General features: G+C 39.1%; 8 protein-coding genes across 16 annotated transcripts in view; 4 read left to right on the top strand and 4 right to left on the bottom strand.

The window, feature by feature from the left end:
• LOC103134151 (glycine N-acyltransferase-like protein 3) overlaps positions 1-60 on the top strand; it is a 3,454-nt gene extending 3,394 nt beyond the window's left edge. The window contains exon 5 of the mRNA XM_007546290.2: positions 1-60. This exon is cut by the window's left edge and continues 1,063 nt beyond it. The gene's annotated coding sequence lies outside the window, so the exon portion shown is untranslated.
• The window catches only part of mgme1 (mitochondrial genome maintenance exonuclease 1), a 2,273-nt gene extending 526 nt beyond the window's left edge, over positions 1-1,747 (bottom strand). The window contains exons 1-4 of the mRNA XM_007546291.2: positions 1,068-1,747; positions 563-800; positions 361-493; positions 101-231 (exon numbers count right to left, since the gene is read on the bottom strand). Of these exons, the coding sequence (XP_007546353.1) occupies positions 101-231; positions 361-493; positions 563-800; positions 1,068-1,581 (1,016 nt within the window). The 5' untranslated portion in view covers positions 1,582-1,747. The remainder of the gene's footprint in view (positions 1-100; positions 232-360; positions 494-562; positions 801-1,067) is intronic.
• Positions 1,748-2,911: 1,164 nt separating this feature from the next.
• On the top strand, positions 2,912-9,877 carry snx5 (sorting nexin 5). Its single transcript, XM_007546289.2, has 13 exons — positions 2,912-3,072; positions 5,191-5,295; positions 5,407-5,517; positions 5,695-5,816; positions 5,904-6,027; positions 6,364-6,459; positions 6,560-6,665; positions 6,760-6,835; positions 6,939-6,978; positions 7,072-7,158; positions 7,614-7,773; positions 8,320-8,405; positions 8,649-9,877. Exons 1-13 carry the CDS (start codon positions 3,040-3,042, stop codon positions 8,697-8,699), a joined length of 1,197 nt encoding a protein of 398 aa, XP_007546351.1. The 5' UTR covers positions 2,912-3,039; the 3' UTR covers positions 8,700-9,877.
• Positions 9,878-14,141: 4,264 nt separating this feature from the next.
• On the top strand, positions 14,142-29,743 carry rrbp1a (ribosome binding protein 1a). 6 transcript variants are annotated; one of them, XM_007546285.2, is made up of 27 exons: positions 14,142-14,393; positions 16,403-17,426; positions 18,648-18,814; positions 18,922-19,044; positions 20,236-20,388; positions 20,521-20,639; positions 20,789-20,942; positions 22,848-22,986; positions 23,068-23,249; positions 23,332-23,366; positions 23,471-23,546; positions 23,636-23,673; positions 23,748-23,829; positions 23,917-23,954; positions 24,651-24,723; positions 24,810-24,899; positions 24,988-25,074; positions 25,179-25,268; positions 25,352-25,444; positions 25,524-25,574; positions 25,658-25,738; positions 26,383-26,466; positions 26,693-26,770; positions 27,294-27,377; positions 27,458-27,556; positions 29,002-29,145; positions 29,237-29,743. In XM_007546285.2, the coding sequence occupies exons 2-27, from the start codon at positions 16,421-16,423 to the stop codon at positions 29,273-29,275; spliced, it is 3,405 nt and encodes a 1,134-aa protein (XP_007546347.1). In that variant the 5' UTR covers positions 14,142-14,393; positions 16,403-16,420; the 3' UTR covers positions 29,276-29,743. The 6 variants fall into 6 exon arrangements, with proteins under 6 accessions (XP_007546347.1, XP_016524028.1, XP_016524029.1 ...); XM_016668542.1 differs by having other exon boundaries at positions 16,383-17,426; positions 23,329-23,366; XM_016668543.1 differs by having other exon boundaries at positions 14,143-14,393; positions 18,651-18,814; positions 23,329-23,366.
• A 1,372-nt stretch (positions 29,744-31,115) lies between these two features.
• Positions 31,116-33,144, bottom strand: cfl1l (cofilin 1 (non-muscle), like). Its single transcript, XM_007546284.1, has 4 exons — positions 33,036-33,144; positions 31,942-32,231; positions 31,743-31,819; positions 31,116-31,611 (listed from the first exon to the last, which is right to left on the bottom strand). Exons 1-4 carry the CDS (start codon positions 33,036-33,038, stop codon positions 31,502-31,504), a joined length of 480 nt encoding a protein of 159 aa, XP_007546346.1. The 5' UTR covers positions 33,039-33,144; the 3' UTR covers positions 31,116-31,501.
• A 3,501-nt stretch (positions 33,145-36,645) lies between these two features.
• On the bottom strand, positions 36,646-47,448 carry LOC103134146 (calpain-2 catalytic subunit-like). Of its 2 annotated transcripts, none has more exons than XM_007546282.2 (21): positions 47,138-47,448; positions 45,821-45,890; positions 44,855-44,973; positions 44,631-44,764; positions 44,386-44,554; positions 44,221-44,304; positions 44,056-44,141; positions 43,008-43,082; positions 42,749-42,909; positions 41,996-42,168; positions 41,892-41,903; positions 41,178-41,389; positions 41,054-41,090; positions 40,907-40,972; positions 40,756-40,813; positions 40,598-40,662; positions 40,273-40,341; positions 40,106-40,184; positions 39,902-40,018; positions 39,750-39,808; positions 36,646-37,866 (listed from the first exon to the last, which is right to left on the bottom strand). In XM_007546282.2, exons 1-21 carry the CDS (start codon positions 47,372-47,374, stop codon positions 37,792-37,794), a joined length of 2,157 nt encoding a protein of 718 aa, XP_007546344.1. In that variant the 5' UTR covers positions 47,375-47,448; the 3' UTR covers positions 36,646-37,791. The 2 variants fall into 2 exon arrangements, with proteins under 2 accessions (XP_007546344.1, XP_007546345.1); XM_007546283.2 differs by lacking the exon at positions 36,646-37,866 and adding an exon at positions 39,559-39,659.
• Positions 47,449-47,618: 170 nt separating this feature from the next.
• LOC103134145 (calpain-2 catalytic subunit-like) lies at positions 47,619-56,188 on the bottom strand. Its single transcript, XM_007546280.2, has 21 exons — positions 55,804-56,188; positions 55,656-55,725; positions 53,760-53,878; positions 53,356-53,489; positions 53,098-53,266; positions 52,903-52,986; positions 52,749-52,834; positions 52,121-52,195; positions 51,461-51,621; positions 51,195-51,364; positions 51,095-51,106; positions 50,782-50,993; positions 50,667-50,703; positions 50,510-50,575; positions 50,370-50,427; positions 49,724-49,788; positions 49,551-49,619; positions 48,725-48,803; positions 48,057-48,173; positions 47,881-47,939; positions 47,619-47,785 (listed from the first exon to the last, which is right to left on the bottom strand). The coding sequence occupies exons 1-21, from the start codon at positions 56,038-56,040 to the stop codon at positions 47,762-47,764; spliced, it is 2,103 nt and encodes a 700-aa protein (XP_007546342.1). The 5' UTR covers positions 56,041-56,188; the 3' UTR covers positions 47,619-47,761.
• Positions 56,189-59,826: 3,638 nt separating this feature from the next.
• LOC103134144 (calpain-1 catalytic subunit-like) overlaps positions 59,827-67,454 on the top strand; it is an 11,916-nt gene continuing 4,288 nt past the window's right edge. Inside the window, exons 1-11 of one of the 3 annotated variants that reach the window (XM_007546279.2) lie at positions 59,827-59,965; positions 61,451-61,478; positions 62,933-63,179; positions 64,567-64,636; positions 64,718-64,836; positions 64,948-65,081; positions 65,183-65,351; positions 65,431-65,514; positions 65,595-65,680; positions 66,251-66,325; positions 67,120-67,280. In XM_007546279.2, coding sequence (XP_007546341.1) covers positions 62,934-63,179; positions 64,567-64,636; positions 64,718-64,836; positions 64,948-65,081; positions 65,183-65,351; positions 65,431-65,514; positions 65,595-65,680; positions 66,251-66,325; positions 67,120-67,280 — 1,144 coding nt within the window. In that variant the 5' untranslated portion in view covers positions 59,827-59,965; positions 61,451-61,478; position 62,933. The other 2 variants (XM_016668538.1, XM_016668537.1) reach the window with 2 other exon arrangements.

Genomic DNA, 67,454 nt, shown 5'->3' with positions numbered 1-67,454 from the left:
AGTAAAGTGCTACACTTATTGCCACCCTGTGTGTGTAAAGAAAGCATTAAGAGGCTTAAACACAAAATAAATAAATAAACTCATTATGTTTTTTCTTTACTTCTGCTCTCTGTAGTCCTCTAGGCGTATCAACCAAGTTTTCCAGTACTCTGACATCAGCTCTGAGTTTATCTGGTGAGCGTGAGCAGGGGAGCCATCTTTGTAGGCAACGACTATGAGGCCATTTTCAACCTGCAGTGAGAAGTCATGAGACAAGTGTTGTAAGCACAATAAATTCAGAGAAGATAAAAGGAATTTAACTACACCCTGTTACTACAACACGAGTAAATATAAGATGTGTCATTTATCAAGGTAGATCACCTGGTATTTGTAGTTGCCATCACTGTTCAGAGCCCCGGCATATGCTGCAACTTGAACAGGGTTATCATATGTGTTGCTCAAGAATGGTTTGGGTTTTTCTGAGGTTTTCCAGTCTATGATACACAGCACACCCCTGTGGAGAGAAGTGGACTGTGAGAGACATGAAGGCGGTAAGAAAAACTGAAGTCCAGAGGAGTTTTACCTGTAGCGTGCGACGCAGTCCACAATTCCCAGGTAATTCAGGGAACCGTGCTGCACAGAGCTTTCAATGGCCCTCACTGCACTGACGTCCTCCAGTACGTGAGAGATGCTCTGGATGTATCCTTGCGCTTCAGGAGGACACTGTGGTGTCTCTGAGAGATTCTTGTTCCTCCATGTGTCAGCAGAGGTCAGAATGTCCTCCAGAGCAGAATGGAAAAGCTTCCCTTGTTTAAATATATCTGGGCAAAAAAAAACATATCAGCTTTGATTGCAAGGTATAATGTATAACGATTTCACAGTATTTATCTGCTTGAGTAGCCAGGGTGCATTCGACTGCTTTGCATTTATACTCTTTGTCAATGATTTTACATCATCCTGAACACATCTCCTGACTGAGACAGGTGAGACATGGTAGTGGCTGCATCATGCTGTGGAGATGTTTTTAAGAGTATATTTGTATATTTGGGTATGGGAAAAACGCTTTATAGTATCTTTAAAAATCTTACTTTGACTGTATTCCTTGAAGCCCTCCTCTCCCAGCTCAGCGATCATCCTCCTCTTCCATCTCTCCAGGTAGAAGATCTGCTCTGGAGAAAGTGTCTGCTGAAGAATGCGAGTCACACTCGGGATAAACGGCCTACTCTTACCCCGATTTAACAAAATCCGGGCTGGGGGTCCCGCCTCTGGCTCCTCCGTTTCTACAGTCCTTTCAGAATTTATGAAAGGATGAAGAGTTTTGGGGAGCCTTTGCTCGGTCCGTGAAGGCATCTGAGCTTTGACAACTGGTCCATAAACGTGGTCATCTTCCGCTTGGAGGGTCTCTGGGGTCTGAGAGCTGACCCTGGAGGACATGACGGATTTCACCAGAGAAGAATAGCGCTCACTGTCCACAGAACTGTAGGGACTGTTCCTCCTGGGGCATGTCCGGCGGTGGACAGCGGAGAAGTGGCACGCTGTGAGGGAGGTGCTTTCAGGGACGATGATGCTCCCAGCAAACAAAACACGGTTCAAAACGAACATTCTTGCGACTTCAACACAAAACACTCAGACAACGGTGCTATTCGCAGCAAAACAGTATGAGTCTCGGGTAGTTTCGCGTTTTAAATCAAAATTTAGCACTTATACAACTTGGGTTCTTGCCCCAACATGTTCCAGCTAAAACTCGGCTAAGTAAATAATTGTGTTTCTAGCCGGCGCGCCTTTATGGTGGCACAACAACTTGTAGATGGGAAGTGAAGTTCATAATGCTGTTCTCTGGTTGTAGTTTTATACAGTAAAAACTACATTAGCTATGTGGGTGGGTGTAACATTGAAATGCATCCCTAAAGACGATTAAAAGAGTGGGCGCCAATCGCCTCATCGAAACAATACGTAAAGCGCTATTTTGTGAGTGTCAATTTATTTTGAAAACAAATGCTCGGAAACTATGTTTCCCGAAAGAATAAACACTGACGTTTATGGTTAATTAATTTTGGTTATAAATTAATAATTTTGGTCACTGGAAAATAAAAAATTGCAAATATAAGCCTGACAGAACGATTACGTTAAAATGAGCATTTTGTCTAACTTCTGAAAATCCACCAAACCACTCATTTGAGCAGAAATTAAATTACATTAAAAATACTTCACTGGTCCCAAAGAGAAATTATATGTTGTTGCAACTCATTTTCTTCAAAGAGTTGTTGTTGACTTAACGAAATTAAAATTCTGTGTAGTAGCTTCCTACAATTAAGGACTAACATAATTAATAACTTTTCAGTGTTTTATTTATGATTTCAGAAATTAAATATATAACACGATTGAAGTGGGCTGTACAGTGTAACTTTAGACATGTTTGGGCCTTTTTTTTGCCTTGTACATGATTTAAAAATTTATTATTTTTTTTATTATTATTATTATTAAAGGAACAGATTATTTATAATATTTATAAGTAAATATTATAAATATTTATTTATTTATAATTTCATGTGGAATAGAAGTATGCTACTAATGCCTTACATTAGTGAGTTACAAAGCTTAAACTTCAACCCCCGCCTCTGAACTGTTGCAAGTGTAAAAAGGCCACTCACACTATGGTGGCAACGTTCACGTACCTCTGTATTTATGTAGCACTATTACATTATCTCCTTGAGTTTTCGTTACTTATATTTTTCAAATATCACTGCTTTTCATTTTTATTATTTTCAAATGTTGAAACATTATCTAGAATTAAAAAAAAAAAGTTTTCGTGAAGGGAGCATGTGACGTGATTGATTAAGTATTCATCCAATAGCAGCGTTAGCGTTTCAGATTTCTAACCAATCAGGTTGAACCAAGGCGGGATTTTTGAGCTTTCATCACCAGGAAGGGGGCGGAAAAATTGTTTGACAGTTTGTTAGGAAGCTAACGCAGCCACCTAGAAAACGGCTTCCTGCATCGAGTTTGATTTAGTTTGACCTTCTTTTTCTCTCTCTCTTTTTCATCAATTTGAGCACTATCATGACATCCATAGATGAAAGTGACAAAGAAAAGGTACGGCAACTGCTTAGTGATTTGTAATTTGAGACGGTTAGCTGATAACAGTTGCTTCTTTTTGTAGCAAAGTTATTGACTGGTGGTGTTAGCCTCTGGCTAAAAGTCGCCAACGGTATATTGATAGCCTAATCAATGAGTGAAATGTCATTAGGATGTCTGTAAGTTACAATAGTTGATTGCTTTTGATTCCCCACTGAATGAAAATGTCAGTGCTGAAAACTTTATCCCCTGTTTTCATTGTTTTTTTCCTGCTGTGAACACCGATTAGCGGTTAAGTAGCAAAAATACCAGGCTACCTTTTAAACGCCCAACTCAAAGAATTTATTCTTTTTATGATTAAATATTTAATACTGAGTATAATTCTTAAATTGTCGCCTATTTAACTTGTGTTACCAGTGAAGTCTAAGATTGTTTGAGGGTTTTACACTTTCCTCTTCAAGAATCAAAGAATGATGGCGAGCTGCAGCAGAAGTTATACTTTGTATCCAACTGTAACATTTTTGTCAAATAATGAAAGTTGATGATAAGTAGCATGTTTTCCCACTTATAAAAGTACTCGCTTAATTCAGCTGGATTTGCACAAAAAGGGTGTGGGCCTTGCTTCTAAGCTCAAGCAAGTTACTCCATGCTTGCTGCTTACTTTAGGGATGAAGTACTTGCAAGTGTTAGAGTTTTATGCACCTCCTGTGGTGGTGGTTGGCTAACCAGTGGTTTCTCAGAGTTGAGGTAGTGAATCAACAAGTGTGGGGTCTAGATATCAACTTCAGAAAATAAACTAGATAACAGTGATGCAGCATACCTATGTATAAATTATAGCAGCACTCTGAAATACATGTAGATATTTGCTATAGTATATTTGCTAATCATGTTGGGGTTTTTTCGCCCATTTGCAACCATGTTTATTTTTCTTAGCACATTCTGATATATGCCGTGGATAGGGGTCACAAGTCTCTTGCACTGTTTTTCATTTTTGGAGCCAGTAGGTTAGTTTGTATTTCACTTTGCAGTGTGTTTTTGTATTTGTTTTGGTGATGGTGGGAAATAGCTTTTGGCGTGTGAAACTAGTGTCTGCAAACAGAGCATTTCTGTGAACAGCTTGTGCATTGTTGGGCTACCAAACTCAGCAGGCAGAGGCAATTCGAAGAGATGCTTTACAAAGATTTTGCTGACACATTTACAGATGCATCTTAATAAATTAGAATTACAATTGGTTACTGAAAGTGAAAGTCCATGATATGGAATGAAATGTAGGTGAAGTTTGTATTACTCCTAATTTTACTAATTATTGCTCACAACTAACAAAAACTCTTGGAAATGTTCACTTAGAAAAGTAGAACATGGCCAATAAAAAAAAAAACAAAGATGATGACTTTGAAGTGTTTTGTTGTGATCTCCATAACCATTTGGAAAACTTGACACTTATACAGCTGTCAGTCATCGACATTTTCCACAACGATGGTAAGCCACAAAAGATGATTGCTGAAGTAGCTGGCTTTATAGAAAGTTGGATGGGAGGAAAAAGTGAGGTAGAACACAATGGAGATAACCTAGACCAGTGGTCCCCAAAGTCGGTCCTTGAGGGCCGGCATCCTGCATGTTTTAGTTCTCTCCCTGGTTTAGTGCACCTGCATCAAATGATGACTCGTTTGATGGCCTAAAGAGAACATTGACTTGCTCAGGAGGTTGTTGCTACCACTAGGGACAGAACTAAAACATGCAGGATGTCGGCCCTCGAGGACCGACTTTGGACATCCCTGACCTAGACCAGTGGTCCCCTAAGTCGGTCCTTGAGGGCCGGCATCCTGCATGGTTTAGATCTCTCCCTGGTGTTAGTAACAACCTTTTCAGCATGTCAATGTTCTTCTTAGGCCTTCTAATGAGCCATCATTTGATCCAGGTGCGCTAAACCAGGGAGAGAACTAAAATGCTAATTTGATTTTTAGGCCAGATTTGCAAAAAGGAGTCCCAACTAAATCTTAAGTTCATGTTATTTTGCCTTTAATTGTAATCCATGATCATCAAGATTAACAGAAATAGACACATGGAAAATATCACTGTGTGTAGCAAACATGAATGATATCTCTATTAAAAGATTACTTAATTTTTTTTCCTTAGCTGCGCTCTGTGTCAGTAGACTTGAACAATGACACAGCACTTCTCATTGACATTCCTGATGCTCTGTGTGAAAGGGATAAAGTCAAGTTCACAGTCCATACAAAGGTAAAAAAAAATCCCCACATGAAAATGCTGCACTTTTTTTTTCCTAATCTGATTCTATTAAATGAATTTATCAAGAATATTTTTAACAAAGAACATTATCCCTTTTGTCAGACTACACTGACCTCCTTCCAGAAGCCAGACTTCTCTGTTCCTAGGCAGCATGAAGATTTCATCTGGTTGCATGATGCTCTGGTTGAAACCGAGGACTATGCCGGTCTGATCGTAAGTTGGACCTTTAGGGACTGAAGTTCCTGCATAATAGTTTGTCTTTGGTGGCTGCATGTACCACAAAAGAAGCACATATTTTGCATGTAAATTATAAAGCATTGATGTTATTACTGTGCTTTTGATTTGGTGAGAATCCTTGAGCGATCTTATGCCTTACTCAAACATTTCTAGATCCCTCCAGCTCCCCCCAAGCCGGATTTTGAGAGTCCAAGAGATAAGATGCACAAACTGGGGGAAGGTGAATCGACTATGACTAAAGAGGAATATACCAAAATGAAGCAGGAGTTGGAGGCGTGAGTTTAACATTATTATTTTACAAAATATTGTTAAAACACACAAATATATATATTTAAATGCTATCATTTCTTGTCGCTTTCCAGTGAATACCTGGCTGTCTTCAAGAAAACAGTTCAAGTTCACGAAGTCTTTCTGCAGAGATTGTCTTCTCACCCTGTTTTAAGCAAGGACAGAAACTTCCAGATTTTCTTAGAGTATGACCAGGATGTGAGTTTCTCATACTGCTGACTTCCTTTTCCGAGCCGTCGGTTGGAAAGAAAGGAAGAGTTTACCAGAAACATGTGACACATGCCGTGCATCCTGCTGCGATCAGCAGTTAGACTTATCTGTGTTTGCTGGCCAAACTCGGACACTTTATGCGGTGTAATGAAGAGTGCAGCGAGATAATAAAATATTGGCTACTGTTAAATATAACTATGCCAAGATAACTCTGTTCTGGATACCAAAACCTTATCTAATTTAATTTTCTGAAGACTTTATCATACACATAAGTTTGTCAAATACGCACTCGTTTCTAACGCTTTCTGAATTTCCTTATTTTAGCTCAGTGTGAGGAGAAAGAATGCCAAGGAGATGTTTGGAGGGTTCTTCAAAAACATGGTGAAGTCTGCAGATGAGGTCCTCATCTCAGGAATAAAGGTGGAGTTCATGGATGATTGACTGCCTAGTTTTTATATGGCAGTTGCTGTTTTATAGTGACTTCCTCATATAACATTTTATGTTTCTGTTTCCTGAACAGGAAGTAGATGACTTTTTTGAGCAGGAGAAAACATTTTTGCTTGACTACTACAGCAAAATAAAGGATTCCACTGCCAAAGCGGAGAAAATGACACGTTCACACAAAAGTATTTGATCATTTTAACATCTGCAAAGAAAAAAAAAAATCTGCTTTGAGATGTTACGTTTGCATGATTCTAATCTTGATTTCGTCTTTTGTAGATATTGCAGATGATTACATTCACATTTCTGCCACTTTGAACAGCCTCTGTGCTGAAGACAGTACACCAAATAAGAAGTGAGGTTAATACATATGTGACTGCTGTGCATAGGCTTATTTTGCACATAATAAAATAAGTTTTTAGTGCTACTGCTCAGACTTTTTTCTATGTTCGCTTCAGAAACCTGGAGAAGCTGTCAGACCTGTTTGAGAGACTCAGAGTAAGTATAACTGTGTCACACAACAATCTGAATGCCTATAATTTGCCTACAAATTTATGGAAGCTGAACTTTGCCTTTTTTATGCGTCTGCAGAAAGTGGAGGGAAGAGTAGCATCAGACCAAGAGCTGAAACTCACAGAGCTGCTGAGATACTACATGAGGGACATCCAGGCGGCCAAGGTAAGTTGTTCCATCCTCAATGAAAATCCTTCATTTCATTTTACTCCATTACACATTTACTTAGCTTTTATCCATATAGTTCAATGCATTGTATGTGGCAGACTAGTAGTTTATAGAAGCAGACAAAAGTAGTTTATAATTGTTTAGAAGGAAAAAGGTGCAGGTATTCATTTATCTTCTCAAATAAAAATCTGAACAATATGGTATATATTCAGCCTGCCTTCATTCTGATTCCCCTAAATTGAATTAAGTGCAACTACATGAGTCGGGAATTAAGATGTGTAGAAGTTTAAAATAGGGTTAGGTCATAAGAAAATAATTCAAGCTGAAAACACTGGACACAGTGCTGTTTTACACTGAAACGCTAAAATTAGATTAATTGGAATTGTTTTATTAAATGCTCTTTGTATTTCGTTTTTCATTTTCATCCTGTGAAATTGTTTAAAATTTCTAAGGACCTTCTGTACCGGCGAGCTCGAGCGTTGGTTGACTACGAGAACTCGAACAAGGCCCTGGATAAAGCCAGACTGAAGAGCAAGGACATTCCCCAGGCAGAGGAACACCAGCGACAGTGCCTGCAGAAATTTGACAAGCTGTCAGAATCTGCCAAGAAAGGTTTGTGTATTAATGTGTTTCAGAGGCAATTCAGTTCATTTTATTTATATAGTCCCAGTTTTAAAGGCAATAGGATGAAAGAGAGTACACACAGTTGGTCAGAGTTAAGAAAGTTAGTTAGAAAGATAAAGCCAATCGCATCATTTAGAGGAAAACATTAAGCAGGTGTCGCAGCTTAACAGAACAAAAGTCTGTCTGAAGAGTAAGAAGTCATTAGCATAGCAGCGGAAATGTTAAAGCAATTGGTGGCCCAAGCACTGTACCCTGTGGTACTCCACAAGTAACTGAAGAAGATTTATCATGTACATAAGCAAACTGGAATCAGTTGGACAAATAAGATTTAACCAGCCTGTTCCCTTTGTCCCTGCAACATTTTCAAGTCTGCATCCTTGATTAGATGCAACTCTAATCAAGTACACACACTTGTTCTGTGGACTTGATTAGATGCAACTCTAATCAAGTACACAGACTTGTTCTGTGGTTGTTTCTTTAACTGTAAAATATTTAACACTGAGCAAACGTTTTTTCTACAACAATCTTTTTCAGAACTCACGAGCTTCAAGGGCAGACGAGTTGTGGCCTTCAGGAAAAACCTCATAGAAATGGCTGAGCTTGAGATAAAACACGCCAAGGTAAGCAGTGTCCTTTTTTTTTCCCCTCTGCGTTTCTCTAGTTGTCTGTAGTTAAACCTCTTGCTTGGACCATGAATAGTCATTGAATAGTCACTGTTCTCATATAATTATTTGTGTCCTATTTATAAACACCATATAGAGATTGAACATTAAAAATATTCATGATTGGAAAGTTAAAAAAAACAAACATTTATTTCAGATCAACAATATCACTTATGTATGCAATTTCTTCTATTTCCACAGAACAATGTGGCTCTTTTGCAAGGATGCGTTGATCTCCTCAAGAACAACTGACATGTCTTCAAGCATTAATGTTTCAGCATCACTAAGTGACCAATCTTTACAAATGGAACCCCCGGCATCCCAGGGATGTTGCATCGACATGCCTCCATGTCTGCTCCAACCTGGATCTGATGCGACTTTAAAGCCCCGCAAGATACGCCTGTATCCTCTAAGCACAATGTCCTCATGTTTACAGAGTCCCTGTCTTCTGCCCTTTGGTCCATCTGTCTTATTTAATGTGGAGCTGTAACTCAATGTGAATGTCTCCTGAGAATTAGATTGCCATCACGAAGGCCTTCCATAAATATGCACACTTAATGGATGTGAAATCTTTCTTTTTCTTGAGTTTTATCCACATACTGTTTTTGGGATTTTTTTGCCCTTTTTTTTCTCTCCTTGAACTCTGTTTACCATCTAACTTTCTCCTTCATTTTTGCTTCTAGATTACTTTAAAAACAAACTTACACAAGTCTTGTTTTTCATTGTGTGCTTTATAAGGATTTTTTTGTTTTCCAATGGAACTCTTACATAAGTGAAAAGAGTGCCTAGAAAATGGTTGTATTCAAAATCATACACTAATTTACAGCCAAGAAAATCATGACTGAATTTGGAAAAAAGTGAATAAAAATGTTAATCTTTCAATGCTCAAAACTAGATTCACAGTGGTCCTTGTTTCTCACGGAAGTCGCCTCATGTTCTACATTTATAAAGGATGTTTACGCAAAATTTTGAAAAGCAGCATAAAACAAACCGGAAGAAAAATCAACAATAACCAGTTTGTAATATGTCTGAGGACATTCATTTCACACTCACTGCCAAATATTATTCACCCAACCATTTTTTTGCAAGTTACTTCTTTAGTTTTGACAATGTAACTTGTCTGTCTTTACTTTCCCCTCTTTCATTTGATTATTATTATTAGTCTTCCAAAATGAACCAGATATCTGTAGAACATCCTGTAAACAGTTTGTTTATTATGAATTGAAGAAAATGCACTTATGATGGAAATGGGCCCTCTACAATCGCGTCCTACGCATTGGAGTGTTACAATGCATTATAGTTTTTTAAAGAAATGGAATGTATTTCTAAAAGATTACAACTGTTCACATTCTTTTTCATTACACATTTTCTTACAAAAAAAAAAGCATTTTATGGATTTGTAAAGGCATTGAATAAATTTATCAGAAATCTAATCTTTTTGAAGTTGAGTCAATTTTTCTGCGTGTCCCCATGTGGACTGCACAGGTTCATCTAAATAAAACATAGATTTTTCAGTAAATTTTAAAAGTGAAGCTCAAAGATGCGCTACATTCAGTGATATATTTCTCCTTTTCTTTTTCTTGTCTTTGGTGATTATGACTTGCATTATGAAACCTGAAATTCAGTTTTCTGAAAAATGTAATGTTGCGTAAGATCATTACCGGATTTCTAACATGGAAATGCTGACTTACTAAAAAGTATATCAATGTGCTGTACAGTATATTCACTGAATACTTGGTTGTCTGCTTTGCATTAATTACTGCATCAGTGCAGCATGGCATGGTACAGCCTGTGACTGCTGAGCTGTAATAGATGCCCAAGTTGTTCAATAGTTATAGGTCTGGTGCCTAATACCCCTTAAACATCCTGTGCAGTACAGTTTGAGAACAGTTTTGTCTACTGCACTTTTTTACTTTCACTTAACTTTACATTAGTGTGGTTGGTTAACAGCCAGCTTCCTTAGCAACGACCTTTTGTGGCTTACCCTCTATGTGGGTGGTTTTGGCGTCAGGTCAACAGTCTGCCCTATCATGTGTGGAAGATAACATGACAATTGCATAACATTCCTCTATTAAACATATTTTTCATTAGCTTTATGGGATTAAAATGTATTTTTATGTGAAGCTATAACATTTTGGAAATAATGATATGATTGAACGTTTTGGTGACGTTCTAATTTACACTACACAAAATGTGGTTACATACTCCACCAGGGGGCAGTATCTATTTATCCTGCAGTGTATCCTGCTCCCACTAAGTTTAACCATATGGGTCTTTTAACACAGCTGTGTGCATGCTTGTGTTAAATCCATTGACCACTGTGAATCTCAGAATGGGACACTGTGGTGTGTTAGGTAAACTTTAAGGAAATGCCAAGGATCTCATGGGAATGATGTGCAAACTGCACACACTGCATGTCCTCATTCATGAACAACTGCTACCCAGGATAGGCTAAAACTTTTTTGTCTACTGTATGAAACATTATTAACTAGTCTAATTTAAATGATAGCAGCATATAGTAATATTTTATTGTTTTTACCATAATTGAAACTTAATGTTTTAGGTTATACTGACTTATCTAATCATGGCTGACATTTACATTCCAGGAGGCAAAAGGTTATGTGTGAGACTTTCAAAGTTGTGACTCCCACACAAGCAGAATATATGTCCCTGATGGATTTGTCAATAGTGATGACCCAAGTCCTGCAGTCACAATGACCTCCAAGGTTTGGTCTGATTGGATAACACCAGAGACTCTAGCCAATGAGCTGATGACAAATTATCTGTGCAAACAGATTAGTTTGCCAGCTGTGCTCAGAACAAACAGTATTTAAAAGTGCAACATTAAAGAGATATTACCACGCCGGATCCAAAGAGCAAGGCCTGCTTTTGTAACATCAGGATTAATGAGGAACAGACATTAAATGAGCAGCCTGTTTTTACGCCATGAAACAAAGGCCTTTATTTTTAGCTATTGCTTCACATCACTGCAGCTTCAGTCCTGGATGGATGTTTCTAAATTTGGTCTTTTCATGTTCATTTTTTGTTGCTGCTTTGTTGTGATGAATTATGACAAAGGCAGTGAAACCTAAAAAGACAAAGACTGTCTCAGTCTCAGTCTGTTATTTCATGTTGTTGAATGAAAAGCAGCCCAAGCTTGTACTACTCTGGTCTGCTTCGTGGTTAAGTGACCTCTACCACCATCATACTCTGATAGGGGGAGTAAAGTGCTCTCCTGAAGCCCCACTGTTCTACATGAGGCACAGGCTGAAGTACTGAAGCAGGACTTGCCGAAACTATGCATAAAAGCCTCCTCAAATAGAAACTGTGTCCCCTGAAGGGCCTTTATTAAAGACATGGCGCACCTGCAGGGCTTGCTGATATAACTGATTCTTCTGTGCTTCCTTACTGAAACAGAACCAGATGTTTCATCCAGATACAGATTTACTGACTCTTTAGTTTCTCGTTTCTGTCAAGTCAGAGTAAAAGATATGCCTTTCTCCATGACAATGTTCATCACCATTGAATTTGTATTTTTCTTAGATTACAAACCCAAACTTCAATATATTTTATTGAGCACATGAATCTATAATTGTGAAGTGGTAGGGTAAAAAACATGGTTTTCACACGTCGTCATAAATGGAAATTTGGAAAAGTGTGGAGTGTACAAGAATTAAGGCTACCTGAGTCAATATTTTGCAGAGACAATTTTGTTGCAATTACAGCTTCCTTATTGCAAATCACCTCTAACTCAGTTACATTAGGTTGAAAGCATCGGTAAACAAAAATTAATAAGCCCTGCCACTAATTCTCGACAGGTTTTTGGTCTACTTTGACTATACCACCCTAACACATGGATATGGTTTGTGTTGTCCTGTTGGAAAGTGAATGTCTGACTGAGTTTTGTAAGGTTTGATTTCACCCATCAACTTAGAAAATCTTATTTGTCCCCATTAAAAGAAAACCTCCTCTAAGCATAATGTTGCCACAACTGCATTTTACAGTGGTGATGTTTGATGCCACAAATAGCATTTTATATGACCAAAAGAAGCTTTGTTATGGCCTCAAGTGACCTGATCACAGAACTTTATTGGGTTTATGTAAGTAAAACGATACTAATGGTTCCAAAAGATGATTTATTTACCTGCTTCAATGTGTGAAGTGTATATTTTAATTAACACATCTGCACTGTTTGAAAAGAGTTTATTCTGGGTATATTTGTCTGATATTAACATTGTGTTTTACTGAGATGAAATATGTAGTTGTGACAAAAAAAGAAAGACAAGAAATCTGTTTTCCACAGTATTGTAAATTGTACCGACAGGTATGTTCAGTATGCAGACTCTGTTACAGCAGAGCCTCGCTGTTATGGAACGTGCAGAATGTGATTTGGCATTTTCTCTCCAACATAGCCAAGGATTTTGCTGAACAAGGCTCTATCTGCAGCAAATCTCTCTCTGAAGGCTGCATCTTCAGATGCCTTTCATTTATTGGCTTAAACAAATTGTTTACTATTTCTCTTCAATTTGGAATCATTTCTACATTGACTTTTAAATGTGTAATTCCTTAAATCAAATGACCACTTCTCATTCCGCACAGAAACTTACCTTTTCCATCTTAAAACTTTAGCACTGGATGTAGAGGCGTTTTAGACAGCGTAACAGTGGTACGCTCAACTCAAACTTTAAATCCCCTAATGAAAGGATTGATTATAAATCATGCTTTCACTGAATCTAGAGATAGCTGTGTATGTGTCTGAAAAAATCAATATGAACTAAAATATTCATAATGCCTGGGCTGCACAGTGGTGCAGTAGGTAGCACTGTTGCCTTGCAGCAAGAAGGTCCTGGGTTCAATTCCTGGCCCAGGGCCTTTCAGCATGGAGTTTGCATGTTCTCTCTGTGCATGTGTGGGTTCTCTGGCTTCCTCCCACAGTCCAAAAACATGATTGTCAGGTTAAATGATTCCTCTAAATTCTCCTTAGGTGTGTGTGCATGGTTGTTTGTCCTGTTTGTCTCTCTGTTGCCCTCCCACAGACAAGCGACCTGTCCAGGGTATACCCTGCCTCTTGCCTGAAATGCTCGGTGGAGATAGGCACCAGCACCCCTCCTGACCCCACTAAGGACAAGGGTGTTAGAAAATGGATGGATTAATCATATACAGAGTTTTATGAGTAATTTTGCCATGTTTTGTATAATAGATGGACAGACTGACAAACAGATAGTCAGACAGATTAATGGACTTCAGGGAAAAATATAATTTATTCTTTCTTCTAAGATGTTTTATACAATTATTTTTATCCCATCCTATTGTTTATTCTAAAATATGCATTTTAACTTATAACTCTTTGATACTTTGAAAACTTAATTTGTCAGATTGCAACTAAAAATCTTTAGGTTTGTCACGTTGATGTCCATAAGACTACAGAAGGAAGAACCCGTTTTGCAGTCTGCAAAACCCTCTCCTTTGTAAAGAGTTATATTTCTGTTTCTAAAAACACTGCTACACGTAACTTAAAGTATTTGAAAAGTCTAACAGTATTAATCGCTGTGTTGATGTGATGGTGGAGGGTCTCCATTCAAAAAACAAACCGCTTTTGTTTGACTTGACAGTGAAGGACTACAACTCCCAGCAGGAACCTCTTCCAGTCTGAGCTCCTTCTCAGCCAATCAGAGCCCTTCTAGATTTATGGTAGCTGTAAGGGGCACGGGGCCAGCGCGTCTAGCCAGCTCGAAGTGCCACGACTTCACAGCAGACCACGGATCCAGCGGAGTGAGGGGGGGAGAGCGCCGTTAGAGGAAAAAAAGAATAAGATTCAAGTTAGCTGGATTATAGAGATAGCTTTCCACAGAAGTCACATCATCTCCAACCCAGAGCCTGTTTTTTGCCCTCAACCAGTACCTTTTTGAAGCAAGCAGCTGTATCTTTACCAGGAGCAGCAGCGCAGTAAGTATGGGATTCTTGGAAAATTTTATTCATTGAGTCAGGCTTAGCTAGCTTGGACAGCTACCTTCGAGCTGAACCGTTAAATAACTACTTGGACTGAAAGACTGCGGGTAAAACTTGAGAGGGATTATTTAGACTTTTGGTTCTTGATTTATTTTCAGGTTTTATTGCGGGCTTTGTAGCGTTTTCTTGTGTAGACCAACAGTTGGTATGCTGGACATTAGCGAAATCCATTGATTAATACTGATAGCACTACAGCTAGCTGTTAAGTAACGTTTTAAAGCTTTATGTCTTGTGATAATTTGCACCATGTCATTGTTATATTGGATTATGTGCTTATAATATTTCTGAAATCCCTCTACCCCCCTTTCCTCAGATCCCTTTAAATGTGTTAAATGAACTAGTCAAAAACTTCGTGGAAGCACATCTTTTGTTGTGTAATAAAAACTGACGAGTTATGCTCAGATATTGCTAACAGTACGCCTGAGAGAGAAATAAATAGCGGACAAAGACTTATTTTAATTCCCACAGAGGGAATCCGGTGCACACGAATACAAGGCAGGGAGTTTGGAGTTGGAAAGTACACGTAGCATGTAACACATCAGTAGGTTGAGTCTCCTGTTGAGGCTGAAATCATCCTTGGTTGGGTTTTCTTGAAGTCCTCCTCTTCTGCTCAGTCTGAGTGGAGATGCACTGACGTGTGACACCGCAGATCAGGAAGCAGCCCATTCTCCTTTCAGCCTTCTCCTTCCCTGTAATGAACAGGGACTCTGGACTCTGATTGCACTCAAATTGCTAAACGGTTACCTTTTTAAAAGGTGGATATACATTTGTTTTTGCAGAAAACGGTCTTTATGTTTTTTTTTTCTTTTTGTGGAATGCTTTTTTTTTTTTATTTCCTGGATTTCAGTATACAGATAGACACAAATAAAGCCAAGACTGGCGCTGGGATAAAGTAAAGAAGGCGCTTTAGTGTATCTCAGGCAGGTTTTAATGCCCTGCAGGCTCAGCATTCTGGTTTGTGACTGGAGTTGTAGGCTGAAAGCCTTCCAGGCCTTTTTTAGTTAACAGGAGAGAAAATAAATGTGAACCACCAGCCAACTTTTGAGGAAAACATCTTGCTTTGTGTGGCTACTAATTAATAATTATTAATACATCAAATTATAGAGTGTTTGCTGCTAAAAATACTTATTACATTACTTTAATTATTGAATTTGAAATTAAAGGTAGAACAGATCATGCTCTATCTTATCAGAATTTTTTGTTGGTTTTATTAAACATTCAACAAAATTTCATATAACGGTTTACATTTTTGGCATTATTATAAAAACTAAGTGTGATAACATTTACATTCATGCCAACAAAAAGTGCACTTTTAATGAATCTTTGCTATATATTTTGGGGGTGGGGGAAAATATTTTATTTTTATATATTTTTAGAAGAAGTGTAAACATTATAAACATGCATGCACATGTATATAAGAAGCATAAATAATATATATATATATTTTAAATTACAAATAAACATCAAAAGAAAGTATATCTCTCCACCACCACCCAAGAAACAGTTTTTATTGGCTAAGTAGCTGTTGAGCAATACAGACTCCTGCTTAGTTTGTTTTTCTGTTGTTGTTTTTTTTCTTCTTGCAATGCTTATCGATGCTGTTCTTTTTGTTAAACAGCATTAAGAGTGCACAGAGGATCTTTCAGTTATTTAAGTAGACGCTTTACCCCAGTAGAAGTGTGTATTTTTTTTTAGGTAAGATCTGAGCTGCACAGTCTGGTCACTGCAGCCTTCACTCAAACGTATTAGGGATATTAGCGACACCTTGAGGTTGTTATAAGTAAAGACCTTGTTAGAGCATTTCTTTTTACGTTTACTGCTGTTTTCTTTTTTCTTTTTAGCCTGACATGCAATACCATACTACCCTAATTACTGGCTTATGTTATTGCTGTAAACAGTATGTTTGATTATTGCTTATGTTCATAGGTTCCTATTCCTCCTTTTAGGTTTACTGAAATCAAAAGATGGACATCTACGACCCCCAGACTCTTGGGATTATGGTATTTGGTGGTTTCATGGTGATCTCTGCCGTAGGGATCGCCCTTGTTTCCACCTTCTCCATGAAGGAAACCTCTTATGAGGAGGCCCTCGCTAAACAACGCAAAGAGTTGGGTAAAATACAGTCAGTTCGCTCGGAGAAAAAGAAAAAGGACAAAGTAGCCGAGAAGAAGAGCCGTGGGAAGAAAAAGGAGGAAAAGCCAAATGGAAAAATCCCGGAACAGGAGAAGGCTGAAGAAGCTGCTGACTCTGAAGCTGAAGCAGCCATTGAGCCTGCTGCTGCTGCTCCAGCTGTATCTGCTGTTCCTGCCCCTGAGCCTGCTCCAGTCCTCGAAGTTAAACCGTCTGCAGCCCCAGTGGCTGCGGAGACACAACCCCAAACTGCTGCTGAGCCATCGCCTGTGCCCTCGCCTAAGGACAAAAAGAAGAAGAAGGTGGCGAAGGTTGAGCCAGCCTCAACTCAGCAAGCCCCAGTGGTGTCTGCTGCAGTGCCAGTAAAGTCCTCAGCAGCCTCTTCTGCAACCCAGCCTCCCCCGGCTGTGCAGAGCAAAGCAGCCGCCTCGTCCTCTGCACCCCCTTCAACCAAGTCTGCTTCTGGATCTTTGAAATCCACTCCTGCATCCGCTTTGGCTCCTCCGTCAACCAAACCTGCCTCTGTCTCTGCTCCTGCCCCTGCGTCAGCTAAATCCACCAATGTCCAACCTAAATCCACCAATGTCCAACCTAAATCCACCAATGTCCAGGCTAAATCTTCGACCCCCACACCAAACAAATCTGCCCCGGCACCAAGCAAGTCCTCTACAGCCCCAGCCAAGTCGGCAGCAGCTCCATCCAAGGTCGCCCCAGTGCTGGAGGTGGTCACTAAAGATGTTCCAGTAATGGCCGTGCCTCCAGTGGGGTCTCAGCAGGCTCCTGCTCCAGCCAAAGCACAAGAACCCAAAAAGAAGGCTTCCAAGAAGAAGTCTGAGCCCGGTAAGCAAATATGATCAGGACAAATTTACTTCATTCTGCTTTAGAAGCCATGTTGTATATTCAGGTTTGGTCATATTTTAAACATTTTAGAGTTCCTACACAGTCTGAAAAATGTTGCATTTGATTAAAGATTTCTCCAAATCTGGATAATCACGGAAAGAGAAAAGAAATTATGGAAATGTTTATTTCTTTTCACATTGTCTAAAGAAATCTACCCATCATGCCATCCGTTCTTTCTGTTTTGTCAGTCCATTTGTCCTTTTGTCCATCGCATTCATCTGTCTAATTCTTCTACCCATCTATGTCTTTTATTTGTTAGTTTATCCACCTTACTTCTTTCAGCAGTCACAGTTTCTACATTCAAATAATTATCTGCCATAAAATCACAGAAACCTTTTGCATTCTTTTTTTTATTTGCTGGAAGGATCGGGAAGTCTGGAATTTTGAGTCTGGAAAAGCTTGGAATCGGAAATAGAAAAACATGTAGGAAGCCTGATTTAGTGGCGTCAGTATTCCTGCATTTCCATTTTTAAATGTGTCACTATATATTTTTACTTAGTTTGGTAACATATATGAATAACTAAAAGGAAACTGGTCACTGATCCTTTACCAAAAGCTCAGAGCTGCTGTTGATTTTTAGAGCTTCCATTGCAGAAATTAGTTTTCTCCTCTGAAGTGCAGGAAGTGGTCGTGGAGCCAGGAACTACATTAGCCACAACACTGGTGATTATGCGTTTTGTGCCGCTGAATCAAGAGGGAAGGCATGCCTGCATAGTTGGGTTACATAATTGTGCAGTCTAGTGCAAGGCAGAAACAACCTGTCAGTAGTGATGAGCTTCCAGCTGTGTACCCACAGTACCAAGGGGCAGCGGTGGGTAACGTCTGGCACGCCGCTCTGAGGGGCGTAGAGCACAGCAGCTTGTCCAAACACTGTTGGCCCTGTTTGGTTAGCTTACAAAGCTTTTCAGTGCCTCTGACAATGAGCAGAGAGGAGGGGCTGACCTTCTCCTGTCCCTGCGGCTCGTCTCCGCCTGGTGCCACAGCGGCCCAGCATTTTACCATCTGAAACTGCCCAGTGCCACATATTCAAAGAACAAGTCTCAACCTTGTCCTTTTTCCTCATATGCAGTCATCTTCAGGAAAGCCCGAAGCTTTCCAAAAATAATAAATCCGTTTGTTCTTGTCTCTCAATTTGCTGCCATCATGTTTATTTCTCTCCAGCAGCTGTAGCGGCGGCGGTGGTCGACTCTGCTGATGCTCCGCTCTACCTGCCCTATAAATCTCTGGTTTCCACCATCAGCAGCATGGTGTTCAGTGAGGGGGAGGCGCACAGGCTCATCGAGATCCTCTCTGAGAAAGTCGGCATCATCCAGGATACCTGGCACACGGTATGAAACTCAGCAGTTGGTGATTGGGGATGGGGAAAAAAAAAAAGAACCACAACATAAAGAGAGATATGTACTTTTTTTTTCTGTGTATTGTGATTTTTTTTTAGGCCACTCAGAAGGGAGATCCGGTCACGATGCTGAAGAAGCAGCTGGAGGAGAGAGAGAAGCAGCTGGCAGCAGAGCAGGAAGATGCTTCTGCAGCTAAGAATCGTCTTCGAGAAATGACCAAGGTTCAAAACTGAAATGCTCATCACGACACATTTTCTGTGCTGGGATCCTTCAAATCAGGTTTTGCTGTTCAGATTTGCTTGTAGGCTAGTGTCGAGGTGAACCAATGTACAAACCAAGCCAAACTTAAAAATTGTATGTCAGTCACTGCTGTGATTTAAAAGTCCTGAGATACTAGAGAAAGTTTTAGGAAATCAGAGATTTCACCATGCGGTGTTGTCCCTCCCCTTCCTGCTGGCAAAGATTAAGACGCTTCACTTTTCCTTTCTAATCTAGGAAAATAAATAATAAACAATCCCATCTTAAAAAATAAGTCTAATCATACCTGAGCCTGAGTATGTCCAAGGTTGATTGATCAAAATTGGAAAATTTTTTTTTTAGTCTTTGAAGTCAAAATTGCAGAATTACAATACATGAAAAAAAGCTATCTTTACCTTCTTAGATAACTATGAAGCATGACATGCTGGAGGGTTTTTCCACTCGGAAATATGGAAAACAAGTCAGATTGCAATTTTTCTGTATCCAGAAAGAGGATTTTGAATGAGTCAGTGGCTCAAACATGCTGAAAGGAAACAGGAAAATAATGAAAATTTAAAACTACCCTGAAACACACAATCTGACCACGTTTTAGTTGAATCAACACAGTATTGTGTAAAGATGAAACAAAAACATCAAGGAAGCCAAAAGAGTTAAATAAAAGCAACTGGTTGGTGGTAAACATTTCTGCTTTAACGTGCTGTTGCAGTGATGTTTTTACTGAAGGTTATCAGAGAATCTCATACCGACTCTAAATTTAGGTTGTTGTTTTTTTGTTTTGTTTTTTTTGTCCTGAAGGTGGTGCTAGAATAAAGCACACAAAATAACTTGCTGATCAAAACCAGATTTCTTATTGGAACAAATCTTTATAAAGCTCCTGTATTAAAGTCAGAATCCATCCAGAGGGAGGCGGGGTTTGCTAGTACTCGGCTTCAATGTTTACCATAGTTTGAATTGAAAATCTAAATGTGATTCACACTGAATCACATTTGTTTTGTAAAAACTATGTGTTTAATAACATTACCAGACCAAAGTCTCACTTAAAGATTAAAAAGTGAAATTAGTGATGGCTATTTTCACAATTTCTTCACCTGAAGTGACTCTGCAGCCTCAGAAACGTGAAGTGAACGGGTCTGACTGTAGTTTGCATTCACCAGGAGTTGTCGGCGGAGAAATCCAAGGTGGCCAGCGTGGAGACGCGGCTCAGCTCTCAGCTGAGCAAGAGGGAGCAAGAGATGATCGCTCTGCAAGCGCGCATGCAGGCCAGTTACCAGGACCATGTAGCCCAGACCCAGAGGCTCAATGCAAAGGTTAGTTCATTTAATATCACTGTTCATTTGGTAAGAACTTGATCTTGGATCCTTATCTGCTGAAATATATTGTTGTATAGATGCTTTTATTTCTGCAGTGTTACTGATAAAAAAAACAACTTTAAACTGCAGATCCTGAGCCTGCAGGACCAGCTGGAAAAAGGTCCTAACGCCCAACTTGCTCGTCTGCAGCAGGAAAATTCAATCCTCCGCGATGCTCTAAACCAGGCAACTAGTCAAGCTGAGAGCAAGTGAGTTTCTAACTACATTTAATTATAGACCTTATATGTAGTACACCTGGTGTTTTGTCTTTGAATTACTTGGTTTCTAAACTTTTCTTCACTTAATCTCGCTCCCTTTTTTTTTTCTTCTTTTTTTTTTCCCGTCGCTCTCCGATCAGACAAAATGCAGAGCTGGCCAAGCTGCGTCAGGAATGTGCAAAGCTAACCAAAGAGCTCGGAGAGAAGACGGAAAGTCTCCTTACTGATGAGCACGTCAGGAAAGGGCTGGAGTCCAAGCTCTCTGCCGCAGAGAAGCAGCTCTCACTGCTGCAGGTTGGCCCGGCCTGTGGGAACGGCACTTTTTTTTATTATCATATACAGGAGAGCTGCTCGGGTTTCCATGTGGAAGCAGATTTATTCTTGTTGTTTTCTATTAAACCCAGTGTCGTGTTTCAGTAGCCACATGGTTATGAAGTGGAGAGAGAAAAAAAAAAAGTAAGCCTTTTCCCACCTATTCACTGACCTTCTCGTGTTCAGGGAATGGATTACTGCAGGGATTTGGAATCGGTGTAGATGTGTAATAACTCACCTTCAAGAAAAATACTGTAAAGTTTCTAAATCTGGTAAACTTGATTAAATATTTCTGTAAGGATCCTTCAGACGACTTTATGCCTCACAAGAAACGAGTTGTGCCCTACCAAGTCAAAACCAAAACACAGAAAACCGTTTAAAAACTAGGCTTAAATGGCCCAATGTATGTTTGTTTGACCAAATATTAAAATGATTTTTACCAATCAAAGTCAATAAATATATATTTTTTAAATTGGGCATAAATACAAGCAAACAACAAAACCCCTGATGGTACTAAGAAATGGGTGGAAGTAATTTAAGATATGATGGCAGTAAGAAACAAAGTAAGATAAAATACAAATCGGTATATAAATAAAATTTCAACGCTTTATAGTTTGAATGGAAATGGGATACAAAAAGCTGAAATAGTTCATCAAAGATGAAGTTGCACAATTAAAATTGAGATCAAAATAAAAGCTTATTTAAAAGTAAACAAAGAAAATGACATGCAATGAAAACATAAGGAAAAAATACTAAATTTAACACCAACACTGTCAGCTGTCCTAGGAAAGAACTGCGAAAGCCTCCTGTATGTTTGTTCTAACGTTTTTATTTTTAAACCCATCCTCATACTTGAGGATTCTGGAGGACTCTTGCGATTAAAAACATCTCAAATAAATGTGACAGGTGATAAAGGGATTTGTAGGTGTTTATAAAGAGCTTAGCTCTTTAAGCCTGACAGAAAACATGACTAGGCTCTTTGTGGTTTCCATGCACAATTAAACATTTTCACCTGCTCAACAATAAATGAGTAACAACAATATAAGCTTAATAAAGCAAAGTATCATATCAAAGAAAGACCCTTGATGTCCTGAATTTTTTGCACACATTGTTTTCTTCTTCTAGAAATCTTAAGTTATTCTCAGCAGGAAGAACAGGATATGAGTCACAACGAAACCGCTTGCTGTTTTAAGCCAGCTTTAATAATTGGGTGTGTCAAGTTTGAGATCCTACTTACTCTTAAAAGCAAAAGTAAGACAAACAAATTTTGCATTGTGCCCAACATTTTTATGTTAAGTGTCTATTTTGACGGTTTCTTTTTTTTTTTTTTCTTTTAATTACAGTTAAACGTATTTAAAAATGTATCTGTAAATAAATAAATTGCCTGGTTTAATATTTGTTCACTTCCTGGTTTCAAGTCAAACCCCATGGCTTACTGAAAGGAAGTACGTCTCAGTTCATTTGCAACTTGTCTGTGCCGCCGGTGGCTCACATGCTGCGGCTCTTCCTCTATTACTGGTTATTTGTAGCGACTTAGTCAGCACGGCTGACATGCCCTGTTGTTTAATCATTAACCTACTCTCCATCGCAGCTGTTTCATGTTTGCGAGCATCTTGCTGTGTTGCAACCAGGCGCTCTAAAAGCGCGGCAGCCGTCTGTCTGAATCATCTCTAAATTCCTTAATGTTCAGTGCGCTCTCTGTGAAAAAGTGTTAAAATGTTAACTCCTCCCTGCCAAACTGATTCTAACACTCAGGGTATAGCTTTTTATGTTTATTTTCTTTTAGATTATTTAATTCACTTTTTTCTAAGTTCATATCTTAATCAATGATTCAGTAAGCCTTTGCTGCCTCCTGCTGTCTGACACGTTTTAACCAAAATCCCCCAGGCGAGCCGTGCAGAAAGTGAGCAGGCGTTGCAGAAGCGGCTGGAGGAGGTGAGCGAGGAGCTCAGGACGACGCAGAGCAGAAACAGCAGCCTGCAGGCCACTCTGGAGCAGAGCCAGCAGGACAGCAGCGCGGTGTCAGGTCAGAGAAAGGCGTGGCAGGGTCGTGTTCATGACCTTTTTCATGCTACGGTGTAGAGTAAGTCGCGTTTTGCCCGTGCAGAGTACCAAGTGCGCATAGAGAGGTTGGAGGCAGAGGTCAAGGAGCGTTCTGGTCAGGTGGAGACCCTCACTGCCCAGCTCGGGGAGACGCAGGCGGAGAAGAGCCAGCTCACACAGCAGCTGGCCTCCATCAACTCCCTGCTGGAGGCTAGTCAGAGCAAACAGGATGAGGATGGCAAGCAGGTAGGACATTTTTGTTTTTGATCTTTCAGTTTGACTTTTGCTTGGACAAAACGCTCAGTGATTTTTATCACTTTATCAGCAGGTCAAGCCAGCAGAACTGGAACATCTAAAGCTCAGGTAAGTGGGTCGTCTTTTGTGTTTTGCAGGCATGACATGTGAAAGGAAAGATTTTTTCTTACTGATTAGGTTTTTTTTGTTTGTTTGTTGTTGTTTTTTTACAGCCTTCAAGAAAAGGACAGCCAGCTGAGTTCACTTCATGAAGAACTGAAGCAGCTGCAGATAAAGCAGGAAGCTGCAGTGAGTGTTACAATCAATTAGTACTAAATCCACTGTCCAGTGGAGCCACTGTTATTCTTGATGCTAACAATGAGAATCTGATCCACTAGGAGAACGCCATTACTGAACTTGAGCAAAAAAATAAGAGGTAAGGCGTTTTCCTTTGTTTGTCCCTGAGATCCTGCTGGCTAAGCACAAATTAACTGATGCTAATCTGTTTAGTGAGGATGCCAGCTTTGTCAGCTCACTTCAGGAAGAACTCAAAAACCTCAAAGAAGAGATGGTGCAAGTTGAAAACGCAAAAGTAAGTTTCCTCGTGTTAAATGTGAATTATTCTATGGCCGACGGGGTGTTACTGAGCAAATATTGTGTTTTTGTGTTTTTTTTCTAGTCGGACACTTCAGCAAAGGTCACACAACTGCAGAACAGGTAACACACTGCACCTGGATTTTACTTCATTCCTTTTTGTTCAAAGTGTTAAAAGGTGATTTGGTAATATGTGTGAAGATTATATGAAGGGTCCAAGGGCTCCTTCACTCTGCTCAAAGTCTGGATGTGTTGAAACATGGAAATAAGCTGGTGTGAGGAAAAACTCATTTAGCCTCCGACTAGATGAAACATCCACAGAAAAAAGTTTAAAAAGCAAAACCTGACAATTTACTACTTTTTTTTTTATTGTCCTGTAAACCTTCATAGATCAGGGCTTGAGAGGTTCTGCAAGTTATTTAAATTTATCCAGTCTCAGTATATTAAATATATTCCGTACTAGTCAAGTCTTAAATGTTTTTGGTTAAAGCTTTTATTGTTGCTGTTACTTTTTTTTTCTTAGATAGACTCATGACTTCCATTTGGTCTCTGATTTTGTGCTGTGGGAAAATATTATACTATGTATAATTGAAATATGATGCAGGGATGTCTATATCTATATATCCATCTCCAGAGTTTGTTCCTTTTATGTAATGGTCAAAAGTTGCTTTTGTTGGTGTATTTATTGCTGTTATTTATTGCCTGGCCACTGTAGGAACATCTGCCATAAATAAATTCATAGAGAACTGTCGTATCTGTGCTTTACTTTGGGTTCAACAGAACCGAGAACTGAGGAACTATGCTTTTGTTTTTTGTCAGTCTGTCTGAGAAGGATTCCCTTGTTGCATCACTGCAAGAGGAGTTGAGGGAAGCAAAAGCTGCCACAGATGCTGTAAGCTTTCATTTTGTTTGTTTTACATGAATGACTTTATGGTTTGGTGTTTATGAGCCAACTGATTAGGCCGTCCTCTGCTGCAGAATGGTGTGGCTCAACTGGCAGCTCTTCAGAACGAAGCCAAAGAAGCTCTTCAGTCGCTCTTCCCACAGATTCCAGTGGAGACAGAGCAGGTAAGTAACAGAGATCACTAACCGATACTGTGACAGCGATCCAATTTACAGTGATGATCTTTCTGTTTTCCTTTCTTTTTTTATTTAGCCCAACTGGTTAAAAGCATTTACACAGAAAGCTCAGGAGGCCCTTAGCCAGCAGAGTAAGGAGTCTCATTCAAGCACAGCATCGCCAGTAAGCATTTCCTTTATTTCTTTATTTTTTTCACAAATGAATATAAAGTTGATGAAAATGTTTCCAGAAGAAGCTTTGGACGTTTGTTGTTGTTGTTGTTACAGGAGTTGCTGGAGAAACTGAAGGAATCGGAGGAGAACTACAGTTCCCTTCAGGCTGAATGTGACCAGTACAGGACGGTCCTGGCTGAAACTGTAAGTGGATGAAATCGGCACAACATGGAACAGTCATTAGCTTTCTGTGTTCAATAGATACTACTTGTGTAATTATGATGCAGGAAGGAATGCTGAAACATCTGCAGAAAAGCGTGGAAGAGGAGGAGCTGGTTTGGAAGTCAAAGATGGCAAACTCAGAAGAACAGCTGAAGGAGGTATGTGGAAGCCTGACCTTTGGTCATGATCAGTCTGATTCCGTCTGAGACGTCGCTCTTCCCTCTGTGACTCTGACAGGCTTTGCAGAAAGTCAGCAAGCTGGAAGCAGAAAACCAAAGTGTAGAACAGGTTGGTTTTTCTTACTGTAATTCACATTTTCAGGGAGTTTTTGAGTAAAAATGTTAAATGTTCTGTTTTGTGTGTTTGTTCAGTTGAAGGAACAAGTGATGCTTCTGGAAGCTCAGCTTGAAAAGCAATCAGACAACCTAATGACCTCAGAGGAAGTGGCGCAGGTACGCAAGCAGGAACCAATCTCTTATATAAACACACAATAAATACAAGCTGTCTCTTTCTATTGAATCTCCATGTGTTACTCGTACAACTTTGAACCCCTTTTCATCAGGGTTGAATTTGTGATTATAAATCTTTGGATTTCCCTTTTTCCGTTTTTTCAACCTACATAAAGTTGTCATAAACTGACCTTTTTAAAAGAACCTCAGTGCAAGATAAACCATTCCAGATATGTTGACTCTAAATGAGATCCAGCCTTAAAAAGTTGTGAAAGAAGCCAAACTCACATTTGAATCTTAAATGTTTTGTACTCAATTTATTTTTCCACTTTCAAACTCTGGAAGTTTTAAAATATCTTCTTGATTGGAAGATTCAGTTTTTTTTTCCTCGTGTGACCAGAGCTCCTTACCTCTACCATACTCTTTCATTTTATTATTATTATTATTATTTTTTAGATGAAGTGAGCAGACCTCTATCAGAGGTTCAAAACTTACAATATTGTTTTATACCCTAATGCTGGTTGTTCACTAATGTTCAAGGCAATTTGTTGCCCTGGATTTTTTTTTTTTAGGAATTTGAGTGAAGAAGCTGAACCCAAATGAATTCCATCTATTTCATATCTTTTATTTGTCCCCTCTGTGCTCAGCTGAAGCTGCAGCTGTCAGATTATCAGAACCAGTTGGACTTGGCCCAGAAGGATGTCCGGGCACACAAGGAGGAGCTCCAACAGGTGAATTTTTATTTCAATGCTCCTTTCTTTTTTTTCTTTTTGGCCTTCAAAGACAAACATGTACAAATCCAAATACCTGAGCGACTGCGTTGAGAGGGGAGGTGTGAGGAATTAGTGGAAATCCCTCCTTTATGCTCACAACCTGCTCTGTAAGGTGTCAGTAACGTCACGGGATTCATCCACGGCGATTGCGTAACGAGTGACTGGCGACGGCTTCCTGTTTCAGGTCAGAGCACAGCTGGGCGAGATCACGAAGCGGACTCAGGGAGAGCAGAACGGCCCGGCTGAGGCCGAACCCAGTCAGGTCAGGGTGCGAGGATCACAGGGCACCCTCCGCTTCCTGTCAGAAAGTACCAGACAGCGACTGGAACAGCAGCCCAGAACTCGTCCCATAGGAGCTGGGTCTAATCTGAAATAAAGAACCTTTTTATTTGCCATCAGGTTTAGCTGACGTGCTAAACAATAAAGCCAAAAGTCAGCGTGTGTAAACACGAACAGATGAGTTTAGATTCAGGACTTGCTTCATTTCCAGTCTGTCCAGTACTCCTCTGACGGCAGCTCTGTATGCTAACCACTGTTTGCGTCAGCTAAGTACACTTAACCCTCACCGCTGCTCTTCCTCCTTGTTAGCATGCTCCCCTCCATCCTGTTTTAACAAATTTTCTCCTCCATTAACAGAGTAGAACATAAGTTCTCTACTTGAACATTTCAGCTAAAACATATCGACAAGAAACTAACTTGGACCAGCTCCAGTGTGCTGATTTGACACATGCGTATCTGGAAAAGTGTGTATTTACAGCGTTGTGATGGTGTGTGTGTGCTGCCAGGTTCAGAACGAGTTGAACCAGACGACGGAGAAGCTGCGCGGAGAGGAGACTCAGAGGCAGCAGCTCCTGGAGGAATTCGAGCAGGTAGCCGAGACGTCACCTGTGCGCTCACTGGTCGTGTGATGCTGCAGTGAGTCATACTGACACGCCTCTTTGACTTCCAGGCCCAGAAGACGGTGGGGGAACTCCAGGCCCAGCTGGATCTTTTAAAAATTTCTACAGACGCGCCGCAATCTGACACAGAAGACGTAGCTCAGCTCAAGGTGTGTTAAGATACCCGGATGTAATGTTTAGCTCAGTGCAGCAGCTTTTCATTCTGCTGCGATAAACACTTTCCTTTATTTATTATTCAAAAGAAGCCACAAAAATCAGCCGGCCCCAAATGTAAATATGAGAGTATATTGATCTAAAGCTGTGCTGTACGATCTCAATCAACATTTCCATTAACTCTGACCAGCTTCGTTGTCCCTGTTAAAGTAAATCTTGAGTGTTTAAATAGACGGTAACTGGATTTCTTCTATTTCTCAAAGACTATTCACCTCTCATACAAGAGAAGATGAAAAGTTCTTTTTTTTCCGTTTTGTTTTTTTTAAAGATAAGTTTATCGAGAACAATACATATCGTACGGTATACATACTGTACACATTTGTCAGTTACAGCATACAACGTTTCCCCCTCTCATAATGTGAACAATTTCAACAGAATTGACCTGCTGTGAACACACAGCAGGTCAAAAGAAAACTTTAACTTGTTTTCAAGAAAAAAACAAGTTAAAGAGACAAAAAAAAAAAAAAAACGTCACCATGGTTACCATATCGTAACAAGTCCCTCTCTGTCATCCTGTTGGGTGCAAGTTGGTTTTTCCACTGTAAAATTCTCAAAAGTTCTGCGAGACCACTTCTTTTGAAGCGCACAGGACTATCATAACCTGGATGACTGAGAATCCACCACAACCTGCTGAAGAGAAGCATCCCCGCAGCATGATGCTGCCCATACGAGGTCTCACCTAGAAGTATGGATTATCCACATAGCTTTGCTCATATTCCTAAAAGTCAAATTTGATCTCCTCTCGACATGTTTGTCGATCTTCTTTTTACATGTTTGCTGTTCTCCATATTTGACTTGAGAGACTGCAGACAGGACTTTTTGTGGCACTTTGAACAGCGGCCATCTTCTTTCTGCTCTTTAGTAAAGACCAGATTTGTGTAGCGCTGCGTAAGACTAAGTCGTTTTGTCAGTGCAATCTTCTTCCACTTGAGCTGCGGACCTCTGCAGCTTCCTCTTGGCTGCTTTACAGATCAATGACCTCCTGTCCTGTCAGGTTAGGTAGAAATCTAAGTGCAAATCTACCCCACATTTTTCAGATTATAGGTGTTCAAAAACAACCAGTTTATGTTGTTTCCTATGAAGTTCATTTTATCTTGTTGTGATAAAACAGGGGAACACTTTTAACTGGTATAAAAAAATGTTTATATACTTGACTGTGAGACCAGCACAATTATGTGGTTATCAGAGTTAAACGCCAACATCTAAACATCGTGTGAAACAAGACCCTCTCTACAGTTGGTGACAATTTAACATGGTTAATAATCTTGATTACATTTGACAACCTTATCTGTCAAAGCTTGAGCCATTCAGTTTCTTTTCCTCAAATCTTTGAAACATTTTACAGATTTTACACCATTCAGTTATGTTATAATTTGAACAGGAGCGTCTTGAGAAGGAGAAGAAGCTGTCCAAAGACCTTGGCCAAGCAGCCACTAAGCTCCAGCAGCTTCTTAAAGCCACTCAGGAGCAGCTGACCAAAGAGAGAGAGACTGTGAGAACATTACAGGAACACCTGGAGGTCAAAGTGCGTCTCCTACTGCTATAACACACAGATTGGCTTTAAATCTTTCCATATTTTGTCACTTTTTCATATTTCTTTTTTTTTTTTTTTTCAGGGGGAATTTGTGGAACTGAAGGAAGGAACATCCGTCTGAGTTGAAGCTCACCAGGAACGCTACAATAAAACCGCCAAATATGCCTTATAATTACCTAGTTATGCATTCCAAATTTATTCTTTCTTGTACTGTAGTTGTTTGCATTTCGTTGCAACTTTTAGGGATCAAATATTTTTGTGTAATGAATATTTCAAAGCAAGATTAGAGGAGAGTATCCTGCTGCAGTCTTTACTGAAGCCCACATTCCATCTACGATTCTGACTATGTCAGAAGTTATTTATCCCTTTGCCTTATAGTCCAAACATTTCCCCCCATAGTTCAGTGTTAAAAAGGGAACGTGAATGCACGTCAGACGTGCTTCAATCTGTGCAATTACTTTGTATGTCTTTTCTATGTGGTTGAATGATGGGAACACTTTATGGTTCATTGTAGAGCCTGCTTTTCCTCTGCAGCTGGCTGACAAACACATCAGATTTGTATGAATGAATAAACTACAGTTGAGCACTACCTGCTGCTGTTGTGTGTGTGAGTGAGAGAGAGATTTTATATTTCCTTTCCTGATTCAAAGTTATGCATGTGGACAAATCAGAAGACAAAACCTCAGTAATTAAGTTCAAACTTTGAAACCAATGTTTTTTGAATATAAATAAATAAATAAAAACACATTACAGACAATGAAAACATAAATTTTTCTCTGATAATCCAGATATTCCATTTTACAACTAAGCATTTTTAATATAAAAAATATATATTAAAAAGTATTTTTATATGCAGAATATATGTAATCAGAACTTGGTTTTCATGCTATTCTATAACCATTATAAATCGACTAAATACAAGTCCTTAATTTTTGTGCTATGTTTCTATAAATGTGAAATTTTAAAATATATTTATAGATGTAAAAAAAAAAAAAAAAATTGCTTTAATGCTTAAAGAGCTTTACTGGGCCTGTGTGTGGTTTTGGATGGGGCCTAGAAGAATTTGCCCTGTATGGCATTCATGCAACAAACACCCCCATCAACAGTCGCACATCCTGCCTGGGTTCAAAAAAAAAAAAACTGTCACAGGTCTGTCAGGAAGTATTACAACACTTCAACGCTCTTGCTACATGTCAAATTTGGTCATAAATTTAGTACGTTAAAATGGTTTCAGCCTCTTTTTGCTCTTGAGTTACACCAGGAAATGTTTTGCACAATGAATGTTGTGTGCTTTGGTTTCAGGCTTGATCCATATCTGCTTTTAAAAGACTTTGTAGAAGTGAAACTAAAACCCAGCATTGTTTAAACTTCGCCAACTTGCAACAGAAAGCCGTTGTGGTGCACAGTTTCACACAGATGCAGAGTTAAAAGCAAATAGGTCCATTTTGAATAGAAGACAAGTTCCTGCCAAACTATTCCTTATATGGTTTGAATCTGAGAAGTAGAAGTGACATCACTGAGACACTGCCACACATCAGTTGCAATTTTAGTTTGCTCAGCCCTTCATGGTTTGAAGCAGGAAATCTCATTTCCTTAAAGATGCAATGACTTTTGGGAAGTTAAGTTAGCTGTTGAGCACAAAGGTTTTAGTTGCCATAATAGAAAACTTAAGTTTGTCAGATAAGGCAGTCACATTTATACTCAAAGTTATTTATGCTTAAGACAGAACACTGCAGTTATTCTCCCGCTAAATTGCATTAAAATGTCATTAAATTAGGTCAAATCTCAGAATTACTTGTTTTTTGGTTAGTATGCTAAAGTCAATTAATGCACTTTACTTTTTCTAATGCATCTGCAGGACAGCCAGCTTTCTGGAGGTACAAAATGCAAGATCCTGAGCCTCAATGTGCAAATTTACCTACTAGACAAATGACTTAAAAAAAAAAAAAAAGATACAAAAATTGTTGCACTCACTTTATTTGACAATACATTGACTGACTTTCTTGTAATTTTCAGTTCTTTTACATACAAAGATGTACAGTATTTCCATGTGGCCACTGTGCAATAGTCTAAGAAATGCAGTTGTGGGTCAAACTATAAGCCCGGTCATACAGAGTTTGTAAAACTGAAAGTATTTTACAGCTTATGTACCCAGATCAATTGTACATGAACATGCAAGAATCTAACCATATGTACAGAGCTTTAGAGGAACAGAAGGGATCTGACAATTTCCTCCCACCCCCATTTTATTTTATTTTTTTAAGAGACCAGATTAAACAAACTGAATCAGAAGATTAGAAGCTGTGATCAGAGTCGGCTTTTCAAAAGCAGGATTTGATTTTTTTCATTAGACATCATGGCCTTCAACTTTGATAACGTTTTTGCTGATCTTTGCTGCAAATTGGTCCCTGGTGCCGTAATCTGAGAGGTCGTTCATTTGCAGCTCGTGTTTGATGCCTGAGAAGATATACATACACACAAATTAAATTTAATAAATTTCCTCAAATGAATGTGAAGCATTAAGTCACTCAAGAGTTGAAACATGGGATTTTTACAACACCGCTTAAATTAAGAAAGCAAAAACCTACCTGTCAAAACCTTCTTAAGAGAGTCTTTTGAGCTAGCGTACTGCATTTTGGACTTGATGGGTGCGGTTTCAGGAGCCCTGGAACAAAGAAATGGTCAGCCAGCTTGCCAATCCTGTTCAGTTCTCATAAACACAGTAGCCCCACATTTCCGACTACTTAAAAATGACAAATTTTGCCTGAAAGAAATATCTGCAAGTACCACATCACAAAGACCAGCTCCTCTTTCCTGCTCGACTCCTTGGTCTCAAAGTGGCAGTCGTACAGCAGGTAGCGACACTTGTCCTTGTCCAGCTGATTCAAGAAGAACTTGAAGATGTCGTTCTCCCCGCTCAAATCCTTTTCTCTGAAGACATTTTCCACTTTGATAAAACCCTCTTTGATTTCCAAGACCACAATTCTGATGCGCTCGTTTGCATCCGCGTCGCTCTTCACCACTTTCATGTCACTGATGATGTCCTTCACTTGGTCGTCGACTTGCACTCCAGATGCCTGAGAAAACAGAAATTCACATTTTAGGGTTGAAGCAGGTATTTCAAAAAAAAAAAAAAAAAGGGGAAAAAATGCTTTTCTAAAGGAGTGTGCCGAGATTAATGATCAGTTTTGTGCTCTGAAACTTTACTAATACATTAGAAACTGCCACAATCCAGACCCTTTTGTCAAATTTGGGCCTGGATTGGAGCTTCAGCAGCTCCTCTTTACTTGTACTCTGGTTCTGAGAAGAAAAGCAGAACAGAGAGATGAAGAAACAGGAAGCTCTTCACAACTTCAAAACTGAGTGCAAAAATGTCAGTCCAGTTGAGGCAATGAAGCTCACAAAAGCTTTATGAACTTCTGTCTTCTTTGAATTAAAGTGTTGCTTCCCAGCCAGTCTTGGGCCTTGGTTCAACTGCATTCCAGTCAGTCTGGAACAAGTTAGCACAAGAAACTCTGCCCTCAGCGACCCTCAACAAGTTTCAAACACGTACAGAGCTCCCTCCATTTTGGAGGCAAACCACACCTTGTACAAACCCTTTTCGCCACCTGGTTCATTTTCACCCCCTTAAATAGTTCACACCCGATAAGCTCCAGATTATAAACCCTCTTTAATTTTAAAATCACTTAAAAACTACATATATACAAACTCAAATGTTCCACATGTTCTAAAATAAGGAAGTGACTAAAACAACAAAAAATAAGACATAATGATTGCATTTCCTATGAGCCAAACAAATAAAACTGAACTCTTATTCAAGATCACATTTCATCTAAAATCCACCACAATCTCACAGGAAGTGTGCTCGCTCACTCACTCACCATTGTGCTTGTGATGTGTGAAGGAAAGAGGCAGCAGAGAAAAAATGGCAGCTGCAGTCAGACTGCTGAGCGGGTTATAAGAAGGAAGAGCAGCAGGTTGACTCATAGAGGAGGAGCTGCACTAAGGGAGCACACCTCCAACAGACCCACCCACTTCGGCGCAGGTGTGATACACTTACAGCTGCAACTTCGGCTTTTAATTATATCTCATGCAAAGCCCGAATCACAGTTTTTGCCATTGCTCGGATTGCATTACAAAGTCCCACACGTTTAAGTTCCCCCGTTATAATTTGATTCAGTGGTGCAAATCCATAAACTGACTTAGGTTTTCCAAGTAAAACTCCAGGTGTTGAAGGTTAGCAACTCATAGCCTTATATGGAAAGCAAACCTGTCCACGCTTTAACCCATCTGCTGCTGCTGAGACGCAGCTAGGCCTCCTTTTAAGGTAAAAGGTAGGACAAGTGGAGACATGACGATTAGGGAATTTAAGCTACCTGTTGAAACTGGGACAGCACATGCCGGTGATAAGTGGGATAAACAAGAACATGAATGGTTCAGTTCCAACAGACCATAAATGTCTGCAATTAACAGAGATCCCTTCCACTGTTGCAGCTAAAAAAAAAAAAAATCTCCATATACATTTGCTTTTTTGTGACAGAAAGGGAATCTTGGACTCCATCCCAATTTAAAGAACATTTGGCCAGTCACCGTAGATTTACACAGTTTCTGGATGTAGTTTCAGTTTCAGGACCTGACAGCTTTCATTGATAGCAATTTTCACTTACAGGCCACTTTATTAGGTACCCATTTTGCCTTCAGAGCTGTCTTCTGCGTCTGTGTCCCAGTGTCGGAAACATTCCTCAGATATTTTGGTGCATATTTACCTGATCGCATCGCACAGATGCTGCATATCTGTGACGTGATTCTCCCTTTTCAACTCATCCTAAAGGTGTGGTGTTTTACATCACACCTTTAGGAGTTTTGTACCTAAAGAATGTGATGCAATCTCCTCTTCCACCACATCCTAGCTGTAGGATGTGGTTAAATTATGGAACCGTTGTCCTACTGAAAGTAGCTGATGTTATGCAGTACAGCTATCTAATCCAAATAAGGTCATTTTATAAACTTTTACAACACAGGGATACAAAGTGGTGCCAATATGAGTAACCTGCAATGAGGCGCTTACTGATATGGAGTCCCATTCTGATATCATGTAGGTTTTACCATCAGTTTCTGCAGCTCTAGCTTATGAATACTACTATAATGTTCCATGAAATACCTCACCTCAAACATGTATTTATTTTTCTCATAAAATACCATCATATTCAATAACGTAGAATATGAGTTCTGACGAGGCTTGTTTATCAGATTAAAAATAACTTATGAGAATGACAACCTTTAAACAGGTGTTAAATATACTTTTTTATTAGACACACATTCACATTTCTGTACTATTTAAATTTATCTGTTGTAAATTGTCTTTTTTTATCAGCTGTAAACAGAAAGTTATTATAATTAACAGAAATAAAAACTTGAAAAAAATCAAACTGTTTGTAGTTAATCTGTGACGTGTTTCACTTTGGAAAATGATTTACTGAAATAGGTGAAAATTTCAATAATATTGTTATTGGCTAAGGTTAGCCTGGGTAAAAATACAATAATCAGTTTCCAAATAACAATTTCAAACATGCAATTGGTCATGTATGGAACCTTGGGACTAGAGTTGGGCATTTGTTGTGTTTTCATTTATCATGATGAATTTCTTATCATGATAAGAATTTTAATTTATTGTTGTCGCAATAAGTTTTAATTAATAATGTTTAAAATCCTCCAAAACTATCCGTATTGTCAGGAATTTTAGTTTTACAATTTTTTCCACTGCATGTTTAATGAGAGCATCAATACTTTTTGATATGTGATGAAATGGAGTTATCATGTGTAGTTTAGTGATACAAATTACACTTCTTTATGTGACCGGTGTTTTAAAGAAACATATTATAAATGGGAATATTTTTTCCCATTTGTAAAAACAAACAAACAAATAAGTTCTTTGTGACACAATGATTTCTGTACCATAAAATCATGGCTATAGAGTTACCTTATCGTTACTTTTATTGTTTTCACAATAATAACACAAAATATTGTCCTGCAACTTTTATATTTGTCTCTGTCAACACGCCTAAATCATAAAATCAGGTCATGAGTTGGACTCTGGAGGACTTGGATGCATTAGGAGGTGATTCAGATGGGAGATGACTAAACATCATAACATTAAAAATGTCCTAATGAATCAAAATTAATTCATCCCCCTGAATTACACCCTCTAGACAGGAGAGGACTGGTGGCCGGCCAGCAGCAACTGAAATGATTTCCACCACGGAAACAGCTCACAGGTTTTTTCAAGTTTAAAATCAATACTGAGAACAAAACATTCCTCTTCTGTTGTGCTTTGATCACCTGAGGAGGAGAGGTAAACTTCACAGGACGAATTTGAGAAGAGGGGAAAAATGTAAGCAGTCTTAGCAGTCTACTAATGGAGCAACATCGTCATTAGTGCACAATGAAAATCAGTTTTGTTTTTACACTTCTTTGTTTTATTCCAAGGTCTTTCTGAAAAAGACTATAAAAAGAGGTGCAAGTTATAACTAGCATGCTTCAGTTGTAATTTCCTTGACCAGCAACAGCCTTAATTAGAAGGAGCGCTGGAAGAAAAATGCTCCTTATCTTTGCAGGGTATACAGAGCTCATTTCTTTTTATTCAGACCAACAGCTTTGGTGGAGCTCCCGCCTCTTTCTGAGCAGAAACTAAATACAGATCCTCTGCCTCATCATCACAGCGGCGTTACTTCCCCTAAGGGTGGATTTATGGTTTTCAGAGTTGCAGTCCCGCCCCACATCCAGACAAAAAGCAATGGTTCTACTGCAAGCACTAGGTCCGAGCTTACCTGCCAACAATGTCATCATTAAAGTATGAAAGTAGCAAAACACAATTTATATATGTCGACCAGTGCATCATTTGTTTAGGAATGGAATGATAACAGAAAAGATTTTGTGTAAATGTGGTCAGTCTGGACTTAAATTGCAGACGGCAGCAACATTAGAAGCACCAAAAGGGTGCTTCTTTTGGTGCTTCTACGCAGGAAATGACTGCGTAGCAGGAAATGACTGCTGCATAGCTCTCTGTGGGCTGAAGCCTACATGCTGCTGCAAGCACTCTGGGAGCTTGGCCCCAGCACAGGCAGTGACATAAGAGCAACGGCTTCACAAATCTGTGAGAGCTTGGACATCTGCTGGCGTATCGCAGTACTGAACTCTGTTTTTGGTTGATATCTGTGAGAATTAAGCCAGGCGCCTTAATAAGTAAGGGCCAATAAATACAAAAGAAAAAACTGATTCAAATATAAACTCTAGAGTTTGAATCTGTAAATTCTAATTTTGTTTGGTTAAAGAGGAACAACCTAGTTCAAATCTCACAAACTTGTAGCGATTTAAGAGAGATGGTTCAAAAATCTGTTTTGTTTTTGGTAGACAATTTTCTAAATACCATTGCAATGTGAATGACTAGCACTGGTGTTGTAAAACTTACGTGCAAGAGAAATTCAACTCATCCATTTTTTGTGTTTTATTCTTGAAGAAAAGAGTCTTATTCACTGGTGCAAGGATGTTTCTCACCCATTCCAAACCTCAAAATAAAACAGGACTACCACACATTTAAGACTTGGCGAAGCTGCTGTAATGAAACGTACATTTAATTCAATTCAGTTCAACTCAATGACACCTTCTTTATCCTAGTGGAGAAATAAGCTGTTACCTTAGTTCTCATTACATCAGTTTCTTCAATGAGTAATTTAAATGTGGTTAATGCTGTATGAGGGATCTCCTGTAGCAGTCTGTGATGAAACGGTTCTGAGGAATCATCTGACTCCAGTCATTCTGCTGCTTCATTAGCAGAGGAGGCTTTGGGGTTTCCGTTAACTCCATTATCTTATGAGGTGTACTCTGCAAATCAGTTATGGCAGCTCCTTTTTGGTCAGCTCACTGACTTAGATAATCCTACCTCAATACATGGGAAAATAATTCAAAATACAAAAACTACCATTTTGATACAACAGCTATTTTAATAAATCTTAAGACAGGTGACAGTTGAAATATTGATTGCTGTTTATTAGTGATTTTCCCCCCCTGCTCAGCTGTTTTAAATCAGTTTCATCCTGTTATATTTACAATTCTTAAAGGCATGGTTAAATGGTTAAATGAAACCCTGCTGATATATCAAACCTGCCTGGCTCTTCAAAGAAGATTTTCCTGCTATTTGAGCGTTTGTCCCTGTTGTTATTAAAAGCAGCATTACTTCCTGTGTGGTCCCCAATGGTACATGCAACTGTAAACTGTTTGATAAAGAAAAAACAAAAAAACAAATCTTTTTTTTTCACATTATGTACCGATCTCAAAACTTCCATTCTTTCAGAGATATTGGAGAAAGCAGTTTTACCCAATTTAATGCTCTTTTGTGGAGGTTTTCCAATCTAAATGAGAACAAAATGAAAGGTGCTGTATTTTCAGCCCAAGCAAATCCATCTTCTTCCAAAGAATTACCTGATGTTTGCTGATTGTCCTTTTTTAATGTGTTGGCAAGCACTGGCAGTAATTGTTCCCTCAAAACTAATCCCTGGTGATTAACTTATAAGCAAACCTCTGTCTGCAGATAGCAAAAAACAAACAAAGGTTCAGAGTTGATGACTCTAAGCAATTTTGTTAATGCAGATCTACAAAACATCTTGATTCTTCTGTTTGCTTGCAGCTCTGTTGCAACATCGTCACATTCAGCCACTGTAGGTAAAAGCATTAGCAAGTTAGTCTTTCAGCTTTTCCTTCCAGGAGCCTTTTTATGGCTCTAACCTCCATGAAGTTTATCCTCCATCTTTGTCCAGCCCCTCAAAAGTGTCTGTAGGGATCATAACTTTTATGTTAGCTTCCAGGCAGCAAGTGAAAAAAAAATCCACAAAAGCGGAACAAAACTTACTGAAAAGTGTCTCCAAGCAAATCAGGCAGCCCACAAAGTTGTCAAAATTAATGCAAAATGTGTGTTGACTCCTAACTGAGGCAGTGGAAGATTCCAGCATAGGTTTCATTCAGTAAAGCTTTGAACTTGCTGCACAACGCGCGACAAAACAGATGGTTTCTGTGGTGATTGGTTGGGTAAAAAAAAAAAAAAAAGATTTCAGCCTCATCTTTCAGTGGAACTCACTGTCACCAGCTTGTGGTAGATTTCAGGTAGACTGGGCGTGGGCACAGAAACAAGATGGAGATGCTGTGATCAGTGACAGCTGATGTCAGCACACAAATATTTAAAAGAGATTTTGCCTTAGGTGTTTTTCCTGCACACAGTAAAGAAGTAGGAGGCTATTATGATGTCAGGTAAAACAGTATCTGTTGCAGTATTCACAGTTCGTCTGTGTCAGGGTGAATGGGTTTCTGTTTCTCAGGTTAGATCATGATATTTTGTAGGAATACAAAATATCTGGAGATTCTGGTTCAACAGTTGCAATCGGAGAGAAGGGGTGAGTCTCTTGTTGGATACTAAGCAAAGAAGGGACAGTAAGGTTATGCTTAGTGGTGAACATGCCTGCCAGCATCCCCATATTCACTGACGGGCCTCAGCTTTTGGACGAACTGGGCAATTTTACAGTAAAGTGAGTGGGAGACCCGCAATAAAGGCAGCATCCGGCGTGTCTTCTACGTTGCCCCTCCTCGGGTGTGAGACAAGCTGGATCAATCTGCGTGGGTTCTGGCGGCGGTAACAGAAGAGGAGGTGTAGATCAGGGGGCTCAGTGTGTGAATCTGGATGTTTCAGATCTCAATGGGACTGAGGAAGAGCCGGTTCTTTGTCTGGACCATTCCCGTATTCTGTTATCAGGGGTTCACACAAAACCACACACCCCTGTGGTTCACACAAAACCACACAAAACTGGTTTTGTGTGTTTTAGTACACACTAAAACCATGATAATAGTTTCTTAACTAAAAACACAAAGTTAAAAGCTGACAAATTATTTTATTTATATTGTATTACACAGAAAAACACCAGCCAATCAAAGTTCAGAGTTTAAATAATCTAAAAGCAAACCTTAGTTTCTAAGGGAGCTGAGCTAATGCACTACAGACATGGTCTTCATATTTACCACACTCACCAGAGGAAAATATAGATTTTTCTCATCCAACTCTTTACATGAAAGCCAGTAACTACATTCTGTTTTATGACATGTTAAACCACATTTATGTTATTTCATGAAAGCTCAGAGAAAAAGACAAAAAAATGAAAGGTGCCATATTTTTCAGCCCAGGCAGATCCCTCGTCTTCCAAAGAAATACATGATGTTTGCAGATTGCCCTTTTGTAATGTGTTGGCAAGCATTAGCAATAATTGTTCCCTCAAATTTAATCCCTAGTGATTAACTTATAAGGAAACCTCTTTCTGCAGTTAGTGAAGAACAAACAAAGGTTCAGAGTTGATGACTCTAAGCAATTTTGTTTATGCAGTTATTTAAGCCAAATAAGGTCCTACAAAACATCTTGATTCTTCCGTTTGCTTGCAGCTCTGTTACAACATCGTCGCATTCAGCCACTGTGGATAAAAGCATTAGCAGGTTAGTTTTTCAGCTTTTCCTTCCAACCAGCCATTTTCTTTTTATTGAACACACATCCTGGCTCTAACCTCCATGAAGTTCAGCTCAATGGTACCAGAACCATCTTTGTCCAGCACCTCAAAAGTGTCTGTAGAGATGTGAAGTAACAAAGATTATAACTTCTATGTTAGCTTCCAGGCACCAAGTGAAACAAAATCTCCATAAGGGGATCAAAACTCACTGAAAAGTGTCTCCAAGCGAATCAGGCAGCCCACAAAGTTGTCAAAGTCAATGGTGAGGTTCGTTTCACTGTAGCGAGCCACAATGATCTGATGGAGAGAGTTGTTCAGAGAGAAACCTGTAGAAACAGACCAATCACACAACTGTTTATCCTCTTACTTGAATCTCACAAGTGGAAATATAACTTAATAAACAGGTTTCTCACCCGCCTCCTCGACGGCCACCCGCATCTCGGAGGAGCTCATGCACCCACTCTGATCTACATCTCTTGATTTGAACAGATCCTGAGTGGAAAAACAAGAAATTACCGTCTGCTATCAGCAGCTAACTACTATTGCAGATATGTTATAGAGATAAAAATAAATAACAAACCAGAAATTTCTCAATCTTTGTCCACAGGATCTTAAACTCTACCAGGCCCAGCTTACCAGTTCCATCTTTCTTTTACATAATTGTTAAGGAATATTAGACCAAGATCACAAGATTAAAAACTTCTCAATGATTTCCCGCTCCTCAATTCTCAGTATTTTGTGGATTTGCTGGTATTTTTTGGGGGGGTCATTTTCTTGTTATAGAGACCAGTTCTGCTTATGCTTTCATTATTTTAAAGATGAATTCACATTTTTCTCAAGCGTCCTCTGATAAACTGTGATTTGTGAAAAATGATCATTTCAGAGATTTTGTTTAGAAAGGATACATCCAGCAGGTTAATCATATTGCGGCAAGTTGCAAGACTAAACCCACTGGATTTGATGTCTTCTCCTGAAAAAATGCATAAAGAAAATGTGAATTGTGCCTGAATCTAAAGATCGTTAATGTTACATCTGGGTGATTAAGGAAGCAGGAATCTCTTACTCCTCATCACCACTCTGTTGAGGATTCTTTGCAGCTCGTATGTAGAAATTTCCACATCCTGAGCGAAGAGACAAACACTATTATTTTAATTTCGAAAGCAGATATTTGGGAGTATGAGACTGTAAAAAAAAAAACTGTTTAGCATGCCGACCTCTCCTGCAAGCTGTCCAAAATGAGTCTTGAATCTGTCACTGATTTCATCTTCATCGATATCAATCTAAATATAACAAAGACAAGCTTTCATTTGGTGTCAAAATTAAATGAACATCACACCGCAACTGCATATTGAAAACAATACCTTCTCCACATGACTTTCTACTGGATCATCAATCACCCTGAAAGAAGCAAAACTTTAGATCAATATTGCAGAAACTAAATTATTTTATGTAGGACTATATATTTTGGTGGCACTGGTAGCATACTGGAAATCTGCTTGTTTCTCAGAGAACACCCGCACGTAGAAGTCCCCGTTTTTGTTGGGCTCAAAGGTGGAGGGAACAATGAGATACTCTCCAGGGGGGAGACGGAAGCGGTTGCACAGCTCCCTCAGGTTGATGAAGGTCTCGGAGCGTGCTGCTGCACGGTTGTGCAGGAAGAAATTTTTCTTCAGGTGCACCTGTGTCTTGCCAGAGTACTGCAAAAAGAACCAGATAGTGTACTTTTGTAAGAAAGCCCACATGATCCGCTGATATAAAGCAGCATTTTCTGGTGACACATTTTACTGGGAGGAACATGTTGACACACTCCTGTACCTATCAGAGTAACAGCGCTGGTTTGAAGTGGACCAGAATTTATGTCTATGTGAATGCTATGAATTTTAGTCTTTCAAACTGTTTTTGTCACAACAGGTCATTTGTACATGGGTCCTGGCTTGTTAGGTCTCCAGAAATCTTACTGTTACACAACATTTTTCTTGTATTTCTAATCATCATATGGAGTGTTTTTGACAGCTTTGTGCTGTTTTACTTTTTTCACAAATTTGTCTGATTTGGTCCTTCAATTAAGATATCTAAAAGAAAAAACATCCCTGAACACACTTTCATTTTGAAAATGATAATTGACATCCTTTAAGAAATAAAAGTATTTTAGAATTTGAAATATCCCAGTGCAGCCAGTAGACTCTCTGGGTGGTGTACCTCCTTGGGAAGCTATAAAAAAGGAAAGGAAATCCAAGGTTAGACTCTTATAAAATGCTACACATTCTCAAATAATGATTTCATTTTTTATTTTATCCCCTCACGTCATAAATTGCAAATCCAATAGTCTCCATGTCTTCTCCCATTTTCCTCCTATGGCGCTTGTTTTTCTGCATCAGGCCCACAATGACTGTGCATCTGTCCTCCTCACCATCATTGGGGTCATCGTCCACCTCGTTCAGCTTTATCACAAACTGAGGATTTGTCCAGAAGGTGTCTAAAAAGGGGAGCAAGTGTTAGTGGAACAACTGAAGGGCAGGTTTGACGTGGCCAACCCTGTGTTGTGGTATAAAACAAACACAGCATTTCCATACTGATTTGTTCTATTGGGAAAGATGAGCAAAATAATCTCAGAATAAATGTATATTTTATTCTTTACTTGTACTTAAAGAAAAAAATATATTGTAGTAGTATAACATTGCTCTAAAAAAATCCAACATTTAATTTAATTACATATTTAATTAAATGTAATCAGTGGTTAAAAAGCATACCAAGATACATTTATTTTAATAAAATAACTTATACCACAGCTGTTTGCAGCCCTAAAAGTTCCACTAAAATTATGGTGACTGGACAAAGCAGCAGAAACAAGCTGCTGCTGCTGCTGCTGCCATAATTTTATCAATTCCAAAACTTTTTTATGTTGCTGAAAATCCAGTTTTTACTGTATTTTGTCATTGTAAGCCTCTCATCTCTACATTCATCAACTGAGTTCAAGACTGCAGCAGTCGGAGTAATTAGCGCGCACACTGTTACAAGCAGTATCAGTAAATGTGCCGCTGTCAAACTGGGCCTACCTGGATAGTTCCTGCAGCCGCCAGCTGACACACCACTCCTCCAGGTCTCCTCAAACTCTGTCTCCGCCCATTTCTGGTATTCATCGTCTGTCAGAGAGTCAGGGGTAAGGTTGCAGATCTCAAGCCGGGAATACTCACGGAGGAAGTCGGAAAAGGACATCCTGTGGAAGCAAAGGTGGAAAAAACGCAAAAAAAAAAAAAAGTGAAAATGGTTTCCTCCATGAAAAGAAAAAAAAAATCAAATTTTTTTTAGAGTTACCAGAATTCTCCATCCTCAGATCGGTTGGTCAGTCGCTCCTGATCTTCACTGCTCACAGATCTCCATTCAGAAGAGCTGGAACAAAGAAACATAAAGAGTGAGACTTGTGCTAAGTGGTGGGGATGGCTCCACACCTACATAGCAACCACAAAACACATTGACACGGTTGTTGTTCAAGATTTTCCACCCTTTCCGAAGGGTGTGTTCGTCTATGTGTGTTATAACCTTCACACAAGCATGTGTCATATTTGGGCAGTTTGGGAGTAGAAGGAGAAAGGAAGTGATTTAGAAGAAGCAGTTTAAGAAATTTAACAAAAAAATTTGACAAATATGTTTTGAACTGGATTTGGAGTTAGGGTTGTTGTACATAGAGGCATCACATAGACATTATTCGTCTTCACCCTACATGTTCTTCCATTGGATTGTGGCATCATCTTGGAGAATACTATGTGTATTAAGGTTGTAGTCAATTCTAAATTTGCTGCATGCTTGTCTACTGCTCTAGTTATCCTTCAAAAGTGGCAAAGTTAGTGTACAGTCCTCTTTCTAATGTTAGATAGGGAAAACCTGAAGTGGAAAGCACTAGATGTGTTCTTTTGTTAAAATGTGATTCAGCGGTGATTAATTTGATTTCTTTGGTTCCATTTCACTAGCCACATCCAGGCCTGACAACTCCTCAACATGTAGAATAGAGACATTGCTTTAATGGAACCTGTCTGACAACACGAAGTAGGCTCAACTACAGATGGGAAACAATATTATTAGCTGCGTTTCCATTGGCCATAAAATTGTGCAAATTAGAATTATGTAAATAAGTTTGCTTTATACAAACATTCCAATTTTTTAAAAGTTACATTCTTTGATAAAAGTTTTTTTGTGCTATTCTACGGAGTGAGGAGAGAAAATCAAATGTAAACATTTATTCTCCTCATGCAAGATTCAGAGGATCAGTAAAGTTGTGAAGCTACATCATCCTTGCACCTCGGATGTTTGTGCGGACCAGAATACTCCGATTAGAAAACTTCTCAGAGAACATGCTGGCTCTTACTTGTCACTCCATGCACCCGTCCACTCCACTTGACCCCACGGGTTTCTGATCCTGATCAGCTGCACCATGTCTCCTTGATACTCAACCTAATGCAGATCAGAAAATCAAACAACTCTGCTTCCAGTAGGAGGACACGTTTTGACCAAATAACTCCTGGAGTCTCACCTGGTCGGCTCCTGTGACAGAGTAAGCATGCCCCTTCACCAGCTTGCGATGTGTGATCGCCTCAGAATCAGCTGCACTGGTGATCTGCAACAAAAAAAAGAGATAATGTGAAACAAATACCTCAAAGATAGCAACCACAGTAGTCATAGAAGAACTCAGACGAACATCAATGGAGCATCCCAAAAGAGAGCCTCTTTTCAAGGCCTTTTGGATTATTTTGAAGAGATGTGGATCTGGTCTCGCCAGTTCATGTCGCTCTGCGATGCCCCCCGTGAAGTCTTCAAAGCCCTCAATGGTGCTGCCTCCAGAGAGAGCCTCGTAGCATCCATTTATTCTAAAAGCAAAATAGCTTAGGTAAGGACCACACCTATGAAAAGCTCCAACAGTCAAATATTCATAGTCATCCATACTTAGCGTAGGCTTTCTCCAGCAAGGCGCTCCAAAACTCAGAGCCCTCCGCTGAGTGAACAAACAGGAGTTCCCCGTCTCTGGTGGGCAGGCGATCATCAACAACCACATCTATCCAGTCTCCAAACTGCCAGAACTGAGAGCAAGAAAAGATGATCCTACCAGTCAAATCTAACTTTTTTGTCTCTTAAACCCAATCAAGACTCTAACTGAGGCAGTGTTGTACCTGGAAGTGGAAAATTCCAGCATAGTTTTCAGTAAAGCTTTGGTCATGGGGCACAACGCGGGACAAAACCTGCTTGTTGAGAGTTAGGGAGGCTATAGCCGCCAGGAGCCAGCAGTCACCTGGGAAAGAAAATCACCAGTGAAGGCCTAATGCAGCACATGGAATAATTCACTGCAACATATTTCCAAAAAACGTAGAGATCATGTTGGTCATTTCCATCAAACAGATCTGTGCTGCTAGGCCTAATGTTCTTTTAATTTAGAGATGACTCGTACGCAAAATAGACGGAACAGAAAATACAGGTAGAAAACATATTACAGGATGAAGTGAAGACAGACAGTAGTGTGGAGGTGCACACTTAATTTGCTCAAATTACTAATAGGACACAAGACAAATACACAAACTATAACATAAGTTAATCAAATTAAATTAAGAAGAAAAACTGCACTGTTAAAAGCTAATCTACCATCCACATATTTTCAGATGGTTTCTGTGGTGATTGGTTCCACAAAAAAAAAAAAAAAATCTCAGCCTCATCTTTCAGTGTAACTCAGTAACACAGCTTGTGGAAGATTTCTGGTAGACTGGGCGAAGGCGCAGAAACAAGATGGAGATGCTGTGATCAGTGACAGCTGATGTCAGCACACAAATATTTAAAAGAGTTTTTGCTTCAGGTGTTTTTCCTGCACACAGAAAAGAAGCAGGAAGCTATCGAGCCATGATGCCGGCTTTAACAGTATCAGTATTCACAGAGTCTGTGTCAGGGTGAATGTGTTTCTGTTGAAAAGCTAGATAAGCATGCATACACATCTTAAGAGCTCAAGATAGAAAGATCTTGCATTTAAAATTTTGATAGTCTAATTTTCTTGTGAATAACTTTTGAATGTGATTAATTTCAAAGAGAATTGACATGTGTAGCTCAAGTTATTTTAAAAAATCAAATTGGTGTGTGTTTGTGCTTCTCACCAAGTGCTCCCTGACAAATATCAGTCCTTGTAGCATCTTCAGAGATGAATTTTGGGTTTCGGCACAAGTCCTGCAAAAAAAGGATCAATAAGACAAGTCAAACTGTGGTACATCCTTGTTTAACCTTCTTATCCAACCCTGTTAAGATGTTTTTAAAGTGACACTTCATTATGTTTGAAGTGGGCCTTAGTTAACTTAGTTAAGTTAAGGTAAATCCAGATAAGTTTGTCCCTGAGGTCTTCAGGTGACTACTACTCCAACAGGGACCAAAGCCATTTTCCACTGTCTCCAAACAGATCAAATTGCTTATGCAAACAATGTTTTGCTTAAGCAACCTTATGTAAATAAAACCTTCAATTTTATTTACATGAAAACTGAAGGTTGGAGGTAGTGTGCCACACAATTTCTTATGCTAGCCATAGCTTGGCTTCAAAACAGGATTTATAATAAGAGAAGATACCAAGAGAGTTAGCTAGTGTAGTTACTAAATTAGCAGCTAATAAACCCTTAGCTGCAGTATGAAACTTTTGCAAAAAAAATATATATATTTTTTTCATGTTTGTTACATCTGTAACCACATCATGACAATATAATATAAGACAGGTAATCTGTAAAAAGATTGAGCTCCCCCACCTCCTTCATGAACTACTATTGCCGCTACCAGTCAAAAAGAACCAATTAGAGTCAGGAGGAGAGAAACCATGTGCTGCCAATCGTGCTAATGGTAGAGAAACAACTTAGTGTTCAAAGAAAACCATTTATCCATTGTCATCAGTGTCCGTGCTAACTAGCCTTAGCATTTGTGGCAGGCTATGTTGTTGTGAATCAGTGTAGCTTAGCAGAGAGCAAGGGGAACGGTGTGAGTGCAAGAGTGATTGACAGCACTAAGACCCTCCTCCTGGCTCTGATTGGTTGTTTCCTACTGAGTGGTGTATTTCTGCCGGCAGAAGGCAGAAGAGCTTGATTTTTTTATTAGATTATCTCTTTTTTCTGCAGAAATACTGTCATGATATAATGATAATTTAAACAAAAAACATATATTTTTTTAATAAAAGTTACATACTGCAGCTTTAACAGATCCTCACTGAAGAAATGCAGAACTACTTTGGAACTGTAAACCCTTTAAATGTTGTGATAGTGATGCACATACGTATGACAGAATTTAAAATATTATAAAACAAGATTATAGAGAATAATCATTCCCTACCTGCAAAAATCCCTATTAAAAGCATGAAAGCCTTCTTTCATCCTCGATTTATGCTCGAACAATCTCTGACTACAGTAGCTTCCCATAAATCTCCATTTAACAACACTCACAGTGGGTCTCGTCCAGGTGACTCCCCGCACTTTGTAGGAGTTTGGTCCGAGCTCATTGAAGCCTAAGGATGAAGGCAGAGCTTCGAAGCAGTCATCCTCAAACAGCTGTCCTCTCTCCAGACAGCTCCTCCTCAGCTCCTCAAAGTCTTGGTTCAGGTATTTCAGTGCATGAGAGTTGGTTCCAATCCCCTTGGATTTCTCTCTGAAATGCTGAAGTTTGGCTGCGATGCCTGACATCTTGAAAGGGTTTTGAACAGTTTCCGTCTACCTGTGGCTGGCTGCCTCTCCCTCTTATGTGACTGTGTGTTCGGTTAAACAAGCTCCTTGTGATTTGTACAGATCAAATGTTTCCACACCCCTTATTGTTCATGCCAGACAGCCCTTTCTGGTTTGCATTTTTGTTGCCAGTTCAGTCACCATAATTCTCACATGAGTAGAGATAGAAAACAGGAAATACTGTTCAAAATCAGACATAAAGAGACACATTTCTTAGTATTTTTATTTTTCTTTATTTAGTGGAATCTATAGCGCAAAAAAATGTATTAGTTAAATTCACTTTCTTTTCAAATTCTTCTCTTTATTCTCTTCCTTGTTCTTGAATATGTCTTGTGCTTATCCTTAGAGCTAATTGATCGCCAGGCACATCCACTACAAAAGGAAATATATATATATATATATAAAAAAAGAAGCTCATAAATCTCTTAAATAGCAATCATGTTAATATATTTTATTATGTCCCCCACCTGTTGTATGTTCAGCTCAATCTTCCCTGAGTCTCCTTTCTCCAGGGCCTTAAACATTTCTGTGGGAGAGGCGGACAAACAGATGTATTACTAATGCAAACACCACTATGCTCTCCGTCGGCTCAATTGCAAAAACATTGCTGTGACATTTCTCTATTTGCTCTGGTGTCACTCACTGAAGAGCATTTCCAGCTTAATGAGGCAGCTCACAAAGCTGTCAAAATCGATGGCAAACTGAGCATCCGCATAGCGATTGACGATGGCCTGCAGCACAGCGCTGTTCACATTGAAACCTGCAAAAAGAAAGATGAGCTGTGTGTTCTCGTGTAGCTGATATGTGTCACGCTTAAAGATAAAGGGTGTTAGTCCTAAGCCTGCTGGTCAGGTGTTGTTATTGAAAGGTATCAGGCTCCAGCACAGTTTTATGCTGTGCCGTTTTAAACGTGCACCTTTTATTGTTGTGCCAAAGTTTGCATGCATGAAACAAAACTTGAGTGCTGGGCGGGAGCTGCCGAACTGGCATTTCCAGTTCTTGTATAACCGCTCTCGCATGTCTCTTGCAAACACACGCACACACACAAACACACACACAAACATCTGAGTCAGTAGTTTGCTATTTGTTCCTGCAGTGCTTCGTCAGACAGAACAAATACTCAGAAAAAGAAGCGCCACCATGCGTTTGGAAAGCTGTGCTAGAGAAGCAGGCTTGCTTCTCTAGCACAGCTAGTGAGAAGACAAAACCATGAAAATGAAAATAATCATTCAGCAGTTTATTTCAGCTGTTTTTTGTTTTTTTTTTTCATCTCAAGCTTTTGTGGTGAACATTTGTTAACATGTCTGTTACCTGCTTTAGCAGCGGCGGCTCTCATTTCCAGGGAGCTCATTGTACCCGAGTAGTCTGTGTCGTGGCTCTTGAAGATCTCCTACATCGACACATTAACGGCTTGATCACATGGCCAGGTTTTACAGCATGGCTGACATTTATTTGTAGGGCATTTAAAAACACGTCGGAAAGCCAAGAAATGCAAAAATCTTGATGGTGTGAAACATGCATTAATTACAATTTACATTCTGTGGTTTTCAGACCAAATAAACTGGTTATTTATTTATTTATTTATTTATTTATTTATTTATTTATTTATTTATTTATTTATTTAAATACCTTCATTTATGTTTAACTACCATATGGATGATGATGTTGTGTATGTAATGGCACCACCTTGAAGAAATATGCCATACATAAACAGGTAAAAGTGTAGATTATAGCTATTCACAAGCATTTCTTTTCACAGTGGTGGCTAACAGACTTAGCTCACAACAGTGAGCTTTTAAATGCTTGCGTAGCGTGCCTGTCTGTTAGGACTCCATTTTTCGTGCTGGATAAATCTCTATATACGTTTTCACTTCATTAACTCAAGTGGAAACTTTGCCATTACTGCCACTGATGTTGTGCACTGATCCCCATGTTCAGCGATTCAAACACAATTTTATCAACTTTTGGCAATGTTCTGATATCTTCATACTCACCCTTCTTCTTACACAATATTACATATTTCTCAGTTCCAAAGATATAAATTGATGTCAGTGTTTTGAGCAGCAAGCTTGAACGCTGGGAAAAGCTGTAAAAAATCAATATAAATGCCTTATGAGAGGAGAAGAACACGCCATACCAGGTATTTCTGAAGTTTGTTCCAGAGAACATGGAATTCCTTCAGCCCCAACTTGGCACTTTCATCTTTCTGACAATGTTAAGACTTTAAAGGTCTATCAATTCATGTTAACATCAGGAGTTTTACACTGTCACAGAATTACTGCTTTGAGTGCCATCTCTAATTGAGGATACATCCAGCAGACTGACTATGAGACGCGCCGTCTCGAGGCTGAATCCGTCTGTCTTGATGTCAGAGCCTGGAAAAGAAAGACACCAATGAGTTGCTCATTACAGTTCCCAAATCCCCAAAAGAAGCAATTAATTGTCACCGCTGTTACAGATGTGTATCAAACTTTAAAATGAATTAATCTTTTATCACAGCTGCATTACCACACGTTGACAAATGTTGAAAAACCAAATCTTAATCAGTACATTTATTCTATTTCTAGCCTCTGGCACAAAGCTGCATAAAAACAAATATTTATATTTCCAGGAAACATCTCCAAAGATCACTTTCAGAGAAGCGCAACAAAGAGTGGGACCTTGTGGTTGTAAAGTTTTCATGCCAACCATTAGATGCTTTCTCTGTGGCATTGTTTGGGGCCTAGCAGAAACATAAACGTGCAGCTTGAAAGGACTTTATCTCAGACAATGGTGTTTGTTCAGATGAGACAGAGTTTGTTGCAAGATTTTCCGCAACAAACTCTTCAAGCAACAACAGTGTGCAGTTATTCCACTGCAATGACAAAATGATTCACTTTAAGGTTTTTACACATTCTTAGCAGGGATTCTGTAACACGTGCGAGACACTTTATATCTAACTTCTCGGCATACTTACGGTGCGAGACAATGTTGTTCAGAATTCCAACTAACTCAAAGGCAGATACCTCCATGTCCTGTTCAACAACAAAAAGGCAAATTATGACCTTTTAGTTTTCCAAAAAGATTGAAAGGGAACATGTGTGCTTCTGGACCTACACTGCCAGAAACTTCCTTAAAGATTTTCTTGAAGTGAGGATCAATGTCACTTTCAGACACCTCCTCCTATAAAAGAGCAATGAAAACAAATGAAAACACCAGCATTTTGAAGGCTCAGCAAACGCTCTGTTGAAGATAAAAGAATCTACAAGTTTACCTCTTTGATTTTAGCATCTATCTTCTCCTCCAGTTGACTGAAATATAAATCTGGAATTATTTCTTTTATTGATGAACTGGAAAAACAGCAACACAGACAAAAGTATCACAGATACCTGGTATTGGCCTCTTTCTCTGAGAAGACCCTGAGAACAAATTTGCCGTTCTTATGAGGGTGAAAGGTCGAGGGAATGATGGCGTATTCTCCAGGGGGAAGTCTGAAGCGGTCGCACACTTCACGGGTGTTGATGAAGGTGCTGCTCATCGCCACGGCTCTCTGACGCAGCAACACGTCTGGGCTGAGGCGAACGTTGCTGCAGCCCTTGTACTTAGAAGGGAAGGTTTTGTTTTTCTTTAGTAGTTTCTTATATACAAGATTGAGACTGAAATGAAGGAGCGAGAGAGTTGAAAGACTAAGCGAACACAAACCTGATCTGGAACCTGCAAAACAAAATGACAAATGTTTTAGAAAAATTACTTTGATAAAGTTTAATATCTTTAAACTGGGTGTCAAATGACTTCGTGAGACCTTATAAATGGTGAAGCCGATGGTCTCCAGTTCGCCATTAAGCCTCCTCTTCTGCCGTCCATCCTTTTGCATCAACCCCACCAGGAAGGTGCATCTGTCCTCCCCATCCAGGGGGTCGTCATCCACATCCTCCAGACGCACGACAAACTGAGGGTTGGAGGGGAACGTGGCTGGAACAGACCGAGGAGGAGAAATGTCTTACAGAGGGAAGCGACACAGAGCTTTGAGCTCTGAAAAGCAGGAATCTTTCCAGGTTTCTGTCCAACCTGCATGGTTTCTGCAGCCGCCAGCGGTGGATCCCACCCTCCACATCCCTTCGAACTGGTAGTTGTTCCAGTGGCCAAACTCATCGCTTTCCAGCGTATCCGGGGTCAAGTTGCAGATCTCCAGCTTGGAGAACTGCTTGATGAAGTCCGAGTAGGACATCCTGAAATCAAGAGCAACGTTGTTCTACAGCGTGTCGCAAAGATATTCACTCCCCTTAAGCCTGACATTTTATCAATATAAAAAAAAAAAAAAAAAAAAAAAAATACTTAATGTATTTTATCGTCAAACTTATTTTCTTTTTGGGCCACATCAAGATCAATAATGTTTCTAAAGGGCCAGATGTGGCAGAAAGTATTGATTAAACTACCCATTAACACACTATTACATTATCAATAAACAGCTGCATCTGCATTCGATGAGAAACTCAGAAAATTAAATATTAAGCATTGTTTCGCTTTAATGAAATTTGGCAGAATGCAGACAAAACTGCTGTGACTTAACTGATAAACTATTTAAGCACAAAACTGTTACCTTGAAGGTTTCATTTGTAGAGTCTAGAAGCCCATATAGAAACATATGTGCGATATCATCCACCACATGACATCCCACGAAAATGCAGTTCATAAACATACAAAATGTTGACTTAAATCCCTACATACCAGAACTCTCCATCTTCCGCCACGTGGTTCAACTTTGATTTGTCAGCCTCACTGACGTACTTCCACTCATTGGATCTATTTTACAAAAATAACACCATTAATAAGCAGTGAATGTTTTGCTTATTTTATTTAAAGAAAAGTTTAAAAGCAAAATGGCGTGAAAAAGGGTCTGCCCCCCTTCCTTATTTTATATTTTGCATGTTTGCCACACTTAAGTGTTTCAGAACATCCGATTTAAGTATTAGTCAAAGGCAACACAAATAAACACAAAACACAGTTTTCAAAATAACGATTTTATTATTAATGCAGACAAAATGGTCCGGTGCGAAAGAAGTGTTGATTGGCTTTTTTTTCTTCCTTAATAATAAAAAGGTAATTTTAAACCTGCATTTTATCTTAGCTTGTGCTGTCCTTAACTAAAACTTCAATTGGTTTGATGCTCTGAAACCCTGAAGTGTGATAAACATACAAAAAAAATATAGGAAATCAGAAAGTGGGCAAACACTTTTTCATACCAGACTAACATGAAAAAAGAACCAGTTCTCTGTATTCCTTCTTCCTTTATATGTGTCCACATTAAAGAAAAACACACTGCTGGTTATCAATTTGCTGAACTGTCAGAATTTACCCGTCACTCCAAGGGCCTGTCCATTCCACTTCTCCCCATGGGTTTCTGACGCGGACCAGTTGAACATCCCTGCCTTGGTAGCTGACCTGGAAGAACAGGAGTGTACAGAGTATATAATTGGGCATTACACAAAACAAGAAGCTAAAATAACTACCTCTTCTGCACCAGTAACAGAGTATGCATGTCCTTTGACAAGCTTCAGAGTGGTTACTGCCTCTGTCTCATAGGCACTGGTAATCTAAAAAAAAAAAAAGCATCAGAGATAAACATTTTAATCAGGTGCTTTCATGACTGTGTGTTTTGTCTCTGTTCAAACTGCAGTGCAGTTAAATATGAAAATGAGACTTGCATCAATCGAGCAGCCCAGCAGTGAACCCAGACTCAGGGCTTTCCGAATGATTTGGAAGAGCTCCGGTGGAGCTTTGCTTAAGGTGTAAATCTCAGCAATCCCTCCTGTGAAATCCTCAAAGCCCTCGATGGTGTTTCCTCCAGACAGAGCTTCGTAGCAACCGTTCACCCTGCCAGACACAAGGGGGAGAAACAAATTTAGCTCCTCAGTTTACACTCCACTAAAATAAACAAACGTACAAGGCGGAGTGATTTGTACTTGGCATAAGCTTTCTCCAGGAGAGCGCTCCAGAACTCTGAGCCCTCTGCTGAGTGAACAAAGAGAAGCTTCCCGTCTCTGGTGGGTAAACGATCATCTATCACGACATCCACCCACTCACCATACTGCCAAAACTGAAAGAAACGATAAGTGTTAAAAACACACACAAAAATATAAATCTGGTGTCATTACAAAAAAATAAATAAAAAATAAAAAATCCTGGAATCCTTCAAATATTCCAATATCAACCTTTTTTATAAGGGGGGCGGAACAGACTCTCAACTGTCTGTTCAGAAAATTCAGAATTTTCTGAATTATTATTATTATTATTATTTTAAATTACGTATCAAAAATACCCAAAGAAAGAAGCCTGTTGGGTAAATGTTAATATTAAGTTTCCTGACCTGAAAGTGAAATATCCCAGCGTAATCCTCAGTGAAGCTCTGACCAGTGGGAACCACCCGTCCAAGGATCCGCTGGTCCAGAGTTAGAGAAGCAATGGCAGCCAGAAGCCAGCAATCCCCTGAAACATAACAGCAAATAATTGTGAATTAAAATACACAGAGAGATTGAAATAGACACTAATGATCTGCTGTGCAGTTTATTTACATTTTGAAAACACGAAAAATGATAATATTTCAATCTTGTGTGTTTTGTGTTATTTCCTTCAACACACACTCCTTTCATTCAGGGGCCACTACTTTTGTTTCAAACTATAACATTGTTTTCAGATTAAAGTAAATATGCAACTGCTGTAAAACTAATATGCACTAATATACATACGGATGAACTAAAATTTGAGTCATGACTTTACCAATGCTAATTTTATCTTGGATGAACAATGAAATATGCACCAAAAATTGAGTTTAGTGATGCATCATGAGCAACATTCAGCTCAAAAAAAAGGTAAAAGTTATAATGAAAAAAAAATTCTATATGACTTTAAATGATACTTTTAATAAACCTTAACCCTCACAAATGACAAAACTGCAGCAGCTTTGTGAACATCTGGCTGAATCGACTCAAGCTTACCAGGGACAGACTCCCTGGTAAGCGACTGTGGCTCTGTGGGTAGAGTAGTCGTCTTGTGATCGGAAGGCTGTAGGTTTGATTCCAGCTTCCTCCTGCCACATGTCAATGTACCCCTGGGCAAGGCACTTAATCCCAAATTGCCTACTGATCTGTGCATTAAATAAATGTGTGAAGGCGACTCTAGTGGTCAAAATGACTGGGAAAGTGCTATATAAGTTTATTTACCATTTTTGAAGTAAACTAAATGATTTGAGTAAGACTGACTTAAATATGTTATCTTAAACATACTTAATAAATTTGTTTAAAAAAATTAACAAATTGAGTTGGATGATTATAATATATTGAATTGGTTAAACTTAATAAATTCAGTTGGATAAACTTAATTGAATTGATTGTTACCTATACAAGCAATTCAATTAAGTTGGTTCAACTATTTTCTTTTTAGAGTGTGTATGGGTGATTTAGTAGGATCAGCTTTACTATCATCACCTCTACTAATTAAGCTAAACTTGTTCATTTCTGATATTAATGTAACTCAGAACTAATTATAAAAAGTAAAACCCAACTAAATTTTTCATTCACTGATAAAGATCTGTTTGGATCTATCAGGGTGTTTTCAGAGTTAAGAAATGATGAAAAATTTAAATATGTTGCCTTTTTTTTAACAAAAAAAAAAATCTGCAAAAAGAGTATTCCCAAAATCCCTTGATGGGGGGATGAAAGAAAGAAGAAGTGTTTAAGCAATTCATATATGAACAGATATAAAACTGTAGAAAATATCTATATTTCTATATATAAGCTTAAATCTGTGCTGAGAGAAATGAAAAATGTACAATCAGGTAAAAATGATAATTTTTAGACTGACCTGATCTTCACCAAATAAAAACTTAGAATCAGTCTTAGCAAGTACATCAGTATAGGATGTGTGCACGTAGGAGACACATTTTAACATTTATTTGTTATCAAATTATGAAAGCACATCTAACTTCACATGACTGTAAATAACATTTACAGCACTGAGCTTTAGGATATGAGACTAAATGTACAATTATCAGAAGTGCTGAAATGTCACAGGTAGGTCTGACCTTTTAGTGTATAACATAAAGGTTTCTGCAGCCTTCAGGGTTAAAGGGTTAAAGCGAAAAGAAAAGTCATTGTGTGTTACCACACGCTGTAAATGGATCAGCACTGGTTTGTCAAATGCAAATTTAATGGCAGCAGTTGGGGGAGGGATTATTACGCATTAAAAATGGAAGCATAAAACTCACCTAATGCTCCCTGACAAATATCCGTCCTTGTGGCTCCATCGTCAATGAACTTTGGGTTTGAACATAGCTCCTACAGGACAGATGGAACATTTGTGAAAAAATGAATATAAAAAGTGTAATAGACTTATTATTTTAAGTTGCTTCTTACCATTGGCCTCTTCCAAACAATGTCCCTTGTCTTGGATGAGTATGGCCCCAGCTCATTGTAGCCGAGTGACTTGCTCTCGGCACCAAAGCTGTCATCCTCAAACAGGCGTCCCCTGCTCAGACACTGCTGCCGCAGGGCCTCATAGTCCTGACCGCAAAACTTCACTGGGTTCTGGTTGGTGCCGATGCCCTCCGCCCTCTGCTGCTGGTGGGCCAGTCGATCTGCAGTGGAGGTCATCTTCACCCTATCTGAGCGCTCACTTGCAGGATTTCCTTATTTAACAACAGGGCTTGTTTGCCTTGTGAGATGCTCTTTTATGAAGGAACGCTTCCCAGAAGTGCTTTTCTCCGGGACTCCTTTATAGCGACCTATAGGGATGGAAAGATGGAGTCCGATAACAAACAGGGAGGAGCCGCTTGTGGACAGGTGAGATAGGTGGTGCAGACAGCAGCAGGCGTAAGCAAATCCACAATGAGCTCACTGTGACCACAACTGAAACAAAACAAGGACACACCTTAAAGTAACAACACCACTACCACCTCTTGTCATTTCATTTTCAGGACTAAATGTATATATTAGACGCTGGAAATGTTTGTCAAAACATCTCTCTGCTTTGAAAATTTTAATACACTTTAACAATTAATATGAATCATATATAAAAGTACATTTACCGAGACTAGTTGGTGGTAGAAACAGATTGCATGCTGTAAATACGGGTGGGAGTTGAGGAAGAGATCCCTCAACATACTGAAGCAACAGTTTAAATATGTCAAATTTAAGATATTGTGTTTCATAACCTGAGGCACTCACTGACACACCCAGTCAGGAGTTGTAGTGTTACATCCTCATTTTGTGCTTACATCCTCCAATCGAAATATAGGGCACCAAAGCTCTAAACAAATGTTATTGTAACTCAGTTTAATCAGGAATTAAACTGATCCTTTTGTACAATGTCAGATTTGTGTTCTGTTCTATAAAATACAATAAAGTTTGTGGCCTTCAGATGACAAAATATGGAAATTATTTTGTAAAGTAGTGCATATATGGTATTATGATTAAAAATTCTTAATAATTATTCACAAATGTCCATAGACATCAACAAAGATGACCATATATCCTAGAAAAATGTTTGATTACTGAGTAAAATGTTCAAAACACAGTTTGTGAGTTCATGTTTTATCTGCCTTTATTTGTTTCCATCACATTTGCATAAAATCTATGCAAATGATTTTTTGCAAAATCATTTGCTCATTCCTCAGAGACAGAACAAGCAGCTGCTTCTCAATTCACTCTAAAAATGGCTGACTGGAAACCTTCATAAAAGAAAAGGAGTATATATTGTGTGCAAACTCTTATTTATGAAGTTTGAATTTCAGTATCTCAGTTTTAGAAACAAATGTGAAACTGGAAGAGGACAGAGTGGAATATATTTCAGATTTCACTCTGAAATTTCACTCTGAAATCTGACAAAGCAATGATTAAAGCATCGTCACTTGACAACGCAGGTGCTTCTCTGTCACAGTGAAGAAAGAGATGATCCAGACAGAAAGTTTTCGACTTATCCGTCTCTGTATACACTCTGAGCCTCACCTATGGACTCACTGGGGGAAATAAATGTCCCTTATGGCCTGGGAGAACCTCGGGATCCAAATTAACCAGAGAGTATCTTGGTTAGGAATGACTGCTAGCCTGATGATAACAGTTTTAGATATAAATTATTTATCAGTGTTTTGAAAAAAGCTGGCACCCTGTCTGGGGGTGTACACCACTCCCTCCCTGCTCTCTGTTGGGACAGCTGCCAAACCCACCATGATTCCAGACAGATAAGGTAGAAAAGAGGGCAATCTGTCTGGTATCAATATCAAGCAAATACGTGGTTAAATGACTAATAGTTCACAAAGACAGACAACAAATCAGTTAATAGGAAAACAATTCTTTGTGGAAGGAGAAATCTCAAAATGGATTCACCTGATGAAACTAATCACATTCCACGTAGATCAAAGTTAAACTTTGGTCTCCCTTCAAAATCCTTCTATCGGTATAAAACTCAAAGGCATCATTTAGCCTCTGTGTGACCTGTTTTGCTTAGAGCAAATAAGTCTGGGGAGATGTATTCAGTCTTTGAAGCCATGAAAGAGGTTTGGGTGAGCTGGAACCACAAGAGGAACTGAAAGGGGGGAACCTAAATGAAAAACTTGTTTCAGCTGTGCACAAATTCAAAACAAAAGGTGGCTTTATGAATCAAAACAAAGATGATCAAACTAAAAAGAAACAATACAGAAGCTGAAGCAAAGATACAATAAATGAGCAAAGCAACCTGACAGAGAACCTGTTGAAGCAACAGAAATAAAGATGAACAGCAGGCCCGATCTGAGGGCGGGTTAGCTGCCTGTCTAAAGCAAACAGGAAAATAAAAGAAACCAATCACCTATAAAGAAAAAAAGGACAGAAAAATTGCAAAAATACCAAACCTTTAAAAAGGTAGGCTTGGTTATTTTACAAATAGCAGATTCATAAAATAAATGGCTGCTATTCTTGCAGGCATGCTTCCTGTCTACTCTCACGACAAGTCTCAGCAGTTTAAATAAACATCAAATGTAAAGGTTTTATTTATCTCATGACAAGACAGCCTGATGAAGTTGATGATTTTTAACCTTTGCTGCTGTTTATCACACTTTATATCTCAGTTGATAAAAACCTGATTCGGTCTGCAGTAGTGAGCCGAACCGTTTTCTGAACTGAAAAAAGTTTGTATTCAACTGCAGAAAATGTATCTGCTATAGTAAAGCTAGTAGCAAAAGCCATCTAAAAACTTGCATCTGCAAAATGTTTAGAGGGGCTCAATACAAATCAATGTCACACCTGTCAGATTGTATTTGTAGAACATTTAGAAAACCATGTATCACTTTCATTTAATGTTACAAATTTGATGAGCTGCTACATAAAATCTCAACATCATTGAAATTTGTAGTTGTAATGTGTGAAAATATGGAAAATTTCAAAGAGTGAGATTATTTTTGCAAGGCACTGCGTATGTAGGGCAGGACGTCACAGTAAAACTCTCCCCCTAGAGGCGCTGTTACAAAATGTTGGTGCGTACAGTACATTTCCAAACAGATGCCACAGAATGACAAGGTATTGTCATTCAGCAGTTTAGTACCTGACATTGAGGTGATCGAGGCTCTGAAAATTAATTCCCACATACATTCCCTGTAAAACTTTGACTGAACCTGTGTAATTTTGGAAAAGAGAAAGAGTTAACGTCAGATTTTATATGCAATATTTTTAAACCCACATAATCCTAAACCAATATCACCTTCTTTCTACCTCACAACTATGTGCTATTTTGTGATTTATACCACTGAAATAAAATGAAGTTTGTGGCCCTAACAAAATGCGCAGCAATAAAAATGATTTTCTATCTGTATCCATTAGAAATAGTTTAATCTTTAGTAAGGATTCCTTGATTCTGTTCTTTTTAACTCTAGAATATATATTTTGTCAGTTCATAACATTATAGAGGTGCTTCTATGAGATGTTGTTAAGATATAAAATTAAGAGTGAATTTTAAAATAAAAATTTTCAGAAAAGTTCCTTTCAAAATGGTTTTGGCGGTGCATACCTGTTGAAAGAATTTCTCTTAAGAAGGACAGGTTATTCTGACCAGGCACTCTTAAGTAGGCCACAGAGAAATAGGACTGATTAAGCTAGTACTGATAGTACTGATCTCCAGTACTATCAAATGACTATCAAAACCTGGTGCATTTATAGTTTTCCAACAGTTTGTGAATGAGAAAATAATTTTGCCACCACGCATTAGCTTTGTTAGTAGTTTAAAATATCTACATGCTCATAGAATTACATCATACGTAGTTTATTTTCAACAGCGTCTCATATCTTTTCAAAATTCTCCTGGTTCATAATTTCGTTCTAGTCAGAGGGCATGTTTTTGGTCTTTGGCGTCCCCTAGCGGCCACGGTGCGGTACTGGCGGCGTGCAGTGTGCCCTCCTCTAGAGGTGGGCTGGTCTGATCTGCAGTGAGCGCAGACTGAGAGGAGGGTGGGCCACTCAGACTGTCCCCCTGTCACTGATTCACAGATAAGCACAATAACCGCTTTCTGTTTCATATTCTGGGTCCCTGAAGCCGTCTACTTTACCGGTGGTGAGTTGATCGCGTCGTTTTAGTGAACCACTTTATTTACACAGTGGGTGATTAACGGTGCCCGATGGTTTTCTTATGGTGCGGAGAGCTGGGTTTAATCTGCTGCACCTTGTCGCTCCGGTAAGAATAGACACGGAAGTGACAGCTGCGCAATGAGGTGGAAAGAATCAGTTCAGCTGACGATTTTAGCTGTAAAATCAAAGCAGCTTTCATCTTTAATTGTGAGAATCTTTTGTGTAACATGCAGGCCGCTTACAGACAGGCCTGTATGTTCCTGCTGAACAGGTGCTGCAGAACAGTTCTGGTTCAAGCTGCAGGCCTCACTTAACGTGACTTTTTACAGCAGCTGAAAGAAAGAATCCACTGAGGATTTCATAAAGTGTTTAACATATTATATGGGCAGCATTATCAGTCACCTGACAGGGAGGTGGTTTGTTGTTTTCAGAATGTTGTTTAGGGTTAAAGTCCTGTGGATGATACCATCAGGATTGTTACTGCAGGGATCAGGTTTTTTTTTGTCCTTCCCCCATTATTGAAGAAAAACCAGACCCATTCAGAGCTCTGGTGTGATTTTGACAGAGGGGCATTCCTGCAGAGTCTCCACAGGCGTGAGGGGCCTCCGTTTGGGGACTGGCCTCTTTTAACAATGCCCCCCTCTCCCCTGCTTTTTTATTTTTTTATTTTATCACAAGCATGGCTTCTTTTGGCTCCTAACACATCCTTCACTTCAGTCATTTTTTTTCTTCTTCCTGGGCCTTGCTGAACTATTCATAACACCTGAACATTTTCACATTTGGCACAGTCATAAAACTTAATGTACTGTACTTAGATTTTATGTAGGAGTGAAGCATTATGGGGTGGAAGTAAAATAAAGCACGGCGTCCAAAAGTGTTACATGTATTTTAATGCAATCTCAAATGTTTTGGAGCCTCTACTTGTTTTCTGTGTTTAGCTCCTTTTCCCAGTCAACTCTGAAAGAAACCATCCCCACAGCATGGTGCTGCCACCACCATGTTTTATGACAGGGATGTTGTTTTCAGGCTGATGTGCAGTATTATTAGCTTACTGCCAAAGAGCCAAAAATTCTAGTTTTTGTCTTGTCTGAACAGAGCTACATCTTCCACTTTCATTTAAACATTATATTATTTTTTGGTTGGTTTATCACTTAAAATCTCAATAAAATTCACCTTTTGTCAGTGATTTGCTGTGAATACTTGCGTAAAGAACCTCCCAACAGGTATTTTTTGCACAAACTCTGCTCATTAGGATTCATGTCAGGTAGAGCAGAGATACGCTATAGTTCAAGTTTTCCCAGAAAGCAGCACAGCCGAATCGTTGTATTGATTATGTTAGGTTTTTGTAACTTGTGGGGAAACTTTAGTGTGAAAGAAGATCTTTAAAGTTAAAATATTTTTGGTCATTTGATTAATTTCCAGCTCTAAATCAATGCATAACCATTTCTCTCTGTTCCCTTCCTCTCCACAGTCCCTTTTAGCCTGTCCATAAAGAAAAGGTATCATATATACACGTCTTTTAGTATTTTTATTTTTACTTTGGGCTTTGGTGTGATTAAATTGTATTTAATAAGTGCATGCTTTTTGCTTGCTAATTATCCTCTGCTGGCTTCTACTTTTTATTGATTTCTAACTAATGCTTCCATGTCAGTTTTCTTTCTCTTGATACATGGCTATATCTTAGCCACGTTTCAACTTAAAATGAAAGGTACTGTTACAAAAAGGTCTGAGTCTAATTACTGGAATCATTAGGTTTTTCTGAAAGCTAAATGCTCACAGCTACGAACATTTGCGCTTTACTTGCAACTTTTTGTGATAGAATAACACAAAGTAGTGCACATTCACAAAGTGAACAGCTTTCAGTAATTTCCACTTACAAAAGTGCAGTGTGTGTTTATATTGAGCCTTCTGAATCGGTACTCTGTAGACCCACCTTTTGTTGCAATGACAGCTGCAAGTCTTTTAGGTTCAGCTTCTGGCGGCTTTGCACTTCTAGAGATGGAAATGCTTCCCTGTTCATCTTTGCCAAATTGTTCAAGCTCAGCCAAATTCGACTTATGGCATCTGTGAATGTCAATTTTTAACCATGAATTCTTAATTGGATTTTGATTTAATGGTCCGGACTTTGACCAAACCATTCAAACACGCAGGTATGCTTTGATCTAAACCGCCTCTGTAGTTCTGGCTGTAGGTTTATCATTTTTTTTGCTTAAAGAGGTTCCTTTCCAGTATGTTTACTGTGACTAAATTACACTCATGTGAAACTGTACTGGTTTTGTGACTTCAGAAGGCTTAGTTCCACTGGATTTTATTCATGGGTATCAGAGCCAAATGGGGCTGAATACACTCAAAAAACACTTAAAAAAATTTTTTTTCAGCTTTTTTCACTTTCAAATTTGACAGGAAGAAAGAGTAGGTGCATACATTTGTGCAGGATTACTATTGTGAAATCTCAAGCTGTGGAAGGTTTTTTTTGTGTGTGTGTGTGTGTGTGTGTGTGCAACTCAAAGCTACAGTCCAGGGGTTTTGCAACTTCAGTCCTTGATTGTCCTTTGGATGCAAAAGTTGCAGGACAGTGACTCAAACAAATGGTTAATGATCAGGCATTTGCAAAACTTCCTGATATGCCAAAGATGTATTTCAGCCTTTTGATTCATGAGCGTTGGAGAGGGATGCATCCAAAAGCTGCGGGACAGTGACACTCGTGGACTGGAGTTGCAAACCCACGCTTTAATCATTAATAAGTAAATGTGGAGAAGAAAAAAATCTAAGTGCTACAGCTTCTTTCAGATGCTTTTGCTATAAGCAGATTTTTGGATTTTCTTTTTCTAACCAGACTTATGCCACTGGATGAAGTGTTGTAACATTCAGACAAGAGCGTGTCACTGTTAAACTTGCTTCTATTTATAAATTGCACCCGCCTACGCGCTCCATATTTCTGTCCTGCACCCAGTATGTATCCGGTTGGTGGGATATCTGCAAGCATATACGCCAACAGGCTCCGGTCAGAGGGCATGGGTTCCAATGAGCAGGCCGTGCACTTTGCCAGCCAGGACTATGAGGCTCTGAAGCAGGAGTGTGTGGAGGCGGGCTGCCTGTTTGAGGACCCCTGCTTCCCCGCTGAGCCCCCATCTCTGGGCTTCAAAGAGCTTGCACCCTATTCATCTAAAACCAGAGATGTGGAGTGGATGAGACCCACGGTAAGAAAATATCAAGGGAAAATCTATGCTTTCCTGCTAGTTGGTATGATGACAGTGAGTGGAAAATAAACTGATATCACAGTATCTACAACTGTCAAACAGAAAATTAGCCAATAATTTTATCTATAATATAATCCAGGGGTGTCAAAATCCCTTTCATTTTGGGCCATATGAAGATCATAAATGTTTAACTAAGGGCCATTTGTGGCTGAATGCATTAATAAAACTATATATTAAACTGTTAAAATATTATAGCTTTCTCTGTATTCAATGAGTACCTCTTAAAATTAAATAACATTGAACATCAATTTGACACTGTACAAATAAAAAACGATTTGATTTGACTGATAAAATAATATTTAAGCACGCCACTATTATCTCGAGGTTCTATTTATGAGGCTCTGTGTCTTGAGGGCCACATAAATAGCTATGATGGGCCGGATCAGGCCCGCGGTCCTTGTGTTTGACACATGAGACATAATCTATTATATAAATCCATTCTAAAATGAGTTTGCAGTTCTAAACATCTTTTTGCTCATTACGTTTACTGCTTATTTACTGCTTCTTTTAATAATGAAAAAAGTCTTAACAGGCTGGTGAATATGTCAGGCTATCTACTCTGGCTGCCAGCCTGCACTCCACTGCTTAAGAGGCTGCTTAAGTTGAAAATTGTGGTTTTAAAACAGTGATGAATGGGTCCATTATAGTTTACACACCGTGTCTATCATTGCTTTTTTTTTTTTGTAATTAGAAATTTGCCAAATTTATTTTTCTGGTAAGTGACGAAAGGAAGTTTTGTAGTCTTCTTTCAGCCAGGGGAATGGCAGTGTGCCGCAACACTTACAGAGTGTCAATAATCACTCTGTTAAGCCAGAGGAATTTTAAAATAATTATAAAAATAACTAATTCAGTTAGTAGGAAGAAGCTACATTAATTGAAAAAGTATATCTTAAAAAACAAAATAACATAATAATTTAAAATAAAATATCTTTTTAATGTCTTCTTGTTACTGGTAAACAGTGCAGCCTGGGTAATAATTTCTACTTTTCCTCATTCCAGACCAGAGTTAGATCAGATTGATTCTTGTTTTGAATGCTTGTCATGTAATAATTCATGGACAGGAATTTGATTTTGACTGTTGCATGTAAGCAGGCATATCATGTCTCACTTTACATGTTGCAAACCTGGACAGAATCAGACTTGTAGGGACAGGCGCTTTGCCGACCTCTGCAGCTGTCGGCATCTCGGACCTCTCCCCTCTCTGACATTTGTTTACAGCTCCTCGATATTTACAGAGTTAAACCTCATGGGAGGGTGGCAGCCAGGAAAAGAGGTGATTTCTTTGAAAGAGTTTGATTGTCCTGACTCATTTCTGTTGTCTTTGTAGGAACTGACAGGGGACCCCCAGTTTATTGTGGGCGGAGCCACCAGAACGGACATCTGTCAGGGTGCTCTTGGTGAGTTATGAATTTGTTGTGAAAATAAGTTCAAAGAACATATTCTGATGTGAGGTTCTGGCCTCTGATTTTCCCTTCCAGGCGACTGCTGGCTCTTGGCGGCCATTGCCTCTCTGACCCTGAATGAGAGGCTCCTTCATCGGGTTGTTCCACACGGCCAGTCCTTCCAAGATGACTACGCTGGAATCTTCCACTTTCAGGTTCTTTACTTACAATTTTCCACCCTTCCTTTATTTTTTTTTCTTTATTCCTATTCACGCCGACTCGACAGATGGATCTCTTTTTTTTTACTGCACTGCTTTGCATTGCAGTTCTGGCAGTTCGGCGAGTGGGTAGACGTTGTGATTGACGATCGATTGCCTGTCAAAGACGGAGAGCTCATGTTTGTCCATTCAGCTGAGGGCAATGAATTTTGGAGTGCACTCCTAGAGAAAGCTTATGCCAAGTAGGTTTTAAAAATTGCTTGCATTAGTTTGTTCAGAGGGATATTCTGAAGTGTTGCTGCTAAAAGCAATTAGTCTGAAGGGTTTTTCTATTTACCATCAGGCTAAATGGCTCTTATGAGGCTCTCTCTGGAGGAAGCACCACCGAGGGCTTTGAGGATTTCACAGGGGGGGTGTCTGAGATGTACGAGCTGCGTAAGGCTCCCAAAGATCTCTACAGGATAATCAGTAAAGCCTTGGAAAGGGGCTCCCTGCTGGGCTGCTCTATTGACGTAAGTGTCGTTTGTGCCTATTCATCTGGAACGGCAATTTAATTCTGCATTATAAATGTCTGCTCACATGTTGAAACAGATAACCAGTGCCTTTGACATGGAGGCTGTGACCTTCAAGAAGCTTGTGAAGGGCCACGCCTACTCCGTCACCGCATTGAAGGAGGTCTGTCTCTCTGCAACTCGGTCAGCACAAAGCATTAAAGTTGTGGTTTGACATTTCCTCACCGCTTTGCTGTGTGACAGGTCGATTACGCTGGCAACGCGGTGCGCCTTATCCGAATACGTAACCCCTGGGGCCAGGTGGAGTGGACTGGAGCCTGGAGTGACAAGTGAGTGTGGTCAAACTTACAGGTGCATATCAAGATGGGAATTTATTTCTGTACTTGAATTCAAAAAGTGAAAGCTGTATATCATGTAGATTCATTAAGCACACAGGGCGTATTTCGAGATGTGTGTTTTCCTTCTGCTGAACTTTCTATTCACATATTTGGAGACTGCACCCTGTGAATACCCATCTATCTTGATTAACAGTTATCACTTATCGTCCTTGTAGAGGATATCGCTGATTGTCTGGTGGACATCTGTTACTATAGCATAATAGGCCATAAAATCACACTCTTCTACAGATTTTTCTTAGTTGTAATGCAATATTATAATTTTCTGAGAAACTGAATTTCAGGTTTTCATGAGCAATAAGTCATAATCATCTAAGTTTAACAGTTGTAAAAGTTGAAATATGCCACTCTTTGCAGTAAATCTAATTATGAGTTTCACATTTAGAATTGAACTTCTGAAACCAGGTACGTCAGTGATGTTCAGATTTATTGAGATGTACCTTTAAATTTTGTGAACATTTAGCTTTGGAGGGTTGTTTCTTATGTCATGTCTGCCATTCATAGTTCCAGTGAATGGGATGAAATCGACCCATCTGAAAGGGAAGACCTGCATCTTAGCATGGAAGATGGAGAGTTTTGGTAAGATTTGCATCTTCACATACAACAAGAAGTTAAAAGGATTAATATACGTTTCTGTTTGGCAAACTGCTTGGTTTCATACAACTCCCTCCAGTGTCTCCTCTCATAAAGGTTTATAAAAAGCCTTAAAAGTTATTTCATGTTGCAATACTTTTTCTGGCACTGCAAAAGTCAGAAAAATAAAATCCTATTAATTTTGTACATATATTGAGAGGAGAAAAGTGGCCACCAGTCACAGTGAGAGAAGACAGTTTTTCCTGTCCTGCTCTGGTTTTCTCTTAGTTTGCTGAAGCCCACTGGTTAAGTACAATGGAGAACCTATGATGCTGTGGGCCCTGGATAATCTTGCTGGGCTGCATGTTATCAAGAACTCTTTAAAATATCAGGGCATTTGAGTAAAATCTCTAGGACTTCAAATTGAATAATGGCTTAGCTCCAGAGTACATTAAATCCAGTGCTGGAAACCCACTGTCCTGCAATTTTTAGGTGCATCCCTGCTCCAACACACTCCAGTAGCCAAACATTCCTCTTTCTGTATGATAGAAACTTGTGAAAACTTGTGAAAAGATTTTGCTTCTCTGTTGTCAAAAAATAGGTTCACATAGTTGTAACGGGACAAGGCAAAGAAGTGTGGCACTGGTGATTAACTTATTTTTACTTTTTTTTTATATATGATTATTTCTTAATGTGATTCAAACTAAACTAATCTAATCTAACTTTTATTGAAATTATTTGCACAGTGCAACAATGTTTCTGTTGTTGTTGTTGTTGTTGTTGTTGTTTTTTTCATTCAGGATGTCCTTCAGTGATTTTTTGAGGCAGTTTTCCCGGCTGGAAATCTGCAACTTGACTGCAGACGTCCTGAGTGAGGACAGCCTCAGTCACTGGAACACCATGAAGTTCTACGGCACATGGAGGAGAGGCAGCACCGCCGGGGGCTGCAGGAACCATCCCAGTGAGTCAGCAGCAAAAATCCAAAAAACACGTAGCAGAATATTAACATCAGGGTTCCTTCACAGTCATGAAGAGGCTGGTATCTGGTGTCATTTTCCTGATCCTGAAGGAAAAAAGAAAATTTAGTATGACCAAATTTTCCCAGACTTTTCCTTCAGTCTTCAATTTTTCTGAG

This window comes from Poecilia formosa, unplaced genomic scaffold, assembly GCF_000485575.1.
Source record: "Poecilia formosa unplaced genomic scaffold, Poecilia_formosa-5.1.2 Scaffold15, whole genome shotgun sequence".
Lineage (NCBI taxonomy): Eukaryota > Metazoa > Chordata > Actinopteri > Cyprinodontiformes > Poeciliidae > Poecilia > Poecilia formosa.
This window is presented reverse-complemented; position numbering and strand designations above follow the sequence as displayed.

What these genes read in the sequence shown, in the direction of transcription:
- snx5 (XM_007546289.2), top strand. Translation starts at nt 3,040, where the DNA reads ATGACATCCATAGATGAAAGTGACAAAGAAAAG. An exon ending in AGTTCACAGTCCATACAAAG is followed by an intron (nt 5,296 to 5,406) that starts GTAAAAAAAAAT and finishes CCCTTTTGTCAG; the next exon opens with ACTACACTGACCTCCTTCCA. An exon ending in GGGACATCCAGGCGGCCAAG is followed by an intron (nt 7,159 to 7,613) that starts GTAAGTTGTTCC and finishes AAAATTTCTAAG; the next exon opens with GACCTTCTGTACCGGCGAGC.
- rrbp1a (XM_016668542.1), top strand. Translation starts at nt 16,421, where the DNA reads ATGGACATCTACGACCCCCAGACTCTTGGGATTATGGTATTTGGTGGT. An exon ending in CTGGAACATCTAAAGCTCAG is followed by an intron (nt 23,367 to 23,470) that starts GTAAGTGGGTCG and finishes GTTTTTTTACAG; the next exon opens with CCTTCAAGAAAAGGACAGCC. An exon ending in ACAAGGAGGAGCTCCAACAG is followed by an intron (nt 26,467 to 26,692) that starts GTGAATTTTTAT and finishes TTCCTGTTTCAG; the next exon opens with GTCAGAGCACAGCTGGGCGA.
- cfl1l (XM_007546284.1), bottom strand. An exon ending in GAGCTGGTCTTTGTGATGTG is followed by an intron (nt 31,820 to 31,941) that starts GTACTTGCAGAT and finishes TCTTTGTTCCAG; the next exon opens with GGCTCCTGAAACCGCACCCA. An exon ending in TCTTAAGAAGGTTTTGACAG is followed by an intron (nt 31,612 to 31,742) that starts GTAGGTTTTTGC and finishes ATATCTTCTCAG; the next exon opens with GCATCAAACACGAGCTGCAA.
- LOC103134146 (XM_007546282.2), bottom strand. Translation starts at nt 47,374, where the DNA reads ATGTCAGGCATCGCAGCCAAACTTCAGCATTTCAGAGAGAAATCCAAG. An exon ending in TCTGAGGATGGAGAATTCTG is followed by an intron (nt 42,910 to 43,007) that starts GTAACTCTAAAA and finishes TTGCTTCCACAG; the next exon opens with GATGTCCTTTTCCGACTTCC. An exon ending in TAGAAAGTCATGTGGAGAAG is followed by an intron (nt 40,973 to 41,053) that starts GTATTGTTTTCA and finishes TGTTATATTTAG; the next exon opens with ATTGATATCGATGAAGATGA.
- LOC103134145 (XM_007546280.2), bottom strand. Translation starts at nt 56,040, where the DNA reads ATGACCTCCACTGCAGATCGACTGGCCCACCAGCAGCAGAGGGCGGAG. An exon ending in ACAGGCCCTTGGAGTGACGG is followed by an intron (nt 52,196 to 52,748) that starts GTAAATTCTGAC and finishes TTTGTAAAATAG; the next exon opens with ATCCAATGAGTGGAAGTACG. An exon ending in TTGAGCTGAACATACAACAG is followed by an intron (nt 47,786 to 47,880) that starts GTGGGGGACATA and finishes TTCCTTTTGTAG; the next exon opens with TGGATGTGCCTGGCGATCAA.